The sequence below is a fragment of the Xiphophorus couchianus genome, chromosome 23, assembly GCF_001444195.1.
Source record: "Xiphophorus couchianus chromosome 23, X_couchianus-1.0, whole genome shotgun sequence".
Taxonomy (NCBI): Eukaryota; Metazoa; Chordata; class Actinopteri; order Cyprinodontiformes; family Poeciliidae; genus Xiphophorus; species Xiphophorus couchianus.
The window spans coordinates 11,557,869-11,618,943 of record NC_040250.1 but is presented as its reverse complement, the minus strand read 5'-3'; the positions used below and the strand labels follow the sequence as shown (position 1 = coordinate 11,618,943).

Below are 61,075 nucleotides of genomic sequence, written 5' to 3'. Positions count from 1 at the left end.
CTGTTTCACTGCCAGCTTCGTGCCATTAATGAATACTATCCTGTAGGCTTCTCCTGCCTGACATAAGTATGTACCTTCATCTTCCTTTTGGATGTTTTTAATGATGAGTGAATACACATTGCCCACTGTTTGGATCTCAAATCTTAATTTTTTAAATTGTCCTTCAAGGTTTACTTTTTTGAAATACCCTTGAGCAACTGTTTGGATCATATATTCACAATTCATCTTATACCAGTAAAACAGTCCGCTGTCAAACCCAGTGACATTACACGACAGAGTCGCATTTTCACCGAGTGCAGCTTCAATTAGAGGAACATACAGAGAAACCTCGAGAGTTGGAATCACTGCAAAAGGAGAAAGACAGAAACAGAGAAGTTACACATGAACTAAAACCAGAGGTCCTCAGAGAAAAATCAAATTAAATAATGTTCAAACTTTCTTGCTTAGAAAAAAAAACATTTTTGCTTCACACAAATATTTTTACAAAGCATTAATACAAAAAATATGAACAAGTAACTGGACTTACACACTGCACTTAGAAGAAACAAAGCAACCAGTCCACGGCGCATTGTGATTGACAATGGGGCATATATCAGTAGGACAGTTGTCCTCCTTCCAGAATGGTGCAGGCAAGATGTTCTAGTTTTGAAACCAAAACAAGCACTGAGAGACAAAATGCAGACACTGCACCTATAGTCTTTTTTTTCTTTTGGTTTTGACTGCACAGGTAACCTGGTATTTAATTTCTGCATCAAAGAATGACACTTGACAAATTATGTGTAATGATGGGACTTGATAATTATTAACTGTGTGCGCTACAACTTTATATTTCTGTGTGTAGGTGCATGCAGGGGTGTGTATGCATGTGCGGGTTTATGATGTGAAGCACTTTGAACTTCCTTGTTGATGAAATGTGCAATTTTAACAGAAGAGGTTTTGTAGTGCTAAAGCTATTGTTGTTGCCCTGTGTCCATTTACTATGGAAATTATGTCAAATCTATGTAACATTTTTTAAAAAATTATTTACGTATTTGTTGAAACTGTCACCATATCATAACAGTACGACAAGAGAGAGAAGATCTGAAAAAAATTAAGCTCCTCCAACTTCAGAAGAGCATTTTGTTTTTACATTTGAAGCAAAAAGAAACACAAAAACACATTAGCTGTTTTGTATTTTGTTTATTAAACCAAAATAAGAAATTGGATAACAAACCATTATCTGATTTCCAATGAATAACGAGTACTAGGTTTTGATTTTATTCGTATTTTATGGGTTAAGTGGCCTGACTTGGATCTTCTCTCTGCCCTGCACACTGTGACCAGACATTATATGCAGACCGCAGTCTTGAAAGTTTCATGCTATATATTGTAGTATTCTCTGCAAGCCGGAAGTCAGCTTAAGTAATGCTTTTGTGAGAAGCAATTAATACCAGACATTGGTCACCTGAGAAAAGGAGAGGTTATGTAATATGAGTTTTTATTTTGAAAAGCAAGAGCAGGGGCATAAGGTCACCATTCAAGCCACCATGACAGAAGTCACCAAGATGCTGAAATAATACATTATTATTATTTCAGTGATTGTGATGATATTGGCTTTTCTAGAAATGTCAATCAGTTCAGAAAGAATTACTCTGTCTGGACACTCATGACAGTATTTCTCCTGTGGAACCAAGTGCTTTGGAATATCTGATGATGATCAACAATGTCAAGTCTCTTTGGAGATTTTGTCTGGCACGACCTTATGAGAAATAAGACAATTTGCATCATCAGTCACATTCCTTCTGAGATCGTCCATCTGTGTGTCCTCACTGAACAACTTGTTGTTAATCCTAAAATTATGCTGATTGAGTGACACACTCAGACTGTTTTCCAAATACTTTTGCCCAGAAGAAATATTACAAACTCAGAAAGTCACACAAGGTAAAGAAAATACATGTACAGGACACTTTAATATTAAAATATTTGAATACGCTATGACAAAGAAACTAGAACAAAACACAAGAAACATTCTAAGACATTTTAATACTCAGAAACAAATAACATCTTTATTAAGAAATTTTCTAACACATGACCAGTGAGTAGAGATCATCTTCTTTACATTTAACTGCATATTTGTTTAACAAATCCAGAGCTGAGATTTATTTGTAGAAAAACCTCTAGTATTCATCTAGTGAAGTTATTGCCAGATTGTCTGACATTTGGTAGATAAGAACAAATAAATTTGAAATTTGATTTAGAAACTTGATATTTTAAGAAACTAGCAACAATTAAGATGGATATTTTCAGAGTCACATTTAATATGGGCTTCACACTGAAGCACAGAGGAATTAGACATACGTAGTTTGAAACAGTGAATTCATAAAAATTTCTCGAGCATTTCATTATGAAATTGTCATTTGTTCTTTACTTATTACTTATGTTGTAATATAAAAGATTGTGGTGGGTTTTAAACAATCAGTGAGAGAAGATAAAGTCCATCATGTTCATTTTTGCTGCAGTCTCTTTTACCCTAATTTTTAATCAAAAGTGTTAAAGTTAGAATAGAAATGCAAAGTACTGACATGTCTTCTCTTTAAATCAGCCCTAAAAATAAACACTTTACAGAGTTTATATTGATTGGAAAACAAACACCAAACTTTCTCATTCAAGTATTTAATCAGTTTTACATCACAAAAAACATATTTGCAGGTAATTTATTGTTTTGTAATTGTTGAATCAGAACTTTCTAAATGTTTATTATTTTTAAAAGATCACAAGTTTCCCTGACAAACTGCTTTTTTTTCAACTTTCAAAGACATGTTGTATTTTATTATCACCAAGTGATAACTAAAATAACCTGTTAATATCAAACAATTATGTTTTCAGTGAGCTGAAGGTCTTAAATATAAGAATGGACATATTCAGAAACTGGCAAGTTGACATGAGCAGGCATGAAATATCTTGCACAAAGAAACAGACAAACATCCTTAAAAATGTTAAAGATTGCGCCAAAAATCTTTGGCGCTTGACTAATCTTTTAATCTGCTTTTGGTTGACTGATGCAAATACTGCAGCAGCTCTAATCAGAGCTGCTGCTGTTTTTGTGACTTTGCTCTAACAGAAGAATACATACATTCTGTTTTCACTTTCTTGCAGTTTCTCACATTTGTTGCAGAGAAATTCAGTGCCTCTGCATAGGTCAAATTCTCTTCTTTGTCCTGTAAATATATAATATATTGTTTATTAGTGACAAAATGTATACAGCAATAAGATCAGATGAGTCAACTTAAAAAAAAAACATGTTGGAAGGTTTCACAGTCTCATTTTGTAATATCAATAAAATTTAAATAAAGTTTTACATTAGATTGCTAAAATACACTTAAACTGCTAAAATTATGTAATGGCTTTACTGGCTTGATTCGCTATAATGTTTTCTATCTAATGTAAACACACAATTTTGATGAAACAAAAATATGAAATTATGTGGTATAGTCGAAATTATGTTAAAATGAACTGACCACCATTGGCATTGTCTACTTTAATTTGACAATTGAGCCTTTCATTTTAGAAAAAAACTACATAAAACCTTTGTAGACAAACATGTTTTATGTCAGGTACACTGAAGGGAAATTTGCTCATTTTGAGCACAGCCTAAAGATCTAGATTAACTCTACTGTAAATAATAAATGTAAGTTTACCAAGTTCCTTGTTTGATAAATAGTTGAAGTTTCAAGTTCAGCATGATGTGATCCTCCTATTGCTGTTGATAAAAGGAAAAAAATGAATGCATTAGTTTTCTTTAAAAAGAATGAGAAAAAGATGTAAAAACATAGTGATATGCTGAGTACATCTGTGTAGACATTGGAAAACTCTAGGATTCAAATACAAAACTTTTCCCAAACAATATTTTCTTCTTTACAGAAGTCTATTTTTAAAGGCTCAGTTGAATACAGATTTCCCCTGATAATCTGAAAAATAAATTCAATTTGTTGTTAATCACAGTTTACCAAACAATGTATCTTTAAAAACTCAAAGTAAGTATTTATGTAAAAACACCTGGTTAGATTTCAATGCTATGTGAACTAGCATGTAATGAATGCAAAGATAACTACCAATTTTCACTTAGCAATGTTGATATAAAAAGATAAAATGCTCACCTTTAGAACTGTCAGAAACTCTCCTTCCAATTATGTAGAAGATAAGGCTGATAATCACAACCACACAGCACCCCAACAGTCCCCCAAGTACAAGAACACTTGGGTCTTGTTCTGTTCTTAAAGAAAAATAATGCTTAGACATGCTTGGCATCTTAGAGAAAAAATTAACAAATATTAATTATGTAAAAATTAGCAAGATGGCTTTAATTTTTCAGGTTATATTGACAGTATTGTGTGGTAATAGAAGGTGAATGTTTACTTCGCAAAGCAATAATATTCAAGACGAGAGTGTATAAACAAATTGAGGACAGAATGCAAATACATACTGGTTTCCAGTTTACTTCCATCACCTAGCAGTATTTCTCCACAAATGGCCACAGCACAGTAGTAAGTTCCAAAATTAGCGGAGTTCTCTAATGTTTTTGAGAGGCGGTAGACACAGCTTCTCTTCGCTGCATCGTCTGTGTAATTCCTTGCAGTGTAAATGATATTTGGATAAGAGCTTCCAGATCCAGATTTAAACCAGTGAACAAAGTTTTCTTCTGGACACTGAGGTCTTGTTTCACTATTCGTTGAAAAAAGGGAACACTGGAGAGTCGTGGTGTCTCCTGGCTGGACCGCTGCAGCCTCTGGAGTTTGTTCCACATAGACAGATGTCTGTTGATTACAGTCTGTGCAAGATGAATAAAAAATGTAAAAGTTAAACTAAAGCACAGACGTACTGAACTTGAAAATTCAAAGATGGGTTATTGTTTTCAGAGAAAATAACAGCTTTTACATTACCCTTTACATCCAAGAGGAATCCATTATGAACAGTTAGTAAAAATTCAGTTCCACTCTGGCAGAAGTATACAGCTTCATCTTCTTTTTTAACTGAATGTATGGTAAGAAACATCTCATTGTTTTCTCTATGAAATTGGAAACGAGTATTATTGAATGTCTCAGTTTTTGTAATTGCTTTATAAACTCCTGTAGCAATTGTTTGGAGCATCTTTCCAGGAGACTGTTTATACCACTGACTGAATCTGTGATCCGTAGGCGATTTACAGGAAAAAGTAACATTATCACCAGGTTTACTCTCAGTTGTGGAGATCAAATGAGGAACTTCTGCAGTTTCTATAATACCTGATAAAGAGAGTAAATATGATCACAAAACAAAGAACAGTAACCAAATTTGTATATTTTCAGCAAGTGATTGACCCAATAGAAATAAAGAGAACTTACAAACAGTACTAAGAAGAATCAAAGCAACCAGTTCTTGCATCTTGAGGAGAAGTCTTGTTTACACCACTGAAGTCTTTCTACCCAATGGAACTTTTGCTCTAAGATGATCAGTCTGTGCAAAGTAGAAGTCAAGGTGATTGGTTGACAGGTAGATGAAATTCCGCCTACTGTTCCTTGCAAAACTATTCAAACACCATGAACCGTTTCACAGTTTCTTCTACATTACAGCCACAAACCTCAATGTATTCTTTTAGATTTATGTGATGAATTGTCAATAAGAGTCTTATTGTACAGCAAAAATGATAAAAATTTCAAAATATTTTACAAAACAGAATTGATAGTAGTGTTTGTTTTTACTAAGTCTCCCTGAGTTGATACTCTTTAGACCCACTTATGGCTTTAAGTCTTTTTGAATATGTACGTCTATTGGTTGATCTTAGCACATCTATTTTAACACATGAACCTATGTTAATCTAAATCCTTTACTGTACATTTAGCTGTAACTTTATCACTGGAAGGTGAACTTCCATCCTAGTTCTCAAGTCTTTTTGCTGCTTTTAGCAGCTCCAGGATTTCACTGTATGTACCACACAGTCCCTGCTAAGCAAAAGGTCATGATACTGCCACTGTCATGTCTCAGAGAGTAGAGGATGTAGAGCAGAGCAGTCTTTTCTTTCTGTCACTGTTAGTAATGTCAGAGTTATTACCTCTTGCAGGCATGGGGTACACATTGCATTTTTTTACTGAACTCAAATATTGTGGAGGCAGGTGTTTGTCAAAGCTGAAGAAGAATGTATCCATGTAATAATGTATCTGCAGTAATGTTGATGGATCATATGAGTCTCTTTGAGATTCACTCAGCCATATTTTTCTAGATATATCTTGCCAAGAAACACCCACTGACTACAAATCAAAATATCAAAATCTGCATAATATTATTCAGCCAGATCTTATTCAGATCAGGAAGCAAGTCTAAGAGGAAGAACTCTTACCTAGTGACTACAAACAAGAAATTCTGATTTACTTTATTTTTATTTTGATACAAAATCACTATAATGGCCCTGCGATGGACTGACGACCTGTTCAGGTTGTACTCTGCCTCTGGCCTGTTGACCACTGGAGATAAACACCAGCAACCCTTGCAGGATAAGTGTGTAAGAAAATGGATGGATGGCTGGATCACTGTAATGCATAGGGATCTCACATGAAATCTCAAAATCAAGATATATTGCACCAATATACGGTCTGTTTGTACCTCTCAGATTAACATATATATATTTTTTTTAATTTTTGAGGGTTTTGTTTAATTCTGGGCTCACTAAAGACAGATATGTCAAGTACAAGGTCCATGTATCAAGCCTGTGAGACAATGTCACATATATATTATTAATGGCCCACAAGATGCCATAAATTTTTACAAGTTTGACTTGTAATCTTGCAACATACAGTATCTTATTATGCACTGAAACAGCTACTTCCAATTTAAGACAGGCACACTCAAGTTGCTTGAGTGAAGCAGCAAGGAAACTTTTCATGTTGCTACGGACTAACAAACCAAGTCTGCGCCACTGTGATTCCAAATGTGCATTTTGCTGTTGAACTGAGCATTCTTTGCAATAAGCTTGCAGGGCACTTTTCTATATTCAAAGCACAAAAACAATTTCATCCTCCACTTTTGCTGTTAAGAGCTCCTGCAAACACCCAGAAAGAGATTATAGAACTGCAGGGTAGCAGGACACCCAAGGCAGGGGTGATTCTATGGGACCCACAACATTTTACCTTTTCGTCTCTGAATCAATGCCCTGATCCCGCCTCCAACCTGCTTTGAATTCTCCACATTTGGTAGTGAATACATAAGCAAACTATTGTGATAAAGATGAAGAAGAAAATAGAAATGCTGTTTAAAATTCAGCCTGTTGGAAATCTTGAAAATCCAATCTATTAAAATATGATGATTCTTCCTTGCAAGGATTTGTAAGGATTCATTTTATTGAAGAAAAAAGAAAACAGACTCAAAGTAAAAAAGAAAAAAAAAGAAACTTTACTGCCATCTATTCTTCTGCATAATAACTTCCTGCTTATTGGTTTGAAAATCAGAAAGAACCTCATTTGTAGCTTCCTTTTTAAAAGTTAAACATTGTATCAAGAACATTGTGTACTTTTAAACTTGGGTCTGATGTTTAATTCTTAAAACAGATCAACCTCTGTATGATGGCAGGCCTTTGTAGTTGCATTCTGCAGGACAAAGCCACATGCTGCATCTCCCGTGACAAACAGACTGTGGTGAGGCACTTCTCAGGCCTTTGACCGACCACAAAGGTTGTTTACTCAGATCAGACGTGCCTCGCAGCTTCAACAGGATGTGCAAGGTGACAAGAAGTGGGGGAGGCATAAAAACCTTCAATTTCTTTTAAGTTTGACTCAAACAGTTTAATAAATAATAAATTCTTTTTCAAACGGTGTATATTATGTGACACTATATAATTCCATCTTGTTTTGAGAATTTTTATACTAAAACAGTGGTGAAGTTGATGACAGGTGGTACAATGGCTATTTTACAGATCAGAGACAGCTTATACCGGCCATTCAGAGTTTCATATTGACAGTCTTGCTTAGAGTGGGAGGATGTGTGAACTCAGTGATGACGTGCCATACATTTCACTCCAAGTTTTCAGTTATTAATCTCATCAGCAAAGATTTTGACAGATAATGAAACTCAAATGGTTGCTGGTAATGCAGATAGGAGAAATAACTCCAGAAAACTACTTTGTTCTTATAATGTGGACAGATCTTTTGACTACTTAAATGTTTTAACACTATTGTCTGGTGTAAATAATATACAGCTTATTACAATAAACCTCACATGAAGGTGTTTCACCATGAAAACCATAACCTAAAACACTCTTTAGTTCATAAAATCAACAACAAAAAAATGCATTAGCCTACATGTGATATTTTTCAGAGAACATGCTCAATATTTGGAAGAAAAAAGTATGAAGTCCAAAATTAACCAATAGGAGTTTAAGTGTGTCAGTATGTCTGTGAACTAGAAAACAGAAGGGGAGATGGTCTAACTTTTTTTGCATCTTGACTTATTTTTGTGCTGCCGGGACTGTTTGAAGTGTTCTACTTCAAACAGTCCCAATAGGTTATCATGAGCTGTTTCTTGAGGTGTTTAGTGGGCTAACCACTTCACTAATTGTGGTTCAAAATCTTTTCTTCCTAAATTAGGTCTCTCTGACTACTATGCCACAAACTCCTATTGGTTAACCAGATAAACTAACTCTAGGGTGCTGGCTACTAACTTTTAAGTAAAAAAATGAGGGTGATTCTTTTTGTCTTCCTGTGGTTTGTAGTATTTTAAAATCATTGTTATTAACAGTGTCTGCATTGTGACACAATGCTCCATAATACAGAAAGACGCAGAGACTAACATTTAATTTGCACCACTGTGATTCCAAATGTGCATTTTGCTGTTGAACTGAGCATTATTTGCAAAAAGCGTGCAGGGCTTATTGTAAAAAAAAAAAACTTTATGAAGTTAACAGACATTTTATTTATGGCAGGGTTATTGGGCGTAACAGTGAGTGAGCCCACTATAAAAAGCAAAACCACTGGTGGATTGTATAAGGATGACTCACTGTTAGCAGTTAGCACAGCACATGACTCATATCTATTTTTTTTCTTGAATAAGTACCTTCCAGATTGCCAAATACTCAGAAAACAGAAAATAAGTCTTCTCTTCATCCATACGTTCCATGAAATTTCAGTCAGTTCTCATCAAAAGGTTGTTGTTCAAAGTTTTCATCATACTCAGTGTGTTGATTTACACACACCCAACTGTTGTTAATGTATTGCTAGATACGCAGAAACATATTTGTCTTTTTTTTTACCCTTCCAGGGGGTCTTCTGTGGGCTCTAGTGTCCCTTATATGACAGTAGGCTGACAGGAAATGGGGAAGGAGAGGGGGGAAGACATGTGGCAAATATCGTTGGGTCCTGGAGTCGAACCCACGACGGCCGCGTCGAGGACCCAAGGCCTCCAAATATGGGTCGCGCTAACCCCTACACCACCACGGCACGCCATAAACATATTTTTTATTAGTTCACATCTAGGGTAAGAGAGCTCTGTCACTCGTTGGGCAATCTGACATCCTGGTGGCTTCTTCCCTGCTTTTCTCAACTTACTTCACTCATCTTGAAGTTTTTCATGACTCAGAGGTCAGTTCTCAAGAATTGTCTGAAAAAACAAAACAAATATTTCTTCATGACAAAATTTAGGTCACAGCCTGTTGATGTACTTCTCAAATTTTTAAAGATAATTTCTTAATGTTTCTGGAACAACCATGGTCAGAATCTGGCACTTCTTAAACAATAATAAGTGATTCACGCCGCCTGACCTGCCTTGCTGTCTGGTCCATTGAGAAACCTGTCTGATGTAATTTTCTCTATCTGTAAAGTCCACAAGAGTCTGCTAGAGGTTTCTGTATGCATCGGCTTACAGCCCACATTTTCCTGTCTGAGTTGACTAATGCCTGGTTCACCAGCAAGATTTTAAAATTGTCGGGTTTTTTTCACAACTTGAGTGACTCCACACACGACAATTAAAAATGAAAGATATAATATTCCTACAGTGTGGGGTGTGCAGACGAAGAGCAAAAATACAACACACCACACACAAACAGGTGTCAGTGCCAAAAAAAGAAATCTCAAAACCCCTTGAGATCAAACGTGAATTCAGAGTAAATAAACATGGCTGACCAGGAAGAAGATATGGTGATAGTTTGTGGAGTAGAAAACAATAAGAATGAAAAGGCTTTGATGTTGTCATGGTGAGTGTTGGCGATGACGACCCAAATGCACATGGCTGAGATGTTGTGTTGAAGTTGTAGATTTTATGAAAAAAGGAAAAGGTAAAAACTTACAAAAATACAGGGAACCAAAGAAGAACACAAAAAACAACACATAAACCAGGAACCAAAAAAACCAGCAGAGAAAACAGGGAAATCCCAGAAAATAATGGTTTAACAGGAGGAACCAGCAAGAAGTGGGAGAAAGAGAGGGGTTTAAATACTGTGAGGGTGAATGCTGAAACAAAAGACCTGGACTGAAACCTGGAACATGTTTCAGGTGTGAGGGGAAAGACAGACAATGCCACAAAAGGTGAGGGAGAGTACACAAGGGACTAGGAAATGAATCTAACACTAAAGAATAGAATAATGACCAAAGAAACATAATTAAAGTAGAATAACAAGGAATAACTAGCGGCAAATGTCGTCGGGTAAGGGAGTCGAACCCGCGACGGCCGCGTCGAGGACTTAAGGCCTCCAAATACGGGTCGCGCTAACCCCTACACCACCAAGGCACGCCCTTGTTTAGTAATTTAAGCAGTAAGGTCATTATAAAAATCAATAACAGGATAGTTTAGACAGTATGTTTGATCAGTTCTACTTTTTGTCACATCGCTGGGCTGTGATTTCACCCTCTGTTTATCTTTGTTTCGTCAAAATCTCCAGTTTTCTACACCGTGGATGCTGGGTTGTTCCACCAGGCCTCTCCTCTGCTCTCCTCTGCAACAGGGATGTGGTTGTTCCTGTGGTGGTCATCTCGTGGCTCTTAGGGGCCTCTGGATGCCTGAGTATCGGATCTTCTCCATGTCTGCCTCAGGTTCCAATGGTTGGATCTGCGGGTCTTCACACTTGCTACTGAACATTCATATACAAAAACTTGATCTCGAAACTCACACATGCACACGCCTTCACTCAGTATTTTATTCAAGTATTCTTAGATACACTGTCTGTGCTGTGGTCACATCTTGTGCTTTTCAGTATTAATGTTAGATATGCATATGCTATTTGTCCTTGTAGTTTCTTGGTTCTCATATTTTTTGTCCTCTCCACAGACGACATCCAGTGTGTTTTCTTGTATCTTCTCTGTCCTCTTTCCTCTCCTCTATTCTCGTCTCCCTCTCTCCCTTTTACTTTGGACCCACCTCTTTTCCTTTCTCTTCTTTTCCATCTTCTAGTCCACTGCATTTGAAATAAACCCAAGGCTAATTTTAATTATGTCTTTACATACAAGCATCCATCCATCCATCCATTTTCTTGTCCCTAGTGGGGACGGGGCGCCACTGTGCAGCCTACATGCATACAGTAAATATACATTTAAACTCTGTTTATTAATCTAAGCACTAAGTAGTGCTTCAATATTAGTAAGTACTAAATAAGGTTCCACTCATGAAAGAAATTCTTTAAGACTACTCCTTGGCACTTTAACAATTTTTTGTTCTACTCTACAGATCAGGACATGTATAGTAATTTAATGCACTGATAATAATTTTAATGTCGGCAAACTAAATTAGTGCAGCGGCATAGACTATGACTAGCACTGATTTTGGATTTTTCTTCCATCCAATCGGATAATTAGACACATGTGAGTGCATGTGCAAACATGTGCACACGCACTCAGGTTTCTTCTATATTTAGATAATGTGAAAAGCTTTGTAAAATTTTACATAGTGATTATAAGAAGACAGGCTTTTGGTTTAATTTAATTCGGATTTCAGCAGTGCTGTTTTAAAGGTGTGCTTATTGTATCAAATCTTGTGCCGTGTGAAATTCGTAAAAGCAATATCACCTTTACAAAACCAAAAAGTCTGGGGTTTTCAGAAGCCACTAGACTCACAAGAACACAACACAAAATACATTTATTTCTCCATGAAGTACTTTGAACTTATTAAAACAGCATCAAGTTTTTAGATATTAAACCTCCTGATGGTTTTTTGGCAATTCTGAAGCCATGTCGAGTATTATTCTATTTTTGATTTGAGTTCTTTGTTTTGATTTTTGGATTCTTAATTTAATCTCATTATTACATTTTTATGTGTAAAATCATAATTATTGCTTCTGTAGGCTTCAAACCCCTTCTTTTAACTTTACCCAGGTACCAAAACTCACAAACAAAAGATGACAAAGCTCTCTGCTGGTGTTGTCTCATGTTTAAGCTGGAAAGTTTTGGTTACCCTCTTTCCACTGGGGTAGCTACACAACATTTGAATAGGCCAATCAGATGTCTAAGAAATTGTTCCCTCCCATTTTATATTACCAAATTAAGAATTCGTCCTATATAGTAAACAAAATTAACTGTAGCATTGAGTTGATAAACGGCCTCAATATGTACGCTGTCTTTTTCATCCTGCTGATGCTCCAAGTTGAATGTAAGTATGAGACAGGTCAGAAAATGTAGTCTTTTCTTTATTTAGTAAAAGATGTATAATAACGCATTAGGGTTATTAATTACCGTTTTGTGTAAATATGTTTTCTTAATGTGCAGATGCTGAGAACTTTGTGATAACAACTGTTGCTGTTGGAGAAAATGTGACTTTCTCTTGCAAACGACATTCATCTTGGGGTGTTGGATCCCTCTTTTGGATAAGAGTCATCCCTGGAAAAATGGCTGATATTTTAGGCTCAACATTTACTTTTAATCACCCTGATTCAGACACATATTCTCGCATTTCAACAAAACAAGAACCTGGGAGTTTTGTTCTACATTTAGCAAAAACAAGGCTAAGTGACACAGCATTTTATTTTTGTTTAAAGACACAGCAATACAACCTTACTTTCTTAAATGGAACATTTCTCAGAATAAAAGGTAAAGGGTTTTGTGAAACTTTTTAACTAAATTACAAAAGCTTTAGATACAAGAGTGTTTTATCAATGTCAACAGGTTAACATATCAGGGAAAATAAACATTAATTCAATATTTTTATTGGAAATATTTCTAGATCTGTCCAATGTTTATATTAGTCATTTTTTATTAATTAAATTTTATGTATGTCATTTCTATAAATATTTTAATTTATCTCTTTTCTTCTCCAGAATCAGAACCTGACATTACTGCAGTCACTCAAGACTCTTTATCTGATGCAGTTCATGAAGGGGATTCTGTGAGTCTGCATTGTTCAGTTCTCTCTCACTTAGAAAAGAAAACATGTCCAGAGGAACGCAAGGTGTTCTGGTTCCAAGTCTCTTCACCACAATCACATCCCAGTTTAATTTACGCTCAAAATGAGGGTGATGGTAAATGTGAAGAAAATCCTGAGTCTCAGTCTGGACAGCGTTGCGTCTTTAACTTTGTGAAAGACAACATCAGCTCCTCTGACACTGGAACCTATTACTGTGCTCTGGCTGCATGTGGGATGGTAGTTTTTGGAAATGGCACAAAACTGGAGTTTAAAGGTAATTCCAACATGTTCTTGCATTACAGTCACAATATTATGTCATATTTTGATTCTTCTATGATGACTTATATATTTTTTTATGTTTCAGATGTCAGCATGAATAATTCACAGAGGAACAACACTCTCCTTCTTCTGCTATGTGGAATCTTGGTTTTGATGCTGATTGCTACGGCTCTACTTGTCTATTTGATTAGGAAAAAATGTTGGCACTTTTCCAAAGGTAAGAGTAGTAACTAGATTATTTTTCTTTAAAAGTGGATTCTTTTGAACATAAAATTAAACTCTATTTAAACTGTTATAATTAACAGGTACTGAGTTTCCAGGCAAAAATGCTGTAGTAGTTTGTGGGCAATTGCAAAATCAGCAAGTGAGAAATTTTATGTTGTTAAAAATATATCAGCTAAATAATGTGCATCTTATATCTACAAATATCTGAACATTAAGATCTGCCCATTCATTTTATTTCCCCAGAGAAATGAAGAATCTCTAGTTTATTCTACAGCAGTTTTTACCCAGAGAAACGATGATCGAGTGGGCAGAGTTAAGGCAAGACGAAAAGAAGGTACCATCTACAGTGATGTCAGGATCTTTGATGAAGAATAAAATCATAAAGCATTTGATTCAAGGATCCTTTTAGACTATTTTTTAATGGGTTTTTTTTGCTTGGCATGCCAAAAAAACTTTGCAGTCTCTTGCATTTAACAGTATTTATTAAGCTAAGTATATTAGCTAAGTATATTAGTTTAATAAATACTTTCACCAGGTTAAATAACTTTTCATGTGTATTCAATTTTATTGTATTTCATTTAAAAGCTGTGTATCATTTTTGGGTTGCGTTAAAAGTTAAAGTGACTGATGTTCATCTGCCCAAAATATGTTTAAAACAATAGTGCAGCTTCATGTTTTTCTGTACTTTTTTGTTTCTTTAGTAATGCAACGTAATACACTGTATGATGAATTGTGTATGTATGGAATGTTTTCAAGAGAGTAAAAGTTGCAAGTGTGAGAAATTCTGCTGTAAGTTATGCAGCAGAATTATAACTCACAGCAAAAATTTAAAAAAATATCACTATAACAACCCACTTTTCATAAAATGTATAAATACACAAACCCTGTAAATTCTAGACACTAACAGGTACCATAGAATTGCACAAAAATCAGTGAGGGACGGCACAGTCTCTGCTCGCAATTCCGTGAAAGAGGTGTACGGAGCCTTGTGCCAGAAGCCCATTAAAATGCTGTTTACATCGTTTTAAACTGTGTGATTGTGAGCATGAGTGGGAATAAAAATAGCAATAGGTATTTTGTTCCATATAACACAGCAGGAGTTTAACAGATAAACCTTTTATGGATGGAAACTCGACTAAAAACCCACCTGTTTGGAATTGTATTTGAAACTTAATCAATTACAAATTTATTGATGGAACTTAATGTCGTGTTTTGATTGTTGATTCTATGTTGCATTGTGTTTCTGTGTTTGATATGATGAAAAGGACTTTGAAATGCCCTGCTGCTGAAATGTGCTATACAAATAAAATTTGATTGATTGATTGATTGATTGAAATATTATTTATTTTTTTTCACTGTAATAAGATTTAATAATACAGCTTAGTCCTTTTTCCATTGTTATCAGTTAAAATAATGTACTTATTTTTGGTCAGTGTAAATAGAGTAAAAGCATATCTTTATATGAATATATAGCATTTGCTTTTTGTGTATCTCTATGGCCAAAAAAATTAGAGAAAATAAGAAAGATAAATATATCCATACCTCTTTAACCTTTAGTAGTATTTTGTGGCAAACAAGCAGAATGTAATACATAATTGTGATGTCAAAATAAAAATGATGCAATGGTTCTTAAAACAACTATCCTGTGCTGCACCAGAGTTTAGGCCACGTCTCTACCAGCTTTACATTTTTCCCGTTCTGTAGTGTAGGCTCAGTCACAATGAACTGTAACTTAAACAAAAAACAATCGTTTTCAAGTCTTGCCAAAAATGCTGTGTTGCTTTAGGCCTGTGCCATTCTAACACTAGTATAGACAAGTTTTAATCCAAACTCTCCCATTGTAGCTTTATCATTCGGGTCCTTGTCCTGATGAAAGATAAACTTCTCCCCTGGTCGCGTCATTTTTCATGCTGGTAATAAAGGTCCATGTTGCATTTCAATTTAGAAACTACCTCCCCCAACCTGTTCCTTGTTGTACTGATGGCCTGAAACTTGTTTCTATCTCTGAAAGTAACGCAGGTTAAACAGTTTATAAATTCATGGTAGAGGTCAGCTGGACAGACTGGCAACCTGTCCAGGGTGAACCCCGCCTCTCGCCCGAATAATTCGCTGGAGAAAGGCACCGGCACCCCTCTCGACCCCACTAGGGACAAGGGTGTACAGAAAATGGATGGATGGATGGATGGATGGATGGATGGATGCATGGCTGGATGCATGGATGGATAGGGGTCAGTTCATAAATTTGGTGTTGCAGTGTTCTATTCAATTTTGTTTTCCTTTTTCAGGTGAGGCAGCACCTCGACTAATTCTGACAAGTAAAATAGGTACATGAGAAATAAAATAGATGCTAACAATCAGAGGAGGTCCAAGAACATTTGCTTCTCTGGGCAAACAGTCTCACAGGCCTGGCTGCTCATGTTAAGAAAGCATAAAGGAGGTTTTATGTGTCAGACTTCTGGTATTTATTATTGTTTGACATTTGCAATTTGTTTTGTAACTAAAACATAACTTGGAAATCTTCAAATGATTTGTTTGAATAATTTGTGAATATTTTATGAATACGGCACCCAATGTTTGGCCTCAATTCATTTTTTTTCTTTCATCACAATCAATATTCCTGCACTATGATGACCAGTGTTGTATAAAGTACTGAAATCTCAGAGTCAAGTAAAAGTATAGGTACCTCTCCAAAATATGACTTTGGTAAAAGTCCAAGGCACTGACTGAAATGTTACTTGAGTTAAAGTCTTAAAGTATCTGAAACTTCTTGTACTTAAGTAGGGAAATTGCTGTAAAAATGGATGTACTCAAGTAATGTAATGAAAAGTACAAGTAAAAAGTAAAACAAGAAAAATGCAGTTTGAATGACATATTTTATAATCGGGGGAGTTTTTGTAAGATAGAATTTCCACATCTTTGGGCAGGAATAACATAAACTTCATGCGGTACGACGAATCTTTAACACCCACAAAAGAGTATATTGTGTTTAAATAAGGCCATAGACTCTCATCACCAGCTGGTGGTTCCCCTGGAGCCACCAGCAGTCGTTGTGGTCTCCGTCTCCTCCTCCATGTGACTGCTGCTGATTGCGAGACTTGCTTTGTGTTTAATGGGAGAAGCGAAACAGGTGTATCCTATTAGTGGTGATGAACCAATAGGATACAAGCAAGTAGGCTATTGACTTTGTTCGGTAGCCTACTTGCTACTTGCTAATCAGTAGGTGGGGTCAAAACACTTGCGTTTCTCTCTCTCGCTTTTTTGTAACGAGTAACTAAACCACACATTGAAAATGTATCGGAGTAAAAGTATGCAATTAAGTTCGGAAATATAGTGAAGTAAAAGTGAAAGTCATCAAAAATGTTCATACTCGAGGAAAGTATGAAGTACTCCAAAATATACTTAAGTAAAGTAGTGAAGTGTTTTTACTTCGTTACTATACAACACTGATGATGACGCTATAGTACATAACAGTAGTAGTAGAAGGATTACTAACATTAGGCATAGCAGTGGTGCTCTTTGGGAACAACACTCAGTATGGATCAGTATTTAGAAGAAAACTCGAAACTTAATTTCTGATGTAAGTTTATTCAATCTGCATGAAGGAAGTCTGTCTGAAATAAATTTTTACACCACAAAACTATTGCAATGATTTATTCAGCTTTATTCTATTACATATTTGTCAACATAATTTACAATTCTGCACAATTTAGTTGATTTAGGCAAAGATAAATGACTTAGTGTGATCCATGGGATATAGAACAGCTGGGTTTTTTTTTTCATATGTCGACAAACTGATACTACAAAATTAACAAACAAGAAAAAGGAAAAAGAAAACATGATTTTGCATTACAAATTATGTCATTGAAATATGCTCAAAAAGAAGAGCATGAAATATTAAGAGTGATGTAATGACTAAAGTGAGGAGAGGTGATTTTGGTGACCATCTGATTTGACAAAGGAGTAAACACATTCTTCAGGAAGCTTTTTCTTCTCATTAGACCCTCTAACCCGGGTTTGCACTGATGCATAGTTCACTTCTATTGCTTCATCATCCTGCAAAAGAAGGAACAATTTAGTCTATTTTCATTATCATAGAACATGTTGTGAAAGACTTGTCAGGGATATATTTACCAAGTTTCTTGTGTGAACAACATTTGATTTGCCATCCTCTACCAGACTGGAACCACCATTTTGACCTTTGAGGAACAAACATAAGTGTTTTCATAGATTTTCTCTCTTTCTTGTTGTTTGCTTTTGGTGTTGTGAAAGATTATAATGTTTCTTCTATCTTGTCTTTTGGATAACTAAATGAAACACAAGAGAGACACAATGTTTTGCAAATGTAATTGTATTTTATTAGGATTTTATGGCAAGCAAAAAGTAAAACATACTTTTACCGGACTTAGTTGCAAGGCACCTTAATGCATAAAATAATTGAGCCAGTCACATGGCTGAGCTTCAATGGATTTAGGCTTCAAGTTGTGGAGAAGACTACTTTAACAAGTTCAAAGATGAGAGATTTTAGAGACTTTGAGAATGTCATGTCAGGTGACGTCCGACAGACTGGTCTCAGTTCTTTTGAAACTAAAGTACGTCAGAATAAATGGTTTGAAAAAAGATAACTATGCAATGCAATAAATGTTTGTGAAATGACATATTTGAAAAAACAAAATCCTTAATCTCACAGCACATATCCCACAGACGCTTCAGCCATAAGAATTCTCTGTCAAGACCCAGAAAACTGAGAAACAGAAAACTAGAACTACAGTTCAAACAGGGTCATTAAAATTGGACAATAATACTGAAAAAATGTTGCGTTGCCTGATGCAAAGCAACATTTGCCTGAAATTGTCTCAATTCAACTTTCAGAGAGCGGGGTCAGAATCTGGAATACACAAGAATGTATCCATCCTGTTCTGCTGGTACATGCATGCCAAACAAGATGAGTTTGGGGTTAGCATTTTGTAAAACTCACCTTTGAATTGTCCACACTTTCGCTTCAGTTTAATGTAGAAAATGAGGAGGACTATAATAATAACACAGCAGGCCAGCAGTCCTCCAAGTATAATGACAAGTCTGTCAACTTCTTGCTCTATGTTAGAAAAAAAAAAGGGGTTTGGCACATATCAAAAAAATGTTTTAACTGGTAGTGAATTTTTGCATTTGGACATTATCACCAAGGCTACACTAAGCCAACACAATAAATTATAACTTCCAGAAATAGGTTATAGAGTTCCCATGCACATGAAAAAAACTTAAAGGGACTGATTAAATTAAATTACTTCTGTGCTAATGCTCTGATAAAATATTTATATTTATCTGATGTGTTTAAAGTGGCCAGAAAACACAAAACACATACTCATCTCCACTTTGGTTCCTTCACCAATCACGATTGATCCACATGCTACCACAGCGCTGTAGTAAATTCCAGCATCAGAGGAGTCTCGTACAGATAAACTGTAAGAACAGCTTCTGTCCAAGTCTTTGTCGCTGATGTTCCTCTGAGTATAAATGATGCCTGGATGGAATCGTTCTGATTCAGTTCTGAACCAGTACATACTGGGTTTAGTTGGGCACTGGGACTTTTCTTTATTCTTGGAGAGAAGTGAACACTGGAGAGTTACTGTCTCTCCCTGCTGAACCAACTCTGTCTTTGGATGTTGTTTCAAGTAGAGAGATTTCTGCTGTTTATCATCTGCAAGGTAAATATCACAGGTAACACAGTTAATGAAAAAGACATTACATGTCAGTGAATTTTACAGGCAGAAAACAGCATCTTACCATTCACAGCTAGGAAAGTACCACTGATGAACTTCTGTGAATATGTTGTTCCAATGTGACAGAAATATGTTGCTTCATCCTCTTTGCTGATATTGAAGATAGTGAGATCATAACGATTCCCTTCTGGTTTTATTGCAAAGTGAGAGCCTTTAAATTTTTCAGTTATTGTCGTTTGACCAAGGATCACAGTAGCCACTATTTCAACTATGTGTCCAAGAGCCTGTTTATACCAGTTAACAAATTTAAGCTCCTTCTCAGAAACAATGCAGTCGAATGTTATATTATCACCGATGTCAACCAGAGTTAAGCTGATCAGGTGGGAAGTCTCAACAGTATGAATAAGAGCTGTGGAAAATAACAGTTAAGGCTTTAGTAAAAAATAGTTTCAAACATTCAAGTCCGATATATTCCAACCATCTACTGCTGGAGATGCAATTCTTTCTAGAAAACAAGTATTCTTACTTGCCATGCTGAGAACAATCATTGCAGCCAGTCTTGCGAACATTGTGGTACAGCTATTCGTCTTCTCACATATTGATGTCCTCTTACCAAATGGAAGGTTTAGATGGTGTAGAAGTGTTTCCAAAACAGGCAACAGTGATTGGCTGAAATGTTCGAAGTTGTACAGCCCACATTTGCTAAACCTGTGAGGCCTTTTCAGTGAACAAGGGATTTAAATGAGTATGCTTATTTGAACTTCTTACTTATGATAAGAATAATGCCAAAATAAGTGTTTTGTGTAGTGTATTTGGTTTTCTGATATCAAAAGTGATAATTATTGTAATGTCTTGCAAATTGTTAAATTTGTGGCAGATTTTGAGAAACATCATGAGCAAAGATGGTAGAGTTTTTTTTGCTTTTGATAACAGCTTGTTTGTTGTGGATGCTGTTAATGAAGACTGAAAAACGTCATTTCCTTTTCTTTTATTGCTATATTAAAAGCATCTGCTTTTGTCACTTGTCTGCTGAAACCAGCCATGGTCAAATCCTTCACCTGTCAAAAAGCGATCATACATATATGATATTTTTTCATATACTGGTTTGTGAATAAAAACGTAGATTTGATGTTGATGTTAGAAAAACTGTTTCTCTTTATATTTTCATAATTGTCCTCGCAATAGCTGGAAAACCCCGCCTCGCCCCTTAACACAGAAATGCTTCGGCTGCAGAAAAAACTTCTGACTTTAACTTAATCAGGCTGCCAAATGCCCGGTTCACTAAAGGCAGCCTGAGTCCGTCCCACCGACAGATATAAAGAATGTCTGTCTTTATATCAGACATCCTGATATAAGACTGCAACTGTCACCGCGAGTCACTACGCAGCTCAAAGCCCCGGTACCACCTGGTACCACCTGGTACCACCTGCTGACTGTTCGCTCTGCTTCTCCTTTACGTTTCTACCAGGCGGGTTAAAGCCGCTGCTGACTGGATCTGGGCTGGAGGTTCGCGGCTGTAAATAGAACTTATTGCAGAACCTCACATGTTAAAGGAAGATTCGGCCCATTTAGAGTTCATAAAATAAACATCAGATAAAATACTGTAGCAATAGTTAGAACCGCAGCATAAAGCCACACATGCCACAATGAAATGAATCAAAATGTCCCCAAAGCATCGGGGGACTGACAAAGGGGCCACCAGGGGATTAAAGGTAGATTCCAGAGGCTGCTCATGCAGGGCCGGCCCAAGGTAATATGGGGCCTTAGACTCCTCCCCCTCTACACCCCCGAACCCGTCCTACTGAGAACCTCAGCATCACTAACAGTGTTTAAATATAGATAAGGTGAAGTCTGTGAGAGGGAGACCAGGTTTATTGGCTGAGTTTCAAATCAGTCACTGATTATTGGTTATTTGCTGTGATGTATTTCTTAACAAACCCAACTCAAACACAAAGATTACACCATACTGTAGCCATGGTAACACAATAATCAAACTATCAAGATGATTCTTTAAACTTTTACAAAGTAAACTTCCTAATTAAATCCTAAATGTACAATTTTTTGTTTTCTCAGCTGAATGCATTAAATAAAATTTAACAACATTGTCATTTTCTATAAATGAATGCAGGTTTAGATTTATGATCTTTGTTACAATTAAACCATTTCTAGGGGCCCCTGAATGTCTGGAGGCCCCTACCAGCAGCTACTGAGTTTTCTTTGCCTTGATATTCCAGTCTTACAATTCTAGATCTCAGAGGTGCTAACAACAAACTATTACATAGAGTTAACCCCTTTGAGCTTTTTTGATCTATAAAGAAGTCTCTAGCCAAGTTGTTCTAGAGGTTAAATCAATATTATTAAGGCTTAATTAGTAAAATGGCAGCAAATTTGCTTATTTCATAACTTCATAACCAGAGACCTTCTCTCCTCTGGTCTGTTTAACAGTGACAGTCTCAGATCAACTCAGCTCTCCAGGACTGTCAGCAGCAAAAACAGAAACTTTATACCTGTTGGGGAAAATATACAATATACAGACTATATTTGCTTTGCATTGTCCCCGCATGATGGCAATGATATAGTAGGACCCAATTAAGTTCTTGATTGATATGGGTTGTTGCTATGTTATTGTACGGTGTTTTAAGATCTTGTTCAATGTGTCCTTTTTTAACTTTGAGCCCCTCTCCCTCCAAAGGTCTCTGCACGGCCCTGAGTACACCGTACATTTTACACCTTTTATCCCAACGCAGAGTTGCATCTTAAGTGACATCATACTCCATGTGTGATTGTCCTTATTTATTCCTACTGACACTTTGATACCCATGTTCCCCTTTTTCTCACAATCAGTTTCTTTGAAGTTTGTCTAACTATTTTAAACTTCGTAAAAAGAAAAACCTTATGCAAGCGTTCGCCTTTCATTATGAAAAACTACATGCAAAAGTGACAGCAGCAAATAGAAACAGTTGCAGGTTGTTTTATTTTACCTTTCACCAACTGCTGAGGCTGTTGACTCAGAATAGATGTTCTGCAAGCCTCAACCAGACAGGAAGTGTGAAAAGAACAAAATGTATCAATAATTATGCTCAAATTATGTCATTAAAATCACATTCATTTTTTCTTGGTGATGGTTTTTTTGCTCTTTTGTCAAAACATTTTTAGAATTGTACATATTTTAAAGAGAAAAGTAAAGGCTCACTTCAAAGTAAGCTAAATGGCTGGGTAGGAAACAAAGCGTCTGTGTTTTCACACTTGTGTTAACCAAACCACAACCTGTCGTGCTTAAGTTTCCATGCATCATTTCTACTAATTTGTCAAGCATTATTTTGTTTATTGGAAGGTTGAACTTTGTGTTCAGTAGCTCTGCACAGTACTTTTTTTATCCTCACTCTTTAGTTATACTGCAAATTCAAAAACATCATACTTTATGCCTGAATAATCCCTCTAATGCAAATGTTTTTAATCTCATAAACAGTCCTTCCCTCAGATATCTGAAGTTAGTTCACTTCTCCCATTTGAATTGGATTTGACCTTTGTGTCAATTTTTAAAGTCATTACAGTATTTATTTATTTATTTTTTTTTTTATGATGAAATTTTCCTTTCTAGTGTTTGAATGAATAGCTGCTCTCTCATAACTGGAAGATTGATAGTCAAGTTTTTTTCAACAGTTCCAGTTAAAAGCAGCTTTGTGATGCTCTCACTGCTGTCCTGACGTGAACCACACGGATGATATGGCCATAAACATCTTTTCAACTATCCGGAGGGAATTTGCTCATGTTGGTAACAACAAAAAGACATTAAACTGATTTTCGACACCAATCAGTCTGATTTTGCAATGTAGAAAGTATCCCACCTTTCATCACAAGAAAAGCATATTGCCTGTTGTTGGGAATAAACCCAGGTACAAACTTACAAATGTTCCCACCGTACCTGGGAAAGCATTTCATGCACACTGTCAATTGTTTTTCAATGGATCTGAGAGTTTTGTCTATTCATAGTGATCGCTTGTGAAAGCAAAACTTGCTCCCTTCCTCCAACACTCTACCATTGTTGCGAAAAACATTAAAAAGTACATTTAGAAAATATTAAAGTAAAGATAACAAGCTGAGCAGAAGTTGATAAAATGGATCCCAAACCTCTACACAGTACATTTTGTCACTCTGTATTACACTTTGTATGAAATATTTTATTAGCATTTATTTGTTTAACCTGATGAGACAATTGACATTGTCATTGTCATTGACACTTATTTACAAGGTCAACTTTGCATTGATAGTGTGACGAAATCATACAATTATTTTTCACCAAACACGGTGAACAGTCGGCAAAACAAGTGTGAAATAATTCCAAACTATTTTGAGATTTTAAGACAAAATGTAATTGGAAGGTGAAACAGACACCAATGCAATACATTTATTTTTCACAAATTAAAATTGTGGTTTACTGGCCCCACTCTGCTTGTAGAGTGGATAGCTGATGGTCACCATCATCTGATGTGACAGTGGCATAAAGACAATGATGGAGCTTCATTTTATTTCATTTCCATCTCTTTACTGTGTATTTTGCTTCTGTGGTTTCATTTATCTATGAGAAAGAATATAATGTTATTTTACAGCCATATAATACAGAATGATCATCATTATGTAATATCTCATTTATTTACCATCTCATTTGAGTGACTTAGATTGGCATTTCCAGTATACAAGAGGACACTAAGTTCTCCTTTAAAGAAAACAGAATCTTGGTAATTCCTATGTATCTTGAACAAACAGGTTCTCAATTTTATGCATTTAGATTATTATGCATTTCCTGTTATTTATATACTATATACTGCAATCCCCGAAAATTGCAGGCCTACCTTTGAGGTGTTGACAAATGTTTTTGTCTTTGTTGTTGAAAATTAATAGAAAAATCACAGAAACACAAAAAGCCAACAGTACTCCAAGTCCAACAACAAGAGGATTTGAATCTTTTCCTAGATTGGAACAAAGAACAAACAGAATCATTAGACTCAATCAAAATATGTGTTGTTAGGGAAGAGGTAATTGAAAAGATCATGTCCAGAGCTAGAAATGCAAATTTCACATACAAGCATATTATATGACAGATAACTTTTATCTTCAAAACTGTTTAGAATATTTGTTAAAGTTTCACTTCTTAATATAAAACAACAATGCACAGACAAGGTTATAAAATTATTTTCAAATTTTCACTGGACATTTTCAAAAGAAATCATACAGATATGTCAAACAGGAGTAGTGATTTTTATTTTGTTGAGAGAAAACAAAATTCACTAAACATGATAAGTTAGTAATAAGTTTTAGTCAAGTAACAAAATGTTAATGACAATTAAATCATCATTGACGACCACACAACGTTCCCCAGGAATTGAGCTCTCCAATTGATATGAAACTTACCAGCGAGTTGTTGAGTGGTCCAAAAAATACAAACCAAAGTAATGTATTTATGAAAAGTAAAAATTATAAACACATACTCATCTCCACTTTGGTTCCTTCACCAATCACGATTGATCCACATGCTACCACAGCGCTGTAGTAAATTCCAGCATCAGAGGAGTCTCGTACAGATAAACTGTAAGAACAGCTTCTGTCCAAGTCTTTGTCGCTGATGTTCCTCTGAGTATAAATGATGCCTGGATGGAATCGTTCTGATTCAGTTCTGAACCAGTACATACTGGGTTTAGTTGGGCACTGGGACTTTTCTTTATTCTTGGAGAGAAGTGAACACTGGAGAGTTACTGTCTCTCCCTGCTGAACCAACTCTGTCTTTGGATGTTGTTTCAAGTAGAGAGATTTCTGCTGTTTATCATCTGCAAGGTAAATATCACAGGTAACACAGTTAATGAAAAAGACATTACATGTCAGTGAATTTTACAGGCAGAAAACAGCATCTTACCATTCACAGCTAGGAAAGTACCACTGATGAACTTCTGTGAATATGTTGTTCCAATGTGACAGAAATATGTTGCTTCATCCTCTTTGCTGATATTGAAGATAGTGAGATCATAACGATTCCCTTCTGGTTTTATTGCAAAGTGAGAGCCTTTAAATTTTTCAGTTATTGTCGTTTGACCAAGGATCACAGTAGCCACTATTTCAACTATGTGTCCAAGAGATTGTTTATACCAGTTAACAAATTTAAGCTCCTTCTCAGAAACAATGCAGTCGAATGTTATATTATCACCGATGTCAACCAGAGTTAAGCTGATCAGGTGGGAAGCCATAGCAGATGAAAAGAAAGCTGTAAAAATACATTCATTTACATTTATTATTTCAAAAACACAAGAATGTTTTCTATGTAAACAGTAACTCGATATCATTATTTTCTTTAATAAAAATAAATAACTTACCAGTCGTACTGAAAAACACAATCAAGGCAGCCACCCTGACAATCATTGTGCTACAGCCTTTTCTCACACAACTAATGTCTTCTTGCTCAAATGCAGACTATAGTTCGAAAGGTAATGAAGTATTTTCCCAAGAGTGATTGGCTGAAACGTTGAAGATTGCCAGCCCACCATACTTGGTATGCAGGTGCCCTTTTCATTTTAAAAGGTTTTCTAAACTAATGATTGCTTCGTGAAATTCTGTGAATGTTTGTTCGTGAAAAGATGTTGTAAAAAAAGCTAATTATTTATAGAAGCTGAAGCTAATGTGCTCTAAACCTGAAAACTTTGAAAACACTGAAAAGGGAGCCACTTTGAAAGCGGCTGATGATATGACAGTAGACGTCTCAGTTTAAGTTGGATGACTAAATGTTTCTTTTGGGGATATAGATGTTGCTTTGGCCTCAGTCATTTCATATGCTACTTAGTCGCTGCACAAAATACGAAATGGACAAAAAAAATCCTGACATTTATTTTAAAGGTGTACATTTTTGGGTCCTTTGGCTCAAACTAATAAATATTTTCAATACACTCTTAAAGGATGTACAGTTTTTTAGTGCTTCAAAATGTCTGTCATAGCGAAGTCCTTCAACCTCAATCAAAGATACCACTGCTTGAAATATCACATTCTTTGTGCTGAAGACATCTCTGGCAATCTCAATGCAATAAAACTCGGAGCTGATCAGATAAGAATTGATCCCCACTACAAAAGTAAGGCCTGAATCCCAAAGCCTTATCTTTGGTGTGAGCCTCCAACTGAGACATAAGAGCGCTGAATTTTTTTTTCCATTTCAAAATCTACAAACTGTTCACTGAAGAACTTCTAGAAACCAGTCCGCAAACACTGCATTCTGCAGTGGAGAATGGAGACATGGGACGTCTCTTGACGTGTCTTAGAGGCCTGTTGTAGCGATCTCTCCATTCCTCTACAAGAAAGGTGCTTTCCTCAGGGTTAAGTTTCCAATCTAAAGTACAAAATGTTCTACTCAGAACCCCCCTGCTGGGATACCATGCTGAAAGAGAACAAGATTTTATCTTGTTCCATCAATTTTTGGATTTTTGGACATTGCTTTAACTCGACTAATGATTGACTCACAGTGAGAATATCTGGGCTGAATTAGGTGTGTTTGAATAGTATTGTAAATTGCCTTTTTATTGCATGCTTACTTAATGGTTTGCTGATTAATGCTGGTATTCTTATATTATATTGTTGCTTTACTTTTTGAAGTCTGCCACATGTTAGACATTGTCTCAGTCCACAACAATCTAATTCAGTGCTGCTGATGCATTGGTTCTCTTTCAGCCAATCTCTACTCTCTTTCTCCCTCTTGTTCCTGCTCCTTTTCTTTTCTTGATTTCGCACCCAAATCATATCTACTAAGACCACATTTTCTTTGTCTGGCCTAAATGTCAGCCCTCAACATGCATAGTTTTACGACTCTTTGTCTCAAAGTGTCTGAGTCAGAACAGTGACCTCCTCTCCTTTTGGGTTAAGTCTTGATCCTCCCTCACCAAAGGGTGGAGCTACTCTGTCCTACAACAATGTTGTGCTGCGTTTACAGTACATTGCAGTTCTACAAATCTGATTCCCTCTTAGTTTATGCATGTAATAGTAATAGTAAACTTCGGTAAATAAAACAAAAATTGTCATGAGGTGCGGTGTGAGGTGGAGAGGCAGACGCTGAGGATCCAGGTAGAAGTGAAAAAACGGAGTTTAATGATGAAAATGTCTGAATATCCAAAACAGTCCAAAACCCTGCCAGCACAGCAGAGCGGGAAACAAAGCTCAGCACTGGTAGCACAGGCAACCGAAGGACAGCAAGACAGACTGGTGCATATGACAAGGACCCGACAAAGACACAGAGACACAGGTGACACTAAATGCACAGGAGGCAATCAGGGAATGAGACACACCTGGGAATAATCAAGGGGACACAGGACAACACAGAGACTCAAAGATACAGAAAACTTGAAATAAATACACAGAAAAACAGATCGTGACAAAAACAAACAAAAAATACAATTACTTTTTCTGTGATCTGACTGAATTCCAGTGATCTTAAAGTTCTGAGTGACATAAAATTATCTTCACTTGGGAATATATGAGTTTGGTTACAACTTTTAGCATCACCTTTTGAGATGAGACTTTCCATCACCTCCACGTGACTGCATTTCTGAAAGTGACAGAGGTACTTTTAGATCAGTGGTGTGAACACAAACACCTCCCTACCGCTCCGCCTCTCGCCCCTCCCACTAAAGGGAAGGACAGGAAAAAGTAGGTGGGCCAATGTGGGGTGGAGCTTTTAAATATACATTATACTAAGTTCATTTTTATTGTTTGTGTGCAACATAAAGTCAAAGTGCACAACTCAAACCAGTGCCATTTTAGTTAGATGTAGGTGAAAATGCCTTATTGTTAGATAAAATTATTCACATTTGAAGAGAAACGGAGTGTTGGTACCCTTCTTGAAATATTTTACTTGTATTGTTAAAAGATTAGCAGCTTTATTGCATATTTGTTGAGATGAAATAATATTTATCATTGATTGTGATACCTTAACATCTTCAGCATTTACAATAGAAACTGAAATGTGTTTCAATGGTTTATGACACTATTTAATCTTTTTTACACAACCCGATCACATTGTCAAAATAAAATAAATCTGCAAAGGCAGTACTTCTCTTATTTCCAGTGCGATGCTTGAGAGTTTGCAAAAAATACTCTCAACACAATCATGTTTGTTTCCATTAAAGTTCGAATGCAATAAATACAAATTATTTCTAAAATAATGCTTCACATCATCACTTTCTCTTAAATCTATCCATGTTGCAAAGTAACATATTTGAGATTTTATCAGCTCATAATCTTCCTTTGACATATTTCCTACTGTCACAAACAAAGCAGGTTTCCACAGCTATTCTGACAGAGTGGAGTTGTGGTGAAAGGTTCAGACCCCTTCGACCGACCGCAAAACTTGTTTACTGTCAACAGATGCATCACACACTTTGCTTCAACAGGAAACAAAGTCAGAGAAAAAGCGCAATCACATCAATTTAATTGTAATTTAATTTCCCATTTTAATTACTTTAAAGTCAAAATTAAAACATGTTAATGAAACAGCAATTTTTTACTGACTTTTATGAAATTTTGTTTTTATACCTGTTACAGAACATAAAGAAATGGCTTACAAAAAGCATAACAGGCTATAAAACATTCAATTTTTAAAAAATAACTTTCACAAAAGCAATCTAGGTACAACAAATAGAATAAGTCTAGCAATTCTCCTTTTTGCACAAGCAAGCAGTGAAAGAAAAAGCGCTTGAGGGGAAAAAGAATTCAAGCCAACTTAATTTTGCATTAATGAATTTGTGCTTGTTTCTTGGGTAATATTAGTTATAAACAATATTATTGTGTTACTTTGCTGGTATCTTTTTATGCAAATTAAAAAACGGTTTAAGTGTTTTTTCTTCAGAATGAAGCTGCAGCTTGGACAGGAAGGAAAGCCCCTTTGTTTTCACACCCTCGCATGAACAAACCACAACCACAGCATTGCTCAAATTTTCATGCAGCATTTAAGATTTCTGTCAAACTAAATGACTGAAAGTAGTTCTGTGCACAAAATTAAGGTAAAACAACTAATAAAACACAAACTAATAATAATAATTAAAATCATTAAATACATTTATATTTATTTTTTATTTACTCATTTAAATATGGGCATGGCATTTTGTTCAAATAATGGAAGTAATAAATATCTGAACATCTTCCTTGTTTTTTGGATACTTCCTGTACTTTAAACATGAGTTGACTTTTGAAGTTGACCATTAGTTAAACCACAAATCAAACTGATCTAGTCTGGAGTTTGGCCAACTACATTTTTCATCTGCTTGAGAAGGATTGATCTTCACACTATTTAGGTTTTACTTTTCAAAGATAATTTCTATGATGATATTGATGCAGAACACCTGGAGTTAGGTTGAATTTAGTGAGACAACAAATATATATTTTTAAATTATGTCAATAGCTCAGTGCCACCATAGTCATCCTGATTTATAAACAAACCTTTTAATATTGTCTGCTTTCTGACTTTGTATACCAGTCTTTTATGACTTTAGTGCTGTCATCTGCTTTTCAACATGGAGATATTTATGCACTTCACTGACCAAGCTGCTCTGAAGTGCAGAGAATGGAAAGTGTGACCACAAACACTTCCTTAACTCTTTCATCTATACTCCACCCAGTGACGTCACTTGCACAGTGAGGAGGAGCTTCCTTCAGAAGGTGGAGCTTTTCAGTTTGAAAATGTCTTTGTGTGTTATTGCATCAAATGATCTTTTCCGTATTGTTTCTAATGAAGTGCTGATGCTTTACACTGTGACTTCACTAAGTGGTCCAGACCTCACTGTAGGGTTGTGTATTGGTCATTTTTTAAGATAATAAGAAACATATTTATTTTAAAGAGGTCCAGCATAAATCCCCTCAAATTGCAGAACATTACAAGCAAGGATGTTCTTTTGTGTTTACTGTAAATCCGTTTTAAACTGAATTTAATATTTTGTTTCCATCACATTTTATATTTATTAGATATAAAACACATCTTTATATATCTGAGTACTCAAATGCTTTCACCATCCATTGGTTACATGGATAAAGTGACTCAAGATGCAAACGTTTGGTTTCATCCAGGACTAAGACTCTATTTGTCCAGCAATTTATTTATGTTTTACAGTAAATTCCAAGCATTTTTATGTCTTTTTACATCTAAAAATAGTTAGCTATACTATTGAAAGAGGGAAACTAACTATTCAGAATATCCCCAGTGGCTTAAATAAACGTACTACACATTAAATTTTATCTAATAACATGAAATGTACATGAGAATTTATTACTTGTGTTGGTAGGGAAAATTATTCCTGCAATTTCCTTGTCTTTCTGAAAGTTATACAAGTGCCAGTTACCTTTTTGAGAACGCTTGTGATTTACTTTTGACTGGAATGTTTGATTCAGAAATATAGCTGTATGTTTTCAACAGTAAGACTATTTTTATGAAAGTCTCTGCTTTCCCAGTCATACCACAGTGTGCAATGCTTTTATGGAGAGAAACCTTTTTATAAACAATCAGTTAATATCTACAATTTATTCCTTTTGGTTCTTGCCCTTATGCATATTTGTACATCCTTTTCTCCACTGATTTAATTTTCGTTCCACTTTATGGCACATAATTTAATCTGTGGATTAAATTGCTTTGATTTCTTTCTGGTTGATGTAGTTATTACTGACCTCTGCTGTCAATTCCATGCCATTAGACATATTAGAAATATATTTACAGAGGAAAATGCTTACATGTTTAGTCCCAATTTTACTTACTGAAAGTGATCATTTTATATAAAACATTTTTTGTTTTGGTCAAGAGGCTACAGTTCTGAGGTAATAGGATTTGGCTCTGGAAAAGCATTTTGTTCATTTGTTCATAATCCTGTCCCTGTTGATTGTTATGATTATGTTGAGCTGGTTCAGCAATGTAGTTACTATATTAATACTATATTAATACTTTATTGATAGTTTGTTAATAGATTGTTATGGTCAGACAGAAGTAGTAACATCAAAACAGGTCAGGTATTTCTGAAGAGATGGAGAATAACTATCAAATAGCAAAATAAACTTTAAGACCACAGACGCGCAATGAGTTTCATTGAGTTTTATCTCCTGAGATCCACCTTTGGTTTGATGTTGTCAAACAGAGCTGATTTTAGGTAATCATGTGAAGAGACGTATGATAAAGCTTGCTTTGTGAGGATAGGTTAGAAAATTCAGGTGATTTATATAGGTAACAAACACCATCAATGGCCAATCAGATCACACTAAATAGTTCCCTCCCCCTGAACGTAATTATATTAGTTTGACCCATCGTATGATCTTCTGTACTGTACACAGTCTGAAGAGGTGTAGTGACAAAATGCCTTTGATCGTATATTTTCTGCTTATGATCAGAGCTGGCTGTGAGTATGAATGAAATCTACACTAAATGTTTCCGTGAAACAAAGATTACGCCAGCATTCATAACTTTAGCACAGTGAAGATGTATTGTCTTCTCCTGTCAATAGCTATTGTGTGATGAATATTTTTTTTGTGTGTTGCAGGTTGTACTGAAGAATTTAAGTTTGAAGTAAAAACGGTAACTGTTGGACAAAATGTGACCCTAAGTTGTCCACACCAGACCTCTGCTCTCTACAGAGAAACTTTGTATTGGATCCGACTTGTTTCTGGAAACTGGCCTGAATTTCTTGGAGCAACATTTAACTTCATGGACGACGATGTTTCCAAGATTTCTCACATTCAGACGAAACAAGAACAGGGAAAATTTCTTCTATATGTTAATAAAGCTAAGAGAAATGACAATGGACTTTACTACTGTATTAAAATCAGACAGCTTGATTTCATATTTATTAATGGTAACTTTCTAAAAGTTGAAGGTAATATTATTAATAAATTACCTACAAATCATATTATGAGTAATTTTCTTTTGATTGTGAGACTGAAACATGTTTTTGTTTTGTTTTGTTTTCCAGGACTAGAATCAGATATCATTGATATCATTCAGATGCCTCCATCTGGCCTAGTTTATCCAGAAACTGGTGAAACTCTGCAGTGTTCAGTTCTCTCAGACTCTGAGAGGAAATCATGTCCAGCAGATAACAGGGTGTACTGGTTCAAAGCTGGATCCGATCATTCTCATCCCAGTTTACTTTATGTACAAGAAAACAGTGGAGAAGAGTGTGAAAGCAATCCCGAAGCTCCCGCCACACAGAAATGTTTTTACAACTTCTCTGAGACCTCTGACGCCGGGACTTATCACTGTGCTGTGGCTGCATGTGGGCAGATATTATTTGGAAATGAAGATAAGAGGCATTATGAAGGTAAAAGTCTTAGATTTTCTCTTTATCAGAGAATTTGCTTCAACTATGGTGACATAGCATATATACAGCAGAGTACTTTTATTAGATATGTGGCTGCATGGCAATTGCTAGCCAGATGCCTTTAAAGTAAAATAGATGCAACGTAATGAATGAATGCATGAATGCATGTAATACTTTATCCAAAATCCAGAAATAGGATAAGGTCAAATCTAAATGTTATTTTCAGTCGACAATAACTGAGTGTCTTGCGGTATGCTAAACTATTTACGCTAGCCGGTTGTACAACGTAATAAATGGTTTAATTTTCTGATTTCCTCACTCAGCATTTTGTAAGAGATATAAAAATGACTGCGTAACACCTAATGTCAATCTTTACATTTGAGGTTTTATTGACACTATTTTAAGATCTAAGGACCACAAGCTTGTTAAATATACCACACTAAACTTACTTTTTAAGAGTAGCTATTTGTACAGTATTGTTTATTTTTCCTCATAAAGTCCTTAATTAAACAAAATATCACTTATCAAATAAACTATTTCCAATTTACTATTAATGACAGTCAATGCTATTCTTTAATATTTGTATATATAAAAATAATCTTGGACTCATATCCAAGTTTCTTCTTGTAGTTGTCGTTACAGGAACCACCACTTGTTCATTGTTGATCAACATTGTCTTTGGATTTGGCTTGGCCATCAGCCTAATTGTTTTAGCTGTCCTTATTTATGCCATAAAGGAAAGCAATAACAATGGTAACCTAAGTCATTCATTTTTTATACTAAAAAATCTAATTGATATGTTCTATGTAATTTCCATAATTTTCTTTCTTTCTTTTTTTCTAACTTCAGTGTCAGCAGCCCAGCAAGCAAAACAAGCGCTATGCAAAAACTGGCAGGCAAATATTTACTCTGCCGTCATCTTCACAGTAATGAATGACAATAAAAAGAAGGCAAACATGGAGAAGAAAAAGATCTATGCTGCTGTTATGGAATAAAGGATTTTGTCAAATTGCAATTTTAGTTTGAAAGCTATATGCAGCCGGTCAAATGTTTTTCCATCATTTTCATTAAATGTATCAGCTTTTTGTGTTTTGTGTTAATTGAACAAGTCTGACCAACAGATTTATCATGTAAATATTAAACACAGACAGAAAAAGAAGATAAGACTGCACTCACTGCTGGCTCCAATTTAAATTCAATGTTAATCTCTGAATGCTCAAAGACTGAGGTGCATGTGTGAAAATTATTATTGGCCTAAACATGAGATTTTCTGATTGGACAGAACAACACAGGTGTACAAATAACTGAAAAAACTGAAAAAAAAATCTTCTGCTGAGTGTCCACTCAGTGTGGGTGGAGTTTGTCCACGGGAAGAGAAAATGTTCCCGTCAAACGTTGTATGAACGCCTGCTTTCTCGCAGTTTTCTAGTGAAGTAAAGAGAATAGTGAGAAAGTGGGCTTGTGTGTGTATGTGGTGTGTGTTGTGTGTGTGTGGTGAAATATGATTCATAGCTGCAAGGAAACATATAGAATTGAACATTTTTTAAAATCTTTTTTAACCCTCAACTTGATTGCCGGGTTCAAATTGACCCGAACAGTATCTATGGAAAAAGTTGATGCAGGGGGGTCACAAATGTGTAAAATTAATAAATTTTCAATTTATATGTAGAGTTCACCTATTAAGACAAATAGAAAAAGTTTTATGAAAAAAAATACTTCCAAGTATTTTTTAAAAAACTTTAAAATGGGTCAATTTGACCTGCAACATAACAGGAGGGTTAATTAAGACAAATAGAAAAAGTTTTATGCAAAAAAAATACTTCCAAGTATTTTTTTAAAAACTTTAAAATGGGTCAATTTGACCTGCAACATAACAGGAGGGTTAAATACATGGCATTTACGATGCTTATTATGCATAAACTGAGTATTGATACTGGAATCCTATTTGCAGTTCAGGATAAGTTGTTTATAACTGAGTGCTGACCCTGAGTGACTGCAGCTGAAAAAAGTTGTTGCCAGTTGAGGTTTCTGTCATTCTTTATCTGTCAGACAGGATTTGCTTATTGCAAAACTACTGTCCTGTGGTTTATATTTTTTGTTTTTCTCACTTTCTATTTGACTTAAAAATAAATCTTTGTGAACTTTTAATTTGCCCCTTTGACAATCTCTGTGTATAATCCTTACCTGGTAGAGTTCTTCTTACTATCTTATTTTTATTAGTTTGATTACACTGTGTGCTCTTTTTAGCTCAGCATGATATAATTTATGATGCAACATCAAGCAGAAGCAAGGTTAATACAACCCACAAAACAAGCCTCTGATGTTATAAACATGCATCTTACACTTTTAAATGGTAAATGTACTGATATATATATATATATACTTTTCTTGTAACGAACGTACCGCTCTATGAAACCAAAAACCACAGAAACATGAGCAGTAAAGTAGCTACACTGACTGTCAAGAGATGCAATAGGCCATTTCCCGCCTTTTGACCAACCTCTGAAGCTGTTTACTCAGAACAGACCTGATTATAAAATTCACCACATATGAAGCGAAACAAAGCTGCAAGATGTATCCGCCTATCACAGGGGTCTCCAAAGTGGGTCCTTGAGGGCCAGCATTCTGCATGTTTTAGTTCTCTCCCTGGTTTAACGCACCTCGATCCGATGATGGCTCGTTAGAAGGCCTAAGAAGAACATTGACATGCTGAAAAGGTTGTTACTACCACCAGGGAGAGAACTAAAACATGCAGGATGCCGGCCCTCAAGGACAGACTTTGGGCATCCCTGGCCTACCATATAATCTTAACCTAAATAATTGTCTCAGTGATTGATTAGAGGACAGTGAATGGCTCTACAAATAGGAAAGTAGTTTAGATTCACTATGAAACTAATGAAGAAAAAATAGCAATTTATGTAGTGAGAGACAAAAAGACAGAACGAAAGAGAATCAAAGCATGAGCAATTATTCACACTGTTTTATCAAATAGTCACTGTTTTGATCAACAGGTTTCATTCATAAATTTTGATCTGATTTTATTATTCAGAAATCTTACATTTTTTCTCACCATTATTGAACAGCCAGCAGGTTAGAAGCAGGCACCAAACAAGAGATGAGGCAGGAACATGTGAGATTCAGCACAGGATGACGCCTACAGTCAAACCAGAGGAGATGTGGTTATATACCTCTCAGGTGCTTTATGTTGTATAAAGGTACAGTCTAACCACAGGTTTTGCCCTTTGGTCAGCTGCATGCTGAGTCAAAAGAAAACCTCAAACCAGAATGTTCCAGTCTGTTTTGACCTTTGCAGCTTGATCACTTCATAAGCTGGTGCACTTGCTACTCAGTTCTCCACTCTACTTCGAGTCTTGTTGTCGAACTAGTCTATATAATAATGCCATATATTTCTCACTATTCACAATCAGCTTCTTTCTTCTTCACAGAAAGGTTGGTTTTGACATTTCAAAATCAATCTTAGAAAAGTAATGTTGAAGGAGAGCAGTGAGTATACAACATCCTCTCAGCAGCACATTTCCTGACTGGGTTGGTGGGCCATCAAGAGAGGTGTGCAGCTTTCATTTTGGCTCATTTACATTCAATTCATCTTATTTTTCTTTTATTTCTTTGCCAGATGTTGCATCACAAGGTTGAATAATATTATTTTCATGAATCTAACAAATGACTTACTATGGATGCTTAATTAACTTATAACATTTACATTTTAAAGAAAGAACAATAAGGAATAATTTGAAACATGTTACCATATATGATATTTGTTGTTTAAGGGGTTTTTTGCCAATTGCGGTGCTATATTTTATTTCTTCCCTATATTATTTCAAAAAAGTGTATGTTACAGTTACTGACCTGTAGGAACGCTCTTATTGAGATAAATCTATCTCCTTTATGTTTCATGTCTGCCTTACTTTCACTTCTGAGATTTGTTGCAACTTGTCAGCAACTGCACAAAGAATAAAGAATCAAGATGCTGTGCTGCTTTTCGCGAGGCTTTGCTCTGCAGAAATATTATCTCTAGCTATTGTACACTTGTGTGTTTTTTGTGTGAATAAATGTGTGCTTCTGAAAAGGCAAGAGAACTGAAAAGGCCCTTTTTCTCCTCTAATCTTGCAGTTAAACTTAGAGCTCAGACATTGTATCTTGTAATCCATAGCAATGGAAGTGGTGCTTTGTTGTCTTGGCCTTGGAGACTCTGAAGCTTAAAGTTTCTATTTAAGTTCCTTTTGTTGTCTCTCTTGTCCTTGCTAATTCTATAAATGGTTAGCATAAATAGTAAAATAAATTCTTGTTTTCTACTAACATTAGCATTTCAGTGGTTCATAGTTCTTTGTGTGTTTTACAGCCTGTTCCAAGCAACATATTTGCTGTTTAAGGGATTGTAATAGTGGTCTAGAGAAAATGACTTATTTTAAGTGTACTTCATATCGTCGCCGTTTTCAACATTTAGGTGACTATGAGACATTATAGACCTTTCTCAAATTATAGTATGGAAAAATATGCTCAAAGACAAATGAAACAGTCAATCAAATCAGGTCTGAGGCCTGATTTTTAAACAGGATACCACTGATTGTAAGAAGACGATCCATTGTTTTGTTTTTTGTTTTTCTGTTCTGAAAGCAAAATGAATCATTGTCCAGAAACGTATTTCAATGCAATAATAAGCTGGTGTGAAAATCCATAACATGCTGTGGGATTAATTCTTTAAAATCCTGTGAACGTGCACACACTCACACACACACACACACACACACACACATACATTTTTTTTTCTTTGAGAAAGCTCATTTTCTCAAAGAAAAAAATATTTTTTTGTTTTGTTTATTGAAAAAAGCAATTAAGGCAACTGTAAATCTACAGAGTACAGAATGCGTTTACTTCTGTTCCCTTTGTGAAGTAAAGGCCAATCAATCGAAGCTTTACCATGCTGCAATGTCCAATATCCATTAATAAAAGGCAAAATTATGGCTAAAGTGGTATCATAGTTACAGCAACTTATATTGTATCTGTTTGTATCTGCTTGGAACCAAGCATGAAAAACAAAACAAATGTGTGATGTTTGTGTTATGTGTTTTGGGTGGAAAGTTTGCTGATATTATTTCCACTGAGGTGAAAATAGCAGCATCACCGATGGCCAATCAAATTGTCTTAAGTTTCTCCCCGCCCTCTTTATAAACATACAATAAAGTGAATCATTTATATTCCCGACGACAATGTGTCTTCACATTAACAAAGCCTCAAGTGGATTAATGAGAAAATGCTGATCATTTTTTACTTCATGCTCTCTGTCGTAGTTGGACGTAAGTGTAAAATGTAATTTCTTTTCCACATTTTCTGCACATGATTTTACTAAAAAAAAAAGACACATTTCTGACTTAATCTGCTCTGTTTTTTGTTTGCTTTGTTGTGTTTTAATAGGATGCAAAGATAATCTGAGTGTTGGAACAAGAACTGTTGCTGTTGGAGAAGATGTGACCCTAACCTGCCCGCGTTCGACCTCTGAGCATAGATCATCTCTGTACTGGATCAGATTTATTCCTGGACACTGGCCTGAATTCTTGGGAGGAACATATTCCTTCGATTTTAGTGATAGTATAGAAACTGCTCATATTACAGCAAAACAAGAGACAAAATCCTTTATCTTGCACATTAGTAAAGTCCAGCACGGTGATGCTGGCCTTTACTATTGCTTAAAAGTTAATTGGCTCAACATGACTTTTTTAACGGGGGAATTTCTGAGAATCAGTGGTAAGGAGAAGTAAATATATGCACAATACTATTTTACAATATGGTTAGCGGGAAGAATAAAAGCATAAGCCACTATTTTTAAATACTGTTTTTTTTTTCTTTCCAGGAAAAGAGTCAAACATCACTACCATTGTCCAGCACCCTCTACCTGATCGAGTTCATCCAGGAAGCCCAGTCTCTCTACATTGTTCAGTCCTCTTTAACACTCAAGATAAAACTTGTTCAACAGATCATAGGGTGTTCTGGTTCCTAGCTGCATCAGATAAATCTAATCCTAGTTTAATTTATGCTCCTGCAAACCCCGGTAGTGAATGTAAGAACAATCCTGAGGATCATTCTGGGCGAAAATGTATCTATAGCTTCTCGAAGAACGTCACTGCTTCTGATGTTGGGACTTACTACTGTGCTGTGGCCTCATGTGGAATGATTTTGTTTGGAAATGGAACCAAACTGGACATAGAAGGTACAGTTAATCTAATCCTTTAAATATTTATGGAAGTGCACAGTCATTTTCAATAAATTAGAATGAATTTTAATAAGGCTCATTTGTCAGATTAAAAGTATCTTAAAGGTTATTACTATTTGAAAAATAATAACCTTTAAGCAAGTACTAAACATACTTTTAATCAAGCCCATATTTCTTTCATATTTTTTTTTATTTTTTTATGTAATATTCCTACTTCAATGTTTTACTTCCATAAGCAGTAATTCACCCATAAATCATCACAATTAAGTAAAGGTTTAAAAACATGAATCTGTGTGTAATTATCTGTTTCATTTAGTGAATTGAGTCACTGAAGTAAATAAACTTTTAGAATATATTGCATTTCATTAAATAGGACTGAATTTAAAAGAATTCACCAGAAAATTTTTCTATCTTGTATTTTGTTAAAATAATATTTTGTTATTGGGTTTTTTATGTTTTCAGGTCCCAGCATGTCAGATTTGCAGAAGACAAATGCAGTTTTTATTGTGTTATTTGCCATTTTGACTGCAAGTGTGATTATTATATTCATTCTCACTTACATCCTCATGAAGAAAACTTGTCACTGTTCAAATGGTAAATCAAAATCTATCAGTACATCTAACATTGTATGAAAATATTTTTCATGATTTTTCCTTAAAATCTCTGTTGCACATTAAACAGATGCTAAAGGGGCTCATGATGATCAGCAGATTCAGCAGGTAAATTCTAACAAGTTCCACTATTATTACCTGCGTTTGTTTTTGTTTTAATTATTATTCTGACCTTGCACCATATTTTTTCATAAATCTAATCTTTCCTCAGAGAGGCGAGAACTCGTTGGTTTACAGTGCTCCCATATTGACCAAAAGGAAAGCTGCCAAAATAGAGAGAAGAAACAAAGAAACATCAGAGGTTGTCTACAGTGGTGTCAATTAATTAGTACTTGATTAATATCTTCATAAATCTGGTTGCTACTGGAAATGTTTTTATTTTTCTTCAATTCTTTGAAAAAGCATTTAACCAGGCTATATTTTGCCTGGTTAAATGAAAAATTACAATGCACAGTGGTGAAAACTTTGTCTTGTTTAAAAACACCCTGTGTTTTTTTTTTTTTTTTTATTGCTTAGCATGGGTGTACTTGTGTGTATTTCTCTGATGCATACTGACGTATGAATAAATTGAAACAGTAATCCTAATATTTTATAATGTGTAATATAACACACTTTCCAAAACTGTTTGGTTTAAATAAAAAGAGTCATTTGTTTTACTATTGCTAAATGGTAAATACAAGTGAAAGAGTTTCTGATTAATGAGATTGATAGCCCTACTCTGTAAAAAAAAAAAGTATCTGGATTTTTTAATCAATTTTTATTACATGTGTTCATGTGTGATGGATTTTTTTTTTTTAAGTTTATTTTAAACTTTCTTAATACAATATCTAAATGTGTCTAAAACTGAATAATAATTCTTTAATTGGGACCTAGCAAAATAGATACACTGTTGGCCAAAGTTCACATAAGAGTTCAAAGAAAAATTTTAGAAATCTGAAAAAGTAGGTAAGTTATTTCCCGCCTTCGCATTATGATCATCAGAGTACAAAACAGTTCAGACCATATCAACTAAAAAAAAACAAAAACTAAACAAATGTACATGCATGCCCATGTTACACTTAAATACGTGACCACTGCCTCTAATGAGGCAGTTACCTCATGAGATGCTGTAGGCCTGATGGGAGCAAAACATTTTCAGGAATTGATTTTTTTTTTTCTCTAAAGAAAGTTACAATTCAAATTAATCTTTATAATTTATGTGTTTCTTTTTTTCTGTATCCCCTTGGTAGCCTGGTTTTGGGTTGTGTTATCTTGATCTGTTCAGTCAAATTCCTTAACAAAATAATAACATTCTTGTAAAGTCTTTGGAATCCACAATTTCCTTCTTTATAGACAACTGGAGAGAAAGCAGTACTGTTTGTATGAATCAGCATTTATATTCAGCAATAAAAAAAATCAGCTAATAAAACTATACATTCGCTGAATTTGTTTCCAAAATTGCCTTCAAAATTGATTACCACCAGAAACTCTTCTGCTTAGCATTTTGACACCCCACAGCGATGTTAAAAAGCATATCAATTCAACAATATACATTTTTGAAGTAAGATCCCAGAGTCTCTGAACTCAGTTTGTATCCAAGTCAAAGTAGATGATCCTCAGAGCTGAAAACCTTTTTTTGGCCTGCAGGGGGCATCTCTGGTAAGAAAAAAAAGACATCATCAGAAGCTGATTAGGTTTTACTTCTTGTTTTTTGCTTTTTTTTTGTACACAAGTCCATGCTGTCTCGTGCTGCACAGTCTGAAATTAATTGTTTTAATTTTCCTCTAATACAGAATTACAATAATTTCATTATTTTTCAAATGATTAAAGAAGGAAGTTAACCTAAAACTGCATTAGGATTACTTGACCTTTTGACACTTATGTGGCTACTTTCATCTTTACCAGTCAAAACTTGCCCCGTTTTTTTTTTTTTGTATTTTTATGCGTGGGGCTTTTTCTAAGCTATATACTCAAACTTGTAATACCTTCTTACACAGACACCAACAGAGCTACAGTTTTTAGAGTTAACCGAGTTGTATTTGTCCATCACAACTTTTCACAGTTTATAAAGCAAGTTTTAATTTTTTTTATTTTAAAAGTGAAATTAAACAAAACAATGGACAGCCACACAGAATCAGAAGTTGTGTTGGCTGTTTCTCCTCCCTTTGACCAGATGTTGAAGGTGTTCACTCAGAACAGACCTCTCTATGTGCATCAGCCGGATATAAACCCTGTGGGCCGCAAGAGACTTCAGCAGGCTGAATGAGGTCTTGCAAACTGATATGATAATTATGTGATTACTATATAATAATTCAATCGGAATATATAAAAAAAAATAGTACAACAATCTTTATCCATCAGAGTTTGAAAAATTAAGTGATGCATTACTCATTTTAACTAACCCTAATTTGTGTTCCATGGTAATTTATTGCTTTATATTCAGACATGACTCAAGTCCTTCAGCTGCTGCATATATTGCATCAACCAGAGAAGAAAGTAAACTTTATGTCCATCCTTTGTTGGCTCAATTGCTTTGCAGGTTTTTTTGATGTAAGTAAAAGTTAAGAGTAAGTGAAGTGTACATTTATTTCTCTTTTATCTAAAGAAAGAGCAGCATAAGGTCTGCTTTTTAAGACGAAAGCGGGAAGTGAGACAGAAAGAAAAGCCCCTTTGTTTTCTCACCCCTCTTTGAGAGCCGAGCCAAACCACAGCAGTGCATAAGTTTCCATGCGTCGTTTGTTTCTCAGCAGTTAGTGTGAATTTGTTTGCCTCTCTCTATTAACAATGTGTTAACAAATGTGCATGCTAAGCCACAGTACTAAGAACAAAGAACCATACTTAATAAACTTTGGTTATTTGTTTTAGTTTTTTTTTTTTTTCAGGAGACATCTTATTCTGTCTCTATGAACAAATATCCAGAATTAGTCTGACAGCTTGGAGTATGATTTAATTTGGCATTAGATTTATTCATAATATGTTAGCTTTGCAGTCTAATGCATTTTTTTGTACATGGCACAAGGTCTAAAGCCAATGCAGCACAGTGAGCTCTGCATCTTGCAAGTCTTTAGCTGTTGTCACACAATAGAAGTTGTGGTTTTGTGCTGCTCAGTTACTCTGCTGTCAGACCAAAATATTTTTGGCTTGTGGTCAACAATATATTGGCCCAGTTGATAGCCGCAAACCAAATTGTTCCAGTCCGAAACAGTAGTGTTAATCAGTCATTAGTTTCCACCTACAATTGATGCAAACTTGTTGCAACTGTAGCAGTGACCAGACTATATATATATATATGCTATATATATATATATATGTTGGGGGTTTTTTGCCTCCAAACATGAGTCATGCCTACCCCACCATGGCACGCCCCGACCAGACAATATTTTTAAGACATAATTTACAAAGTATTAGATCGTACAAGGGATGATCCAGTACTGGTCTGGCATTTTTAATCGCAGTTAATTCCGCCTATTTTGGGCCATTTGTATGTGATGTCATCAGCGATGTTAAATCCAATCTGATGTGTTGTACAGGCATATTTTTCACTGAACATTTTGATGTGTACAACTTGAAAACCTTTATTTTAGGCCTGCCATCATCTTTTATTGACAACAAATTTCAGGTTTTAGGAACTAAGAGTTTTCTTAAGTGTTCATACTGAAAGAGACTGTATTAACTACTGTGCTTCTCAGTGTGGCTGTATTATATAATCCACTCTGCACTGAGCTAAATTCTGGTCCTCAGGCCCCTGTGCCCTGCATGTTTTAGGTGTTTCCATTCTGCCACATACCTGGATTGAATCTGTGGGTGATTAACAGACTTCTGCAGTACTTGATGTCTGCAGAAGAGGTCATGTAATCATTTCAGTCAGCTGTTAAGGGAATAGAAGCATATCTAAAACATGCAGAGCAGGGGGCCCTGAGAACTGGAATTAAGAAGAACTAGAGAGAGAGAGAGAGCTGTGCAGAGATCAGCTTAAAAACCAGTCAAGACATTCTTCAAATCTTATGAAGTACAGATGTTTCCTGTAAGTTTTGTCTAAACTGAAACTGCACTAAATTACAAGCTAAAAAATTAACAATGAGTCACAACAAAACAAAGTTGATATGAGTTTATATGCTAATGCTAGCCTTGCACATTAGCAGATTTCTTCATGCAAAAAACAACATGAGGCTCAGGACTAGCGGTGTGTTTTAAATCACATAGGTCAGACCTTTAGGACCATAACATTGTTTCAATTTGTTGCCAAAACAACAGTAATTTCCTAATCAAGTCATCATGTTGGAGCAGGATGTTATGGGTGTCCTGTTGAATCTCTCTGACAAAGTATTAGCAGCCAATACAGAGACATTGTGAGAGTGGAATTGGTATTAATTGCAAAATGACTTTGCATTGGAAATCTCTATTCTGAAATTGTTCTGATCATTTTCAGGGACAAAAATGTCCTGCTAATGACATTATACATTATTTAATTTTCATCCAGATTGTCTACTTACACTGGACAACAATTACACCAAAGCTGTAAATTTGACTTCAACTGTTGAGTTAGTTATATTATGCTACAGTTAAAACTAAATATCAAAATCCATTATAAGGCTGAAATAATAAGAATAAGTTAACTGTTAGCCAAGTGGCCAGTGACTGTTATGTGAATATCTTCTTCCATTTATTTTACTTTTTACTTCTTTTTCAAACTTTTTACAGACGTTTATACCATCTACTAACAATATTTTCCACTTAGAAATGTTGTGACATTTACATGTTTCAAGTTCTCAAACTTAATTTGTAGTCAAAAAATAAGTAAATATGAGAAAATTCAGTTTTCAACTCAGAGAAAATAAACTAGGGAAACCTGAAGAAAGCAAAATAATATTCCTATGAATATATATATATTATATATTCCTTTATTTAATCAGGTAAACCCCATTGAGATCTAGATCTCATTTTCAAGAGGGACCTGAGCAAAAAATTTGCAATACTTAGCAACCTGGTTACAAGATAAAAACAATTAATACATATTCACAAGTATAAAACAATAAAAACAATTTTAAAACAATGACACTGTTTCATAGAATCTTGTTGCCTATCTTTAAGAACTGCTCAAAATAAGTCCAGTGAAATCATTTCCGACATCTTAAGTTCAGACTGCAACTGATTCCACTCTGTGGGGTCCAACACACTGAATGCCTGCTTCCCTTTTTCAGTTCGAAAGCGTGGGACATGCAGAAGAATAATGTTATTGGAGCGAAGAGAACGAAAACTGACAGTTCTATGTAGGAGAGTGGATAAATATGCTGGGGTTAGCCCGAGTAAAGATTTATACATCAGGATCATTAAATGATTGTTTCTCCGTACACTTAAAGGAGGCCATTCAGCTTTTGCGTACAAATCACAATGATGTGTCAGACGTCTACTACCGGTTCTAAATCTTAAAGCGCAATGATACACAGTATTTAATGATTGAAGTCATTTGGTCGAAGCATTCATATATAAAACATCTCCATAATCTAAAAGTGGCAGGAATGTCGCTGCTACCAATTTTCTTCTAGCTTTGAGTGTAAAACAAGATCCATTTCGATAATAAAACCCAATTTTCATTTTCAATGTCCGTAGTAGATTTGCTATGTGATTTTTAAAAGAGAGTTCATTATCTAGAATAAAACCAAGATATTTCTAATTACTGACAAACTCGATTTGTGCTCCTATCGCAGTGGTAAGCAATAGGGAAGTTTCTGGTATTTTTCTAGCATGTGAGAAAATCATTGCTTTTGTCTTGTCCACATTCAAAACCAACTTCAGAGTTTGTAAACGTGTTTGAACTACATTAAAAGCAGACTGCAAATACTGTATTGCCTGTGATAGTGATGCAGAATAGCAGTATATTATTAAATCGTCAGCATAAAAATGGTAAAAAGCATTTGACAGATTGTCACACAAGTTATTTATATAAATAGAGAATAAAAGCGGACCCAGAACTGAGCCTTGAGGTACGCCATTTAAAATAGTGAGAGTAGAAGAACAGACACCAGAGAATTGAACTCTCTGGGTTCTGTTTGACAAATAATCAGCTACCCACATGGTAGCTTGATGTGAGAGCCCAATCCTGTGTAGAATTTCAATTAAAAGCTTGTGATTTACTGTGTCAAATGCCTTTGATAAATCAATAAACAAAGCAACACAATGTTTTTTGTTATCAAGAGTCTGGATAAGATCATTACAAACCTTTAACGTGGCAGTAACAGTGCTATGTTTTTTTCTAAAACCAGACTGTACATTTTGTAAAACACAATTAGAATCTAAAAAATTCTTCAATTGATTTGCAACAAATTTTTCAAAAATTTTTGCTACGATACATAGTTTAGAGATTGGTCTGTAATTGTTTACCTGTGAATAAAGGGAACATCGAATTTTCTAATAAAAAAAAAATCAAAACACAACAGCCTACTGAAAATTACAAAAAACCAAAAAACAGCAAAGCCTCCAAATATAAAAAAGCACAGTCAAATTCTTCAAATTGTACTGGTGTGTGAAATATGGGAAGAAAAGTGCAAAGCCTCTTTGTATGTCAACACTGAAAGATGGTTGTCTCATCCAGCTAAACTCTGAACAACATCTTACAACAATGTTATAAGATGCTTCATCTTTTGGACACATCAGTGTTATAAGATGTGTCCAGACATTTTAGGAGCACCTCAGCCTAAAAACACCATGTAAGTGATATACGTTCTATTGATAAACTGGATGGAAGGGATGAAGCTTTGTGCACATTGGGTGATGGACCCAGAGCAAAATGCATCATGCTTGAAGGCTCCCTGGGATGATATGTGTTAAGAAATCACATCATAGCTAAATCATAACAACCACAACTTCTTAAACAGGAGGTTGTCCGATAGAAACTGTGGGATTTGCCTCAATGTGTCAAATCCCATATTGAGGTGTGTTTTATTAATTGCATCAATGATATTTTAAAATATAATGCTTCCCCTAATCTCATCATACTGTATAGGATTAATGCCTCTGTTATGCTAATGTTTTATTTTCTTGTGCATATTGTGAAATAAGATGTGAAGAGATTGGAAAAAAAAAAATATTTCTTTACATTTAATGATGAAAGATGTTTTCTCATGCACATTTTCAAGACAGCTGCTGTTTTTTTGTTTTGTTTTGTTGCTTTTTTCAGATAAATTAAATTTGTACAAAGTTCAAAGTTCTTATTGCCATGACACATTGAGGCAAATCCCATGTGTCACAGTTATGAAGAACTACTTCAGCTTATTACACATGCAGTATTTTTGAAAAAAAGACAACATGTGAAGAACAATAATCTGTGGCAATGTTTTGTTAAAGGGAAATTGTAGAAATTCAGTCTGGATCCAGGCAGTCCTGTACAAAGTAAAAAGCCTTTCATAAAATGTTATTTTAGTCAGTCGAAAAGTGAAGTTCAAGAGTAGCTCTTTTTACTAAATTAATCACAATGTGGCACCAAAGCCTGAGCCTCCATGAAGATGACTCAACTTTTCAGAACATTTCAACTTAGTCACCCTCGTCTTGCTTCGATGTGTAACACCGAAGTCGGCATCGTGGAACCTCAAAGCGATAGCAGAACAGTCAGTCAAATGAGAATGTTGCTCGAACTGCCCCCCCGTTTCACACATATTTGGACAAACTCAGCTCATTTTGTGAGGCTGCAGGCATGACAGTGGCAGGAGTCCTCAAACAGGACAAGATTGCAAAAGGTTTTTGGGCCTTATGACTAGTTTGCCTACGAGAAGCTGCGTAGTAAGTTAATATATATTTGAGAAATTATCTTTTAGACAAACTGTTATTTTTGTTAGAGCATTTTGGTTTATACTGAAAGTGAAGAAAAGATGAGATGAAAAAAATCCAAATGCCTTGCGAACATAAACTGAGCTTTTGAGCTTTTTATAACCATGTCTGACATAAAACCACAATGAGAATCTACCATGAAATGACAGCGGCTTACTGATGTTTTTTGTTTAGTGCTGTTGTGTCTGAGAGGACCTCACCTTATTTCCACTGTGGTAGAAAAGTAAAAGGGCAACGAGATTGTTCTAAATTTCAGCCAATCATAGTTCCCTAAAACTGGCTCCTCCCAGTTTATATGGTCACATTTAGTTGAATCATATCTAATAAGGCCACAGAATCACAGCAATCTTCTTTTGGATCACCAGAAAACGATGCTTTTAATTTATTTACTCTTGATGCTCAAAGATGGTCGTAAGTTAACTCCTCAGATTTAATCCACATTTCACTTCATGTTTCTTTATCTGCTGTTTTTAACTGTTTTTTTATGGCTATTTAGGTTGTAAAGATCATTCCATTATTAATGAAACACAAACTGTAAATGTTGGAGGACTTGTGAAGATCACATGCCCACGCAGGTCTGCTGGAGAAATAATTTGGATGAGGATAGATTCTGGAAATTCTGCTGAAAATCTTGCAAATACTGGGAATATGTATCCTCATATTAAATTTGAGACAGATGTCGGAAAATGGGTGTTAAAGATAACGAATGCAAGTTTAAATGATTCTGGAATTTATTTCTGTCTTAGAAATTATCAGGAAAACAAGATATTTATGAAACTGACATATCTGACAGTTGAAGGTAAGTTAATCAAAAAATGCAATAAAATGTCCATGACATTGTTTTTGTATGAATTGAGGTTTTTCTGTGTAAATGTTTCTACACTTTTCTAGTGTTTCTAAAGAAATGAATATTCTATTTTTGTGAAACTAGAATCTGCTGTCACCACAGTGCCCACATCTGTTCCACCTCATCTCCATGACTCAGTGACTCTCCATTGTTCAGCCCTCCGTGACTCTCGAAATAAATCATGTCCTGAAGATGAGAATTTGCTCTGTTTTAGAGCCGAATCAATTCAGACTTTTCCAGGTTTCAACTCCACAAACAACGCAGAGGAAAGTGGATTCAAATTTAACTCTGAAGGATGTCTCTACAGCTATTTCAAGAACTCCAGCTTGTCTGATGCTCAGATGTATCACTGTGGTGTGGCAAAGGATGACAAGGACACATCTAGAGAAAAATCAAAGCCTATCACTGAAGGTAATCTATTTTTTTAAGTGAAATATTAAATGACTTCAATGAGTCTTTGAATACAGAACTTCTTTTGTTATGTCATGTCAGCAGAAAACACTGGAGATTCAAGAAATTACTATACAGTCGCCTGTCTACTGAGTGCTGCGTTGGCTTTCTGTCTGGCTATTATGGCCTTCCTCATATACTTAGTCATAGAAATTAATAAGCAGTTAAAAGGCTCTTGCAATGGTAAGTTGTCTCTCAGATACTAATATATAAAAAATGAGCTGGAAAACTTGACAACGTTTTAAATGGATGTTTTTATTTAATTTTTCAATTTTAGACACAGTTGCTCTACAAGCACATGAACCAAGCAAAGGAAATCCAGAAAGTCAGAAGGTAGTAATAAATAATAAACCTTGATAATAAGAAGCAAAAATATGTGTTTTATGTTTGGGTTTTTTTCTGTGTCCTCAGTCACATGAGAACTTGGTTTATTCATCAGTTTCTACAAGAAGAAAAGCCAGCAAAAAAAGAACAGGGGCCACAGCAGCTGAAGAGCAAGATGTCATCTACACAGAAGTTAATGTTCATGGGGTCTGAAAAGGCTAAGCTAATTTATACGTTTCTGATTTTTATCTGAAGACTAAATTTAAAATGCACTTTATTGTTAGTTTGTTGTTTTTTTTGGTTATGTTATTGTTATTCTGCATTCATTTGCTTAAAATAAAATTTCTTACACGCTTCCCAAGTAGACACAAGTATTTTTACAAGTATTTAGTAAATGAAAAAAAAAAACATAAATAAAAGTAATTATCATTTGTGTGTTTTATCAGTCAGTTATATAGTTTATTTATGGCTAAGAAAATGTAGTTTTGAAGCATTTTTACAAATTGTTACAGCTTCATTAAAGTTTAAGTTTTAAGTCTTTTAAAACTTTTTTGAGTATCTGTTTGCTTAGTATGGCCTGCTAGATGATTGAACTTCGGTCATGCTTTAGACATGGTTACTTAAAAGACTGAAATCTGCCCTAGTCAAAGCACAGTAAAACGAACAAACAAACAAAATACTCAACTAATATGCTTAAAAGATTATTTGAGAGGTTAGTATTGATCTACCATAATTGTTTCCCACAAACTACAGGATAGAAATACATCCTTACTTTTAACTATGCACAAGATTATTACAGGTTTAAATATAAGTCCGAAAACTCAAGTTGTGTTCTTCTAGAAAAATGTTTTATTCTGAGCCGCTGAGCAGACTTTGAAGCTTTGTGGGTTTATTCAGGAAGCAGCTGTAACACAGTGACAGGTGTAGAGGTGTAGAATAAGACATAAGTCACATAGAATTTTATGGTTATTCTTCTTGTCTTTTGCTTTACACGTCAATGATAATGAGTGTTTTGCAATATTGTAAATAGAATGTAGAATAAAAGTATTTCCATGGCCAAAAAATCAAAACTGCTTAGTCAAAGGAAAATTTGCTATAAGATTGTATTTATATTTAGAAACTTTATCAATATTCTTACTATAACTGTGTGGGGAGATACATAAATACCATCTCCTCTAAACCAACCACAGTCTGAATCATGAATAGTCACTCAACATCAGGTGGAAGATACACGCTTCAGTAGTTTCAGTTTATACTAGACAATGCCTCTGTATATCAATCAATCATGAAACACTAACCAGAGTTAATGTTTATAATTTAATGTAATTTAATGAGTAAATGCCACCATTTACTCATTAAAGAATGAGTACATTTGATTCTGCATGAGTTTGTGTTTTTAAACAATAGTGGTGCAATGCATGTTTCAGACTTGTCCAATCAACAAAGAAATATTATTCCATATTTATGAAAGCTTATATCAGCCCAGGATCTCGCTAGATTGATTAGAGATATATGAGTGGCCACACCTTAACATGAGGCCTGGTTTTGCAGCCTCATGACAGATAGCCACATGAAAGAGGTTTTGACTCGACGGGAGAAATAATGAAACTCAGGACAGTGGGCAAAGGAGAATTTGAGAAACCTGTTGTATTTTCTTATATTTTTGTCCACTTTTGGTGCAACAAGCTGTTTCATCAGTGCTCTGGTTTCACAGCTTTAATTTGATCCTTATGCAAACACATCCATGATCCAGCAGGTGTGAGTAGTTTGCACTTATTCCTGTGAAAGCTCAGTTGTTCTCCTTTCAGTCTCAAATAGAACAGGTGTCGAAATGACAAAAACAGGAAAATATTTATCTGTATTGAACTGCAGGTTCAGACATGATCAAGAAACTTATTGGTCATGCTGGATTTTTTCATCATTGCACTATTTTAGAGGAACATAATTTCCTAGCTTGGGGCAATTTCATCAAATAGTTATTTGATGACTCAGTTTGCAAACAGGAAACCCTCTTGTGTACCCAGGTTTCCAGATAATTCAGTTAAAAAAAAAAACAATGGAAAGAGTCCCAAAGCCACATTTTCAGAAGGAAAATCTGAGTGGACTTCAATGTATATATATATATATATATATATATATATATAATGTCAAAGTGTTGACAACAAACGTGCACTTCATTAGAGCATACCATAATAGAACAGTTCAAACCAAACAACAAAATCTAAACAAAGAAACAGGAGTAAGATTATTAATCTAATTTACAAAGTTATCTACATAACTAATGGTCTGTAAAGCACATAATGAAGGTAAACTCAAATGGTTACTTTAAAGAAAAAAAATTCCAAATAATAAAGCCCTCCATTTGGTAGAACCCATTGACACAATCTGTGACATCACACAGCCACTTAAGCAGGAAATGCTGGGCTGGCCCCTCCCATACACCTCCTCAGGCTGTAGCATCTAAAAGGGACAAACAATGGTAAGTAAAAAGGAAAAAAAAAAAGTACACTGAAACAAAAGAAACATTCATATTCATTCAGTGGTCCAGAAGTGCTAGCTTTAACTAAAACGTATGCATTTAAGAGGACTGTTACATAACACTACCACAAACAAAAAATAAAGAAGTAAGTAAAGCAAAGTTGCAACAGCAATGTTTAATTTCAGGCATTATGACCAACTATAAAAATCCATCCATCCATCCATCCATCCATTGTCTAACACCCTTGTCCCTTAGAGGGGTCGGGAGCTGCTTGTGTCTATCTCCAGCTTACGTTCCAGACGAGAGGTGGGATACACCCTGGACAGGTCGCCAGTCTGTCGCAGAACTATAAAAATATTGAATAAATAAGAAATATATTTGAAGCACAAGTGGTGAACACAAACGTAACCACTTTGTCCATGGGCGTAGGTTTGGGTATGGATGGTCGTGACATGTCACGACCAATATTCAAGGGACATAAAATAGTCCCGACCAATTTTTGCCATATTAATTAAAAAAAAAAAAAAACATATGTATTTTTTAACAAAAACAAAATAAATAAACGAAAATCTACATTGATTAGTTTAATATTTCAATATACTACACAGTGGTAGCATTCATTTTAAAATTCGCTGTTATAAACTATGACGACCCATGCCGCTATTGGCTCAAAGAACGTGGATCTACGTTCTTTGATTAGCTGCAACAGGCGGCGGCCAGCTGGCCACATGCGGAACGGAAGCTTGGTCCATGGTGCTGAAAGTGAACGCGTCTCCTTCTGAGTTTGACATTTATTATGAGTCTCCGAGACCATGTCGCCATCAAAAAAGAAAAGGACGACATACATTAGAAGTTATTTCGCTACCTCGGCTGTAAGTACAGTGAGGGGACCCATAAGTTAGATATCTATCACGCAACGCATTTGTTGTAAAGTCTGGTGTTTAGTAAGGTCAGCACTGAATGTGAGGTAGAATAGGTCTGTTAATTATGTAATATTTTTTCACATAGGATGCTCAGACAGCAGAGCAAGGGGCAGAGCAGAACAATGGAGAGGTGGCTGGAGCTTCAGGGCTCCAGGTGAGGTGTTAGTTCATAATATCATAATATCTCAACAATTGGATCTTTTTCCTGAAGTGCAAGAAGTCATTTTTTGTTCTTATCTGCAATTGTGTTTGTTGTATTAGCAGTAGATCCAGAGGATATTTCTTTTGATCTTACTTGTAATGTTTGCTGAATTTTGAAAAGGAAAAAGTAAAGTGTTCTTGAACTGATCTGCTGAGTATGACTGTATCGAAGTTATGGTTATGGTTGGGGGGAGGGGGTTATTAAGCCAATGTGGTGCTCCCCCCCAGCGGTCAAAAATGGTTGGTGCGGGGGGGGGTTCGTCAGTAAGTTGTAAGGTCCCACCAAAACTTAGACCAAACCTACGTCCTTGGCTTTGTCACACAAACCTGGAAATCTCAAAATTAAAACCTGTTATAAAACTGCTTTGTTCAACTAATGTTGCAGTACCGATGCAGAGGAAGGTTCCTTTATTCAAGACTTATTGTCCTACCACTACCAGTACTTACTTATTAAAGTTTGAGAATTGATCTTCTTCAAGCTTCAACCTTAATAAAATTTATACCAATAAATATGTGTGAATAAATTATACATCCAATTAGAGAGGATCTACAGGCCACAGTAGATTTGTTTTCATAAAAAAAGATATATACAATGATGGGAAGTACCACTTCATTGCATGAATAAAATGTAACTCAATCTCCTCTTCATTAACAAATATTTAAATTTCAGTTTCTACAACTGTCTTTAAATTAATGAGAACAAAGTCAAAAATGGAGTTGTAAGTTCTGAAAAAGACCAGTATGCAGAAAGTTAGACACCTCCTACTCTTTACCAAATCTTTATTTTGAAACAACCAATAAAAGAATCTGATACTTTGACACACATAGTTTGGCCATTTTGAAGCTCCTCCCACACATCGCTGGTAGTAAAGTACAAGCAAGGTTGCTAAAGGGACAGTACAAAGATGATTGCGCTATTGGGTGCATTGCTTCTTGTTCGTTGCGCATGTGAGTACTTCCAGATTTTTGTCATGACGTGCATTTTGTTCAATATAATATATTCTATTGTTATTTTTCTTTAGATACTTTTATTCCAGTGAAGCCAGTTCTGCTTGGTGAATCTGTGATGTTCAACTGTGATTTACCAAATATGGAGATCAGCCAAAGACAAGTCAACTGGTACAAGCAGAGTCCAGGAGAAAATCTTAGACTGATCGTAAAATTCACTTTGAGATACCAAAAGCCTGCAGCCTCTGTGCTTTCACCAGAGTTTTCTGACTCAAGATGGGTGATTGGTGTTAATGAAACATTTAGCAGTCTGAAGATTTTAAGAGCAACTCAAGAGGATGAGGGAATCTATCACTGTGTGGTTATGGACTGGATCGGAACCAATAAATGGAATGGGACGTATTTGATTGTGAAAGGTAAACTATATGATCTAAAACCTTACAAATACACCCGCCTTTAAAGTATGTACAATATCTTAAGAAATTATTTAAAGACAGAAAACTCCTTAGTTGTGTGAAGATTTCTTAACTTAACCCTTTCATGCATGAATTATGATCCTTTGTCAGGATTCTTTTCCATTTTTTCATTTTTCCTACTTTTTTCATTAAAAAAAGGTAGGAAAAAAATTGGAAAGTTTTTTTCATTATTATTTAATTTTTTTCGGTGATCAATTTTCATTTTCTCCAAATACAAAATTGTTATCAGTAGTATTGTTCTTTAGGGGTTATCTGATCTCACTTTTTTTTTTTTTACCTGCAAGAGTCGTACACAGTAGAAGGAGGGACAGGTTCGGTTGGCATGCTTTTTGTCTGTCGGCCATATTAGATTTAACAAAAATAATTTCTTGCATTTGTGGCCGATGAGCAGTAATTGATAGTGTATTTTATGATGCATTAGTGTCCACTTCAGTGGTCTGTGTGCATTTATAACATAAAAATCCATAAGAAGCACAAGAAAATGGCTTTTAGATAGCTGTTCACAGTAGTGACCACTATGCATGAAAGGATTAAATTTAGTCATTATAAATCAGATTTATTTAAAACAAAATGCAAGTAGCTTCATGTTTGTTGAATTGTTTTTCAAACTGTTTATGTACTTTCCAGGAAATACTTTGAAGGCATCAAACTACACCATTTTTCACCAGCCAACAATTTTAGATCCGGGCCTCTCCGCAGATCACGGGACTCTACAGTGTTCAGTCTTCACTGATCTAGAAAACAAAATGTGTTTAGAGGATCTCAGTGTGTTCTGGCTTAGAGCTGAAGCAGAAGAATCTCATCCTGACATCATTTACATTGATAATAACAAACGTGGTGAATGCAAGAAGAAATCCGACAGTGAAAATAGTTGTTTTTATCACTTTTCTAAGAACATTACCTCCCCTGACTCTGCATTTTATTACTGTGCCATTGCTACATGTGGAGAGATTTTATTTGGAAATGCCATCAAAAGTAAGATTGGTAAGAGTTTCTCCTCAACATAAATAATCATATACCTATCAATGTAGGGTTGTCCAATATATTTTTGTCTTTTTTTCCTAGAGCGATCTGGAGGTCTTCAGCTCATAATCCTTGTGATATTAGCAATATGCTTGGTTATTTCCATGATTGTGAATATTGTTTTCATTTACCAACCTCTAAGAACTGGATGTAAATGCTTGAAAGGTAAGTTTGAGTTGACTACACCAAGGGTTTTACTCTACAGTGAAAATAATGTTAGAGCAATGGTTTGCTTTGGGGAAAATTGAGAACTCATATTTGTTTTATATGCTTATGGTTTCACATTACTTGCACCATTTACACTCAGTGTCATCATGGTGTCTTTATTGAATATATACATATAGCTAGTTTATTTTATCACTATTGATCAAGTTTGACGCTCAATCTCTTTTGGAGATCAGAAAAAGTTCAAACAAACAGTAAAAGTTTGTGCTTTTATAGCATAACCACACAAACACCTATGTATTGCACTTACAATACTGCATTTGTATTTGAAAATGCCACCAAAAGTAAGATTGGCAATAAACCATGTATTGCAGTTACAAGCATTACTAACAGAATTAAATCAAAATGTTCAGTTAATGTGGTAAAATGTTGAGAAATTGTAAAAAAGAAAATGTCTACATTTAAATTTCCCTGCATTTACTTTCAGCTGGAAGGGAAACTACCATTTCACAGGAAAGGAATGATGTTGGCAAACAATTACCTGAAGCTGTGAGTAATTAAATATCTTGTTGCTGTATTCGTAAAGTAATTTCCAGTACCTGGATATAAATGAATAATTTCAACTTCATAATATTGCCTTTTTACTATCCAGGATCGAGATGGAAACAGCAGTCATGCTGCATTAGATTTCTCTGGAGCAAAAGCGAAACAAGGAAGAAAGAAAAAGATTCAAATTGAGGAAATTTTGTACTCTCAGGTTAAATTCAAGGAAATTTCACCCATGTGAAAATCTGGTATACTTATGTGTCCTTTGTTTTTACATCACAATAATTACAAAACCCAGTATGTTAACTGGCAAAAGTTGTCTTTTAAGTTTATGTACGATGAAAACATTCAAAATGTATTCCTCTGATTTACCATCTAATGTTTGTATAACTTTATATAAATAAACCTAGTTTCAACAATACAAGATGTGACTTTGATTAAATATAAAACTTCAATGTGGAGTATGAAACTTACAAACCCAAGTTACCATTCATTTGATGACATGTATATCTTTTTTGTTTTTTTAGGATAAATATCAAACTGTAGAATAGACAAAATAATTACAATTTTTTTACATAGATTAACATCAGGAATAAAGGAGAAAAATTGAGCTTGTGGGTGCTACTCCAATGGAAACTGAGAACTAGCTGAACATGGGAGGAATCTGACAATTGAAAGATCCTTTACTTGAGAGCAATGTGCTCTTTTGGAAAAAAATAGTTAAGAATTTTTTCATGTATGGTTGAGCTTCATCATTAAGAGCTTTGTATTCTTAACCCAACCTATAGACTTCACAACCACAGTACATGAGCCAGTTCTTTAACATCACCATTAAATATTAATATATTTTTTTGCAAAACTGTAACTAGAAGAAAAGGAAGGACGAAAATTATTTTATCCATGATTTTGAAGTCATAATAAAAAACTGTCTTTAGTGATCTTAGTACTGGAAGCAGGGGTAGACTGGAATACAGAACTACCAGGGATTTCCTGCTGGGTGGATGGGTCAGTGGGCTGGAGGTTTAGCCTGTGGAAAAGCCACAGTCATCCCAGAGTAATGAAGCTCATTTTTGCCTTCTCTGTTTCTTCTGCTTCAGCCAAGTTCTTCATAGATCCGCTCAGTGTGCAGCTGTGGAGTAGACCTGCAAACACATGAGCAAGTGCTGCAGATCGGTTGACAATGAAGAGAGCAGATCAGAAGAACTCATCCAATAGAGCCTAGCCTATGAATATAAAAATAGCCTCTATTGTTTATTATAAAATCAACCATCTTTAAATGGAAAAATTTAAAGATGGGATTTAAATTTAATCTCCCTGTTTGTCTCTCACAGCCAACAGAGAAAAGTGCAGTGCAATGGCTCTGACTCATCAGGCAAGACCAGCAAAGGTATTTTAGGCTGGCCTTGCATGATGTAGGGGCCCTTTTCCTGTTAAGGGCATCAAAACCATTAGGCTTTAGATCGTGGTTTCTATCAACCTCTAATGCATCTTCAGTCAGCACCAGACACAACTTCAAAAGCTGAATTAGAATCTAGTGTAAGGAGCTTCTGACTTATACACAACAGTAACAAATCCAGAAATTTGTGATAAAGAATAAATAACACAAGGGCATCCAATGGCTGACTTGATTACATTTGTTCTGTTGGAATAATGAGAATCGTATTTATCTTTAAAACATACTATTAAAGTAAATGTTTTTCTCATAAATCAAGCAATACAGCAATCAATAAAAGGAGAGGTACATAATTGTTTTTCTCCAAATTACTTAAAGTATTACTAATGTAGGACAGCCAAACATGCCATTTACTTTGGAATATAAACATATTTTTTAAATACTTTGCTAAACATTTATGTGTTCAGTTAAAGTTTCCGAAACCATTGTGACAGGAAGAGCAAAGTGTCAGTAGATGTTTAAGATTTTAACTTTTGATAACCAATCAGAAAAATGTGTGAGTATGACATGTCTGATGTTGAAGCTCCTCCCAGTCAGATTAAAAATACCAGTGTTGTTTCTGGGACTGCAAGAGGGAGGATGAAGATGTTTGTGCAATTAGCTACACTGCTGTTTCTGCATCAGGCATGTGAGTGCTTTTGAATCAGTTGCCAGTTTTTAGTGATCATATTGAGAGGTTCTATCATGTAATATGTCTTCTTTTTGTTCAGATTCTCTGGTTCCAGTGATGCAAGTTCAGCTTGGTGAACCTGCAACTTTTCTATGCGCTATGCCAAAGTTTAAGTTAACCCAACAAGTCGTTTACTGGTACAAGCAGAGTCCAGGGGATACTTTGAGACAAATTGTTAAACTGACTGTAAAGCAACAAAAAATAACAACTTCTACATTTGGAACACAGTTTTCTGACTTAAGATGGAACGTTACTGATGATAAAAAAGACATAAACGTGACAATTTTGAGGACAACACCAGGGGATTTGGGGATATATCACTGTGCAAGCAAGGTTTCCACTGAGAATCCTGAATGGAGAGCTACAAATTTGACATTCAAAGGTAAATAATACAACATACTTCTATAAAGTTTGCAATTGCCTATGTCATGAAAGAAAAATAAGATATTGCTAACAATATGAAAACTTAACCAAACCTCCTTATTTTACACCCGAAATATTATTAAGTACTCATTTTGGTTGTCCGCCTATACATGTGAGAAGCAACATGTATATTTAAAATATAAAATGTGAAATCCTAAAATAAACAAGGTACTTTATATTTTCTGGTACATTCTAGTAACAGTAGAGCTGGTTCAGTTTGATGAATTTGTGACCTTTGTTTTGTGCTCTGCCCTATTCTTAGTTCAACCACAGACATTCACTGGTACAAACAGTGAATATGTTTGTACATTAAATTTTTGTACAGCATATACTCTCCTAAAGATACTCTGAAACTGATTTTGAAAGTGACAATGAGACAGCACAAATCTGGAACATTGGAAAATATTTAATAGTGATAAGTGCATTTTTTAAAATTACTTCTAAAACTTCACCGTATGGATATAAAACTGTAGGAAACAGAACGATATGCAGACTTGATAGAAACTTATGAACAAACTGTTCTGAGATTAAAATCTGACATACTTAAAATATATATTTTTAAGTATGTCATTCAAAGTATTTGACAGATTTCCACTGACAGCTGCCCAATATTTAATTGAAACCATTGAATAGGCATCTGACATTGTTTAATTGACTTTTGTGTTTTTATTATGTTGCGCAGAGAATGCTGGAAGGGTATCCGACTACACTGTGATACAACAACCTGCAGTATCCAATCCAGTTCGTTCAGGAGACACTGCTATCTTTCAGTGTTCAATTTTGTTTTATTCTGACAAGATGGCATGTTCAAAAGATCCTAACATCTTCTGGTTCCAAGCAAAATCCAATAATGCCTATCCAAACGTGATCTACACAGACACAAACAGTCGTGATGAATGTGAGAAGAGATTTGACACTGAGAAAAGTTGTTTGTTTCAGTTTTCAAAAGTTGTCAGCTCCTCTGATGCTGGGATATTTTACTGTGCTGTGGCCTCATGTGGAAAACTGTTAATCGGAAATGGAACCAGACTGGAAATTGGTGAGATTTTGTCTGTGATGCTTTTACTTAAATAATACATTTGTGATTTTATTAATTATGAACAATTCTTTTGTTTTTGTTGTTTCTAGCAAGCAGCACAAGCTTTGAATTTACAGCCCTGGTAACTGCAGTATCCTGCCTGGTCTTTTCATTGATTTTAAGTGTTGTTTTCCTCTGTTGCCAAGCTCCAACAACAGATCGAAAACCATCCCAGGGCAAGTATGACAAAAAAATAAAAAAAGATGGTTGTCATTTTCATTCTTTTTTTTATATCTGACACCATATGCTCAAAATATTGAGCTGAAAGAGCAAATATTTTCTGCACTCGACAGCTTTTTGCAAGATGTGGTCCTATTGGTTTTGCTGGTTCAGTGTAATGTGTGCTTTATTTATTATGGGGCAACATTCTCACATAGCTGTAAAGAGAATTTTTTAATGAGAAGTTTAGTTATTCCTTATCTATATAACATCTCTGCAGCATATAACAAATTATTTACTAAACAGAAGTAACTATTTTGTTTCCTTATGTAATTCGTTTATTTCTAAGACTGTCTTTCAGATTAAGTAGCGGCTAAGGTTGTTGACTCTCCTTACTGATCTCAAAGAAATTCTTCCTCTTATTTCTTCAAATTTTTCTGAATTTGACTTGTCATCATCAAATAACAGCTTAAAACCAAACTAAATAAAAGTTAAGTGTAGCAAGGTTTAAGTGGACTAAGTGAATAACCCTGCAATTTTTCATAATTAGGGATGGAAAGTATCACTTTACAAGAAACACTACACAGCTCGGCACAGAAAATACCTGTAAGTAATATTGATGGAGGAAAAATGTTGTTTTTTTGGTTTTGTGTCCATTTCCTAATATCAGACAACTAAATGCAGTAATTTATTTTTATCTTCCACATAGGCTGAAGGTGGAAATGAAAACTATGCTGCATTACATTTCTCCACGAGTAAGAAACGATGTGAAGACCGGAAGAAAAAAATGGAAAAAGAAGAGTGCTTTTACTCTGAGATTAAAATCTGAACATCAATAAATATTGCACTAAAAAATGATATATGTGGGGGCGTGCCGTGGTGGCGGAGGGGTTAGCGCGACCCACATTCAGAGGCAGCGTGGCCTCGACGCGGCTGTTGCGGGTTCGACTCCCGGACCCGATGACGTTTACCGCATGTCTTCGGCCCTCTCCTTCCCCCTTTCCTGTCAGCCTACTTTGAAAAAGGGACACTAGAGCCCACAAAACGACCCCTTGCGGGGCGATTAAAAAAAATTATATATGTAACTGCTTCTTATGCAGAATATTTTAAAATGCATTTCAACCCAAGCCATTTGAAATTATCTGTATTTTTAAGGCATGTTAATTTTTAAACTGCATTTAAAAGCAAGTCTGTCTCTTTGAAATTTTTTGTCTAAATTATTACTTTATAGGTACTTCAACACAAGTAGTCGAAGAAGAACCCAGAAGTACTCGAGCATCATACTTCCATGTTAATAATATTCATTTGTATTGCTAATCAGTTAGGATCAGAGAATGCTATTTATAATTGTTATGCAATAATTTGTTTCCTTTATTGTACAATATGATGTTCTTTGTTTTA

The 61,075-nt window shown here is 35.2% G+C and overlaps 8 protein-coding genes across 9 annotated transcripts in view; 5 read left to right on the top strand and 3 right to left on the bottom strand.

Annotated features, from left to right (window-relative positions):
- LOC114139640 (uncharacterized) overlaps positions 1-225 on the bottom strand; it is a 3,292-nt gene extending 3,067 nt beyond the window's left edge. Inside the window, exon 1 of the mRNA XM_028009679.1 lies at positions 1-225. This exon is cut by the window's left edge and continues 58 nt beyond it. Coding sequence (XP_027865480.1) covers positions 1-225 — 225 coding nt within the window.
- A 1,705-nt stretch (positions 226-1,930) lies between these two features.
- On the bottom strand, positions 1,931-5,438 carry LOC114138784 (uncharacterized). Its single transcript, XM_028008205.1, has 6 exons — positions 5,361-5,438; positions 4,920-5,261; positions 4,463-4,807; positions 4,137-4,247; positions 3,678-3,739; positions 1,931-3,197 (listed from the first exon to the last, which is right to left on the bottom strand). Exons 1-6 carry the CDS (start codon positions 5,398-5,400, stop codon positions 3,063-3,065), a joined length of 1,035 nt encoding a protein of 344 aa, XP_027864006.1. The 5' UTR covers positions 5,401-5,438; the 3' UTR covers positions 1,931-3,062.
- Positions 5,439-12,533: 7,095 nt separating this feature from the next.
- On the top strand, positions 12,534-14,725 carry LOC114139639 (T-cell surface glycoprotein CD8 beta chain-like). The gene is made up of 5 exons (XM_028009677.1): positions 12,534-12,591; positions 13,241-13,600; positions 13,691-13,822; positions 13,911-13,969; positions 14,074-14,725. The coding sequence occupies exons 1-5, from the start codon at positions 12,534-12,536 to the stop codon at positions 14,203-14,205; spliced, it is 741 nt and encodes a 246-aa protein (XP_027865478.1). The 3' UTR covers positions 14,206-14,725.
- A 2,741-nt stretch (positions 14,726-17,466) lies between these two features.
- LOC114139392 (uncharacterized) lies at positions 17,467-20,227 on the bottom strand. The gene is made up of 6 exons (XM_028009322.1): positions 20,074-20,227; positions 19,612-19,956; positions 19,190-19,525; positions 18,806-18,922; positions 17,962-18,026; positions 17,467-17,883 (listed from the first exon to the last, which is right to left on the bottom strand). Exons 1-6 carry the CDS (start codon positions 20,114-20,116, stop codon positions 17,743-17,745), a joined length of 1,047 nt encoding a protein of 348 aa, XP_027865123.1. The 5' UTR covers positions 20,117-20,227; the 3' UTR covers positions 17,467-17,742.
- An 11,663-nt stretch (positions 20,228-31,890) lies between these two features.
- LOC114138808 (uncharacterized) lies at positions 31,891-33,951 on the top strand. Its single transcript, XM_028008230.1, has 5 exons — positions 31,891-31,948; positions 32,090-32,422; positions 32,519-32,866; positions 33,497-33,619; positions 33,716-33,951. The coding sequence occupies exons 1-5, from the start codon at positions 31,906-31,908 to the stop codon at positions 33,859-33,861; spliced, it is 993 nt and encodes a 330-aa protein (XP_027864031.1). The 5' UTR covers positions 31,891-31,905; the 3' UTR covers positions 33,862-33,951.
- A 3,879-nt stretch (positions 33,952-37,830) lies between these two features.
- Positions 37,831-41,190, top strand: LOC114138848 (uncharacterized). Its single transcript, XM_028008282.1, has 6 exons — positions 37,831-38,181; positions 38,300-38,629; positions 38,736-39,092; positions 39,558-39,689; positions 39,777-39,814; positions 39,918-41,190. Exons 1-6 carry the CDS (start codon positions 38,139-38,141, stop codon positions 40,029-40,031), a joined length of 1,014 nt encoding a protein of 337 aa, XP_027864083.1. The 5' UTR covers positions 37,831-38,138; the 3' UTR covers positions 40,032-41,190.
- A 6,211-nt stretch (positions 41,191-47,401) lies between these two features.
- Positions 47,402-49,676, top strand: LOC114138721 (uncharacterized). Of its 2 annotated transcripts, none has more exons than XM_028008110.1 (6): positions 47,402-47,920; positions 48,006-48,308; positions 48,441-48,767; positions 48,849-48,989; positions 49,084-49,139; positions 49,218-49,676. In XM_028008110.1, exons 1-6 carry the CDS (start codon positions 47,881-47,883, stop codon positions 49,341-49,343), a joined length of 993 nt encoding a protein of 330 aa, XP_027863911.1. In that variant the 5' UTR covers positions 47,402-47,880; the 3' UTR covers positions 49,344-49,676. The 2 variants fall into 2 exon arrangements, with proteins under 2 accessions (XP_027863911.1, XP_027863912.1); XM_028008111.1 differs by having other exon boundaries at positions 47,405-47,920; positions 48,852-48,989.
- Positions 49,677-57,909: 8,233 nt separating this feature from the next.
- On the top strand, positions 57,910-60,606 carry LOC114138833 (uncharacterized). The gene is made up of 6 exons (XM_028008260.1): positions 57,910-57,972; positions 58,055-58,396; positions 59,120-59,476; positions 59,566-59,691; positions 60,225-60,280; positions 60,384-60,606. Exons 1-6 carry the CDS (start codon positions 57,924-57,926, stop codon positions 60,501-60,503), a joined length of 1,050 nt encoding a protein of 349 aa, XP_027864061.1. The 5' UTR covers positions 57,910-57,923; the 3' UTR covers positions 60,504-60,606.
- Positions 60,607-61,075: the final 469 nt, after the last annotated feature.

Coding starts and splice junctions, on each gene's coding strand:
- LOC114139392 (XM_028009322.1), bottom strand. CDS start 20,116: ATGTTCGCAAGACTGGCTGCAATGATTGTTCTCAGCATGGCAA. Junction 19,526..19,611: donor TACTTTCCTAGCTGTGAATG/GTAAGATGCTGT, acceptor TTTACCTTGCAG/ATGATAAACAGCAGAAATCT. Junction 18,027..18,805: donor AAAGTGTGGACAATTCAAAG/GTGAGTTTTACA, acceptor TGTTCCTCAAAG/GTCAAAATGGTGGTTCCAGT.
- LOC114138784 (XM_028008205.1), bottom strand. CDS start 5,400: ATGCAAGAACTGGTTGCTTTGATTCTTCTTAGTACTGTTT. Junction 3,740..4,136: donor AGTTTCTGACAGTTCTAAAG/GTGAGCATTTTA, acceptor TTTTATCAACAG/CAATAGGAGGATCACATCAT. Junction 3,198..3,677: donor TTTATCAAACAAGGAACTTG/GTAAACTTACAT, acceptor ATATATTTACAG/GACAAAGAAGAGAATTTGAC.
- LOC114139639 (XM_028009677.1), top strand. CDS start 12,534: ATGTACGCTGTCTTTTTCATCCTGCTGATGCTCCAAGTTGAATGTAAG. Junction 12,592..13,240: donor TGAATGTAAGTATGAGACAG/GTCAGAAAATGT, acceptor TTTCTTCTCCAG/AATCAGAACCTGACATTACT. Junction 13,970..14,073: donor GGCAATTGCAAAATCAGCAA/GTGAGAAATTTT, acceptor TTATTTCCCCAG/AGAAATGAAGAATCTCTAGT.
- LOC114138848 (XM_028008282.1), top strand. CDS start 38,139: ATGCTGATCATTTTTTACTTCATGCTCTCTGTCGTAGTTGGAC. Junction 39,093..39,557: donor AACCAAACTGGACATAGAAG/GTACAGTTAATC, acceptor TTATGTTTTCAG/GTCCCAGCATGTCAGATTTG. Junction 39,690..39,776: donor AACTTGTCACTGTTCAAATG/GTAAATCAAAAT, acceptor CACATTAAACAG/ATGCTAAAGGGGCTCATGAT.
- LOC114138721 (XM_028008110.1), top strand. CDS start 47,881: ATGCTTTTAATTTATTTACTCTTGATGCTCAAAGATGGTC. Junction 47,921..48,005: donor CTTGATGCTCAAAGATGGTC/GTAAGTTAACTC, acceptor ATGGCTATTTAG/GTTGTAAAGATCATTCCATT. Junction 49,140..49,217: donor GAAATCCAGAAAGTCAGAAG/GTAGTAATAAAT, acceptor CTGTGTCCTCAG/TCACATGAGAACTTGGTTTA.
- LOC114138808 (XM_028008230.1), top strand. CDS start 31,906: ATGCCTTTGATCGTATATTTTCTGCTTATGATCAGAGCTGGCT. Junction 31,949..32,089: donor GCTTATGATCAGAGCTGGCT/GTGAGTATGAAT, acceptor TGTGTGTTGCAG/GTTGTACTGAAGAATTTAAG. Junction 32,423..32,518: donor TAACTTTCTAAAAGTTGAAG/GTAATATTATTA, acceptor TTTGTTTTCCAG/GACTAGAATCAGATATCATT.
- LOC114138833 (XM_028008260.1), top strand. CDS start 57,924: ATGAAGATGTTTGTGCAATTAGCTACACTGCTGTTTCTGCATCAGGCA. Junction 58,397..59,119: donor TACAAATTTGACATTCAAAG/GTAAATAATACA, acceptor TATGTTGCGCAG/AGAATGCTGGAAGGGTATCC. Junction 59,692..60,224: donor AGATCGAAAACCATCCCAGG/GCAAGTATGACA, acceptor TTTCATAATTAG/GGATGGAAAGTATCACTTTA.